The following is a 72,089-nucleotide window of genomic DNA, read 5'->3' as shown; positions in this document are numbered from 1 at the left end:
TAGACTTGAGGGAATGATGTGGGAGAAAGTGCAACAGCTCCCTCAATCTTTCGCAATTTCTACCCTCTGCTACAAACTGGGGTTAAGATCTCTTTAATCCAGCCTGGACTGGAAGTTGTTATCACTAAACAGGGCAATAATGACAACCCACAAACACTCCTTGTATAAACATATAAAATGAATGTTATTTGAAGGTAAAAGTCACTTTCTGAGCAACTTGGAAGGTTTGGTCTTGCAAACTCTAGATAATTGTTCAGACATTCTTCCTAAACTCATGTTTAATCCAGTGAGTGTCAAGAGGGTTTTGATTCAAATGGACTGGATAACAACAATACATAAAATAAAAAATTATAAGTTGTAGTCATGGGTGCTAAAGGCAACAGTAACCTGGTTGGTGGGCCGACCTTGCCAGTAATTAGACAGCCAAGTGTATTAGGGACCTTGGCTTCACTCGGGTCTCAATTTGGGCAGCGGGCCATTTCCTACCTTGTGAACAAACTGGAGCAAAAATGAAGAGTGCTTTTTCATCCTGCCATAAGGTATTTTCACGCTTAATACCTCACATTGTTACTTGATTATCTTTCTCTTATTTTAAAACAATCAACCAAGGATTCTTTTTTTAGTATAGGTTTTTTAGTGAGGCCATGTCAGTAGAACAAATATTAGCGATTATTTGTACTTCTACTGAATATTTTTGCCAACTGCTAAACATTAGAGCTTGTTAGATCAGCAGCTGTTAATATTAATTCATCTATTCTCCAATTTACCAACAGCAAGAAATCCAGTCGCCACTACTGCAACACAGTCCACTGTCACAGCGGGAACTGCAGGCTCCCCCGTGACCATGGAAACAACTTCAGAACCCCGTGTCAGCAGTTTGGGTGTCACCAATGGCAGGAGTCATGAAATAGCAACATCCTTACCATCTGGTTTAGCCAGTTTGAGAGTAACAGAGCAGAATACATCAACTGCACTACTACCCTCTGCACAAGTGAACACCACTGCAGTCACTGTGACCCTTCTTAGTTCCACCACGGCATCTGCAGCACCTGGAAGTTCCTCAATACCCTCAACAAACACTGCAGCAGGAATTAATAATACATGTAAGTCTGAGAAATAACCTTCAATGCGGTTTCATATTCCTTTCAATTGCTGTAAATTACATCTTACAGAGTTTTAAATATTATTTTGTATGTGTATGTATACAAGATGCATGTTAGTGCATGCAATGGCTTTTTAAGGCAGAGCAGCCTAGTAGCATCCATGGAAACTTGGCTACAGAGATTGTGGCTTAAAGGAGAGAATCCCTTAGCCAAGTCCCTGCTTTAGAGGGAGTCAGATAAATGAGGCTGGATGACTTGTGAGTCCCTGCACTGATGTCCAATCTGGAGTTTGGAGGGACATTGAATAAACTGTCTTTTTCATAGAAATCAAACATGGGAAATGTAGGCAAGTTTAGTTTGATCTAATGTGCAAGGCTCATCCAGTTCTGCAAAGAAGCATCACCCAAAAGATGTATCTTCAAACCAGGGTCAATTATTGTAAACAATTATACATTTCAGGACAAAACTGGCTTCACTTGTAACTGTACTAAAATATATCTATACATCCATGATGTAAAAACATAACATTTGATTAAATAAAACCTCTCAAGTTGCCGTTGGAGTGTCGGTGAATTTGGAGAGTTTTGAGGGATTTAAAGAGCTGACAGTAAACAAAACAAAAATAAATTCCCACCGCCAATGAGGAGTGGGATCATTGATGATACTGTAGAGGGTGAACGTGCGGGTTTAAGAGAAAGAGACGGGGGAGAAAAAGAGAGGGCATACATTTATATTAGCTCTGGGTGTGGGGACATGGAGAGCTTAATGAAGAACAAAATAGAGGGGCCTTATTTCTGTGGATTGGGAAACGGTGGAGAGCGGAGTTTTGGAGAGGGGGAAAGAGATCGCGAATTTGGAAGAGTTTGCTGAACTCACTGTGGTGTGTTTGCAGGGTAAAGTGCTGATAATATACTCAGCAAAGCATCCAAACACTGCAAAACAGGCCGGCTATTGTGCATCCAAGACCAGTCGGCAACATTGGTATGGGTGTTGGACTACTGAAACTCTTAAAGTAGTTGTCACTAGTAGTCTGTCTACCACATTGCACAGTGCCAGCCACTGACTTCAACAGACTGTGCAGTGGATAGGCACAGTTTTTTAAATAACATTTACAAGCATGCATCACTTGCTCTCTTGTCATGTTTTAAAATGCCAATGATACCTTTAAACCAGCAGCACCTCTACACAACAGACACAAATGAATCAAAGGAAGGTTTACACATCCCTTCTGGGAACCTCTTATGAAGCTCTCCCAGCCTTCTGCAGGCGGTCTGCAAGACGTATAGAACTGTGAAAATGTCGGTTACATGTTAAACCTAAGATGGTTCTTCTCTGCCCGGTCATCCTCCTGCAGGAAGCCCCCTTTCTGTAAATCTCCTATTTTCCTTAAAGTGCTTACAGTCTTCCCCTGACTTGTTGTCTATAATGGTCCATTTGCAAACAAATTCGAAAATTCAAATCAGGCTGGATGAACAGGGACATCTGAGTAGTCCAATAGATACTGAGAGAGGAGTGAGTCAGGGGTGCATTCTAGCCCCCTGTAACTTCAACCTCTATTTGGCACTGAAAGATCATGCCTTTGCTCACCCGATGGTGGGGAGGATGAAAGTATGCTGGATGGCCCATGTGGATGACAATTTTAGATCACACTCCGCGGGGCATCCAGCGGCTGCTCACCGCCCCTGGGACCGATGCGGAATCAAAAAATCTTCTCATCAACCCGTCCAGATCCAACATTATTAGATTTAGCAACCCCGCAAATGAACGGACCTGCTATAAATGGTCTCTCCCGGGCCAAGATGTGGTACTTTGTAAGGAGGCTATGTACCTGGGGTTTAAAATGATATCTTATCCCAGCATTCTTTTCGTGGAGCGGGGTCTGGGAGGTAAAAGAGATTCATTGAGTTGTCAGATGAGGAAGCTGCAGACCGACTATTTTAGATGTTTCATCTCCCATGATTTAATTTTTATTAAGGCAAAGTGATCCCAGCCTTCTTATATGGGATGGATGTCAAATCTCATTCCTGGCGGCTCAACTGGGATAGACTTGAGGGAATGATGTGGGAGAAAGTGCAACAGCTCCCTCAATCTTTCACAATTTCTACCCTCTGCTACAAACTGGGTTTAAGATCTCTTTAATCCAGCCTGGACTGGAAGTTATCACTAAACAGGATAATAATGACAACCCACAAACACTCCTTGTATAAACATATAAAATGAATGTTATTTGAAGGTAAAAGTCACTTTCTGAGCAACTTGGAAGGTTTGGTCTTGCAAACTCTAGATAATTGTTCAAGACATTCTTCCTAAACTCATGTATAATCCAGTGAGTGTCAAGAGGGCTTTGATTCAAAGGGACTGGATAACAACAATAGATAAAATGCAAAATTATAAGTTGTAGTCATGGGTGCTAAAGGCAACAGTAACCTGGTTGGTGGGCCGACACTGCCAGTAATTAGACATCTAAGCGAATTTGGGCAGCGGGCCATTTCCTACCTTGTGAACAAACTGGAGCAAAAATGAAGAGTGCTTTTTTGATCCTGCCATTAGGTATTTTCACGACTAATACCTCACATTGTTACTTGATTTTCTTTCTCTTATTTTAAAACAATCAACCAACGATTCTTTTTTTAGTATAGGTTTGTTAGTGAGTCCATGTCAGTAGAACAAATATTAGCGATTATTTGTACTTCTACTGAATGTTTTTGGCAACTGCTAAACATTAGAGCTTGTTAGATCAGCAGCTGTTAATATTAATTCATCTATTCTCCAATTTACCAACAGCAAGAAATCCAGTCGCCACTACTGCAACACAGTCCACTGTCAGAGCGGGAACTGCAGGCTCCCCCGTGACCATGGAAACAACCTCAGAACCCCGTGTCAGCAGTTTGGGTGTATCCAAGAGTCCTGAAATAGCAACATCCTTACCATCTGGTTTCACCAGTTTGAGAGTAACAGAGCACAATACATCAACTGCACTACTACCTTCTGCACAAGTGAACACCACTGCAGTCACTGTGACCCTTCTTATTCCCACCACGGCATCTGCAGCACCTGGAAATTCTTCCACACCCTCAAAAAACACTGCAGCAGGAAGTAATAATGCATGTAAGTCTGAGAAATGACCTTCAATGTGGTTTCAATTTCCTTTCAATTGCTGTAAATTACATGTTACAGATTTAAATATTATTTTGTATCTGTATGTATACAAGATGCTTGTTAGTGCATGCAATGGCTTTTAATGGCGCTCAATCGATTAAGGCAGAGCAGCCTAGCAGCACCAATCAAAACTTGGCTACAGAGATTGTGGCTTAAAGGATAGAATCCCTTAGCCAAGTCCCTGCCATAGAGGGAGTCAGATAAATGAGGCTGGAGGACTTGTGAGGCCCTGCACTGATGGCCAATCTGGAGTTTGGAGGGACATTGAATAAACTGGGCCTCATTCCGAGGCTGGCGGTAAGGGTTAACGGTGACCGTTAATGGCAACGGTGACCGTTAACACTTACCACCATATTCCGAGTTCCCTTTTGCGGGTTGGCATTTAACGCCTGCTTTTAGCAGACGTTAAAAATCCAACCCACAAAGGGACCTTGGAGTAAATTACGGCACCGTAATTTACGGTGCCGTAATTTACTCCTTCCCCATTCCCATTGAGCCCTATGGGGGCAGGAATGGGGATGGGGAACCGGTATGGTGAATGGGGAATTACCGGTCCCTCCAACCTTGGAATGGACCGGTAATTACTCCATTCACCATGCCGGATTTCCATGGAGTAAATAGCTCCATGGTTGCTTACCATGGTGCTATTTACTCCATGGATAGCGCCAGCCTCGGAATGAGGCCCACTGTCTTTTTCATAGAAATCAAAACCTCTCAAGTTGCAGTTGGAGAGTCAGTGGATTTGATGAGTTTTTGGGGGGATTTGCAGAGCTGACAGTAAAAACAAAAATAAATTCCCACTGCCAATGGGAAGTGGGATCATTGATGATGCTGTAGAGGGGGAAAGTGCGGGTTTAAGAGAAAGAGAGGGTGGAGAAAAAGAGGGGGCATACATGTATATTAGCTCTGGGTGTGGGGACATGGAGCGCTTAATGAAGAACGAAATAGAGGGGCCTTATTTCTGTGGACTGGGAAAGGGTGGAGAGCGGAGTTTTGGAGAAAGGGAAAGAGATCACAAATTTTGAAGAGTTTGCTGAACTCGTTGTGGTGTGTTTTTTTAGGGTAAAGTGCTGATATTATATTCAGCAAGCATCCCAACACTGCAAAACAGGCCGGCTCTTGTGCGTCCAAGACCACTCGCCAACAATGGTATGGGTGTTGGACTACTGAAATACTTAGACATTTAAAAGGGTTGTCACTAGTAGTCTGTCTTCCACACTGCACTGTGCCAGACACTGAAGTCAATGGACTCTGTGGTCTGCAGTGATTGGGAACCCAGTTGTTGATAACATTTGCAAACATGCATCTCTGGCTCTCTTGTCATGTTTTAAAATACCAATGATACCTTTGAACCAGTAGCACCACTACACAACAGACACAATGTCCCATAGGACAAGCTATACATCCCTTCTGGGCACCTGTTCTGTTAGTGAGTCCATGACAGTAGAACAAATATTAGCGATTATTTGTACTTCTACTGAATGTTTTTGGCAACTGCTAAACATTAGAGCTTGTTAGATCAGCAGCTGTTAATATATCTGCAACTATGTCACATCTGCCAATCAGGTACCCAGATGTCCGTGTCACATGCATCCATGGCGTCTCACATTCAGACATATACCAAACAGACACATGCACATGTACACCGTGCACGTACATGAAGGTGGGACCAGAATCCATGTGTCACACTGCAACCATGGCATAGTACATGCCCAGTAATGCAAACATGTGTGTATCTCCACATGCAGTTGGGCATCATGCATTGGAACACATACACCATTGATGTGCATCACACATGACTGGACTCACATGCAGCATGGGCATGTGCCTGCACACACACATCCATATATGGGCCATGTCAGACATATGTCCAAGCTGCACACTCCAGCCACACCTCAACATGCACTGTGTGGAATGGGATAGCCCAGACATTCACCGCTCTACTCCAGACAGGTCTGCCTCTCTAGGACCTGGTGGTGAAGCACTGGGTTGATGCATTCCAGGACCCTCATCTGGTTGAAGGTAAATTGGTCCTGGCGTCCCCCTGCATCCCCTGCACGCAAGAGGCGCCGGGCCTTCCTGAGGGTCCTGAACCTGAAGTCCTCTCAGCGCTTCTGGACGTGTTTCAAGTCACGGTTGCACCCCCTCCGCGTTGATGGCAACCACGATGTCCAACCAGGCCCTCTTCCATCTTTCCTTGTTGGCACACAGTCGTCTGAAGAGGTCATCACAATGCCCCAGGACTTGCTCCACCAGGATGCCAACTTCTCTGAGAAGCTGACAGCCCTCTGCCTCTGTGGATAGGGGTTGCCCGTGGTCTCAGATGGTGTCTGCCCCAACAGGGCAACCCCCGAGGCAGGTGTGGGTGGGCAACTGGGTCCTGGGGCTGGGCTGTGGAGCGATGGAACACCAGTTGGAAGTCTTCTGTTCAAGCAGGGGGGTCACAGCAACTGAACCCTTGGAAATGTCTGATGTGCAGGCAACAAATAGCAGGGCATGATGGCAGCAGGCAGGCAGCAGCAGATGGCTCGTGGGAGGCTGCTCAGGGCTCTGGGGGGCAGGTAAATGGCCTTCTGGGCAGGAGTGTGGTCTTCCATGTGTTGTTGTATCGCCAGCGTGATGCAGATTGATTTAGCACATTAAGAAACAGCATGTCACTGTGTAATTCAAGGAAAGGGCCTTAGTGCATAAGCACGTAAGTGACGTGACGCGTGCAGGTGTTTCCCTCGGCACAGGTTAAAGGTGATCGTGGGCCAGCAGTTAGCTGTACGTGGTTTTTGTGGAGACCGACACGTGTTTTGCTACTTCTTGTATCACACGCCATCACTTCACAGCGAATCGAGGACGTACCTCTTCTTTTGGCGGAGGTGTTGCCTACGCGTGTTTTTCTTTCCCACGCTAGTCAGACAGTGAGTTGCGCATGCTATTTTTCCCACTGTGGGTCCCCCTGTGTTTTGTATACCCATTTTCGAGGTCATAGTCGCCTGTGTGTCCCAAGCGTATGCGTTTTATATGTCCCTGGGTGGCACTCCGTACTGCGGGGGGTTAATTCCACACACATGGGCTACCAGGGTTAGCGTGCATTGTTTTATTGTATATTTGGGGTGCCTGAGCATTTCATGACCCTTCATTTTCCCCCAGGGGTCACATACAGCCTTGGAGGAGCACAGGGGTGCTGTTTACATCACGTACCACCCCCTTCACTCCAGTTGCCCAGGACAATTGTCGTGTGCACGTCCCATTGGCATTAGTACATCCATGCTATGGTTGGGAGGCCACCAAAGGTGAGGGGCACCTCAGTGGGCATCCTCCACATGTTAGGCGTGGTCAGGGACGCGGCCGGGTGACCAGGGAGTAGGGGGAGTCCAGGGTGGCCAGGGTGGCCAGGGTGGCTGCAGAGGGGAAAGAGGCACGGTTCGCCACTTGGGCATGTCCTGCCACGTGTTGGTGCAGTCATGCCACCACCCCCTGCGGCTCCGGGAGATGCAGCTGTTGCATCCGACACTGGTGTCCATGTGACCCGGCAGACAGTTTCATTTACTGTCACAGGCCCATCGGTAGAGGCAGCTGCAGGTGCAGCTGTGGCGACCACCACCCAGGTTTTGGGTCGGCCAGCGCATGATGGCACCTGAGGACTCCCAGGCTGAATTCCAGGTGATCAGGAGGCACAAGCAATGCACACGCAGGGATGCTCTGACTGAGTCACATGTCCCTGGGGCAGTGTTGTCATCTGCTGCCGCAAGCAGCCTGGTGGTGGAAACTGCACGGGCAGCCAACACCACCCCAGCTGTGAGTCTGCCAGCCAGGACTGTGTCAGTCACAGAGCTTGGCACTGTGGCAGTTGCTGTGCTGGGTCCTGGCAACAGCAACCAGAAGCCATTGACGCAAGTCAGGGCTTCCATCCTGGTTCCACCAGCCATTCCCTTGGTCCAGTCCACCAGCGCCACTGCCCCTACTGATCAGGGTTGCATTTGCCAGTCAGGGTCCGTACCACTGCCCAAGAAGAGGAAGGTTGCTCCTGCGCAAGAGGCTGGGAGCCCAGACCCGGCTCCGGCCTCTGGCACGCCGATGAAGAATTCTTTCAACAAGCAGGAACTGGACTTCCTTGTGGGCTACATCTCGGAACACGAACGCAATATACTAGTGGTCCCAAATTGGTATTCTTATGCCTGCCCAGCGTTGGGTTCACTGGAAGCATATTGCGGATGGTGTTAATGCATTTGAATATCAGGTGCACACAGCTCAGGACTGCAAAAAGCATTGGGATGACCTTCGACGCTGTGCAAAGCAAAAGCGTGCCTCCAATTATTCCATGACTCAGGTGACTGACAGTGGGCCACCACCTGAGGAGGAAGAACTCAATCCACACGAGGAGATTGCTGCAGAGTTCATCCAGCAAATTGATCCAAGGAGTGGGAGAGATGCTGGATTATGATGCTTCGTCCAGTGAGTGTTGAGTGTTTCTCCAGCCCACGTGTTGTTTTCTTGTGTGATGTGTTGTGCTTGACTGCCACTACATGCTATGTGTACATGGTTCTCATGTGCGAGTCGTGCAATGCTTCACCAATGCGTGCCTGTTGTGATGCATGCTGGACATGTGAAGCAGACAGGGACTGTAGTCATCACCACACATGCACCCTACTCACATGCTAGTCACTCAGCTGCCCCTCCGGTCCATGTTCCAGCTCACTGACCTGTCTGCATGTAGCCTGTGGTGTCGTTCCACTCAGCACTCGGACTATGTCATTGCATGACTGACGTGCATGTGTGGTCAGCGTTCATGCGAGTACTCCATGCGGGCATGCTTCCTTGCCCCTTCACCCCCCTGCACCTCATTTTCACCATGGCATCGGTGGGTAACATGTTGGACTACTGCAATGGCCTGTTCCACGCTCCTGTGTACATGCACACTTCCCTTGCAAACCTGCCAAACACACACTGTGGGATACATCCTTTGTCCTTGATGCAGGGTGTCTCAATCCGACTGTACAGATGGCAGATGCTCCCTGGGGACATGAGTGCCCATTCATGCTCCATGTGCATTCCATGCACGCCCCTATGTGTCCTTGGCAGGATGATCATTGTAGTATGTCTCCGGGATTACATACGTATCATGGCATTTGGCCATCCATTCCATGCTCACTCTGACTCAGTCCTGCATCATGCACATGTTTAGGGTGTCATTGTCTGTGTGGGGCACAGGCCTCCCCCTGTTGCATGCCCCATGACTCTGTTCAACTGGTGTAGTGGCTTCTGCACACATGGGTGTACTACTGAGGGTTCATCATGTGTCCTGCTTACTGTCCCATTCTCATCGGCTGTGGTGTCAGTTGACTGAGATGATGCAATTGACGCTAGCCAACACTGTCTGCCAATACATAGTTCTCTGGTCAACCTTTCATTGCCATCCCATATACTAACTGGTATAGTCCGCAGATTGAATATGGCCCCCAAATCAGGCTGTAATTACCGTGAAGCTGCCTGCATGTGTGTATGTGTACACTTTCACATTCATAAAAGCAAGCAGTGTTGAAGCTGCTTGCTTTGCTAAATAGGAAGGTGTTCATATATACCTTATGGGTGTCTATGAACACGGGTGTATATGAACAGTTTCACATACACAAGTGCAAGCAGCTTTGACGTTGTGTTGTGCAACATTGCAGCTACTTACTTTGGTATGTGTGAAAGTGTTTATTTACACATGTGTTCTCAGCAGCATTTTTGTTAAATTATAAATATGTCGTTATTTTACAAAAATGCTGCAGAGATTTCACCATTGCGCCCGTTATGTAAAACCGGAACAATCCTGAAGGTGCACTGTTGTGCACTACGAGTATGCCCAGGCCCACTTGGGAATACTGGTGGAGCCTGGGCATAGTGAGTTGACGCAATGAACCATGGTTTTTGGCACATTCAGTGCACAAAGTGCTGAATAAGGCCCTGAAGGGTGTTCTGAAAGCTTCATGGACCGGCAGCTCGAACCGTACCGGGCGTTATGGTCCCTCATACCTCGTTGAAGGCCCTCGCTTTGCTCGGGACATTAACTATGTCTTCAGGGCCCATGACGCCCGGTACGGGCTGAGCTGCAGATCGATGAAGCTATATTGGTGATGATGATTTAGTGATGCAAGTCTACAAGCATATTATGTGTGTCATGGTGTGTTTTGATTCACTTACAGCTGTGGCTTTTGGCTGTTCAAACATGCTTATGCTACATGCCATCTCTTTGTTGACATCTGTCATTTCTGCCTGTGATCTGTGCCTGCCAGAGGTTGTGTGTGATGCAGATGATATACTACATTCAGCACATGTATAGGCTTTGCAATTTACACGCATCCATTTCTGCTTTCGGGATGCAGTTGCAGATAAATGCCACTGGATGCATGCCGGAGTTTGAGTTGTGTCTGACATGTCTGCTTCATGTGTTGGCTGTCGTTGTAGTGATGCCTGTGTGTGTCTGTGTAATGTGCTGCTGACTTGTATGCTCATGTTTGTTTTATTCACATTGCAGGTGATGATGCAATTGAGCCAGAGGATGAGGATGTCATTCTAGACATGGGGTTGATTTTACTTCAACAACCCGGCACAAGTGGTGGTCGTGGGGTGGTAGACCACGAGAACCCATTTGTGCTTCATACCATCAAGTCCAGGGCTGGCAATCAGTCAAGGTCTGATGACCCCTCTGAGCACAATGTGCCGGTCAAGTGGCACAGCGAGTAGAGCGCTCGCTTTGACACCCGTGCAGAGCCTGTTAACGCAGGTTCGAATCCCGGCGGGGCCAAACTCAGCCTTTCATCCTTCCGAGGTCGATAAATGAGCACCACACACCGTGGGTAATAATAAGCAGCGCTCGGATACCTGAGGGTTTGTAGCGCTATATAAAAAAAAAAAAAGCCTAAAAAATGTTGAATTGGATGCGCATCATGCCCATTCGTCGCCGGTGAGTGATCTTGATGTGGGTGATCTTCTGGCCGCAACACCTGCAGTGGGGGTGGTGCCCTCAGGGGCACAAGCAGTGTTGGAACGTCCGCCTGTGGTGGTTACGGGTACATGTTCACACTCCACACCAGTTGCTCATATTCCTGGGGCATCAGGTGGACGGAGGGATACAGTCCTGCAGCCGCGGGCAGTGCTAATCCAGCAAGGACCGCGGCTCCTTGGGTCCCGCAGGTGTAATGCCCGGCAACGGGGTGGCCGTGCGCCACCGGGGAGCACTGAGTAGGAGCATGCCATGTATGCCAGTTCACAGCAACAGGGGGCAGCTAGAAGATTGCCCGAGGCATGCAAAGTGTGGCCCAATCCATGCTCCCCCTGATAGGCAGGTGGAGCTCCAGCAGCAGGCAACACAGTCCATGTGCCGCTCACTCAGGCTGGGAATGGTGGCCTCAAAAAGGGCACGCCAGGCTGAAATGGTGTCTCTGCACGAATCACTTGCTGCTCAGGCAGAGGCACACAGGGAAGCACTGAAGGAAGAACACCAATACCTCAGATCTACTCTGGGTGTGGTCTTGATGTCCCAGAGGCTGCGGTCAGAAGTGAGGATGGAGCAGCTTGAAAACACCATCTCGGCTGAGCTACGTGCATGCCGGGAGGTGCTCCAAATGTCGTATAAGGCTATGAAGGCAGAACTCTGTCTTACACGTGCAACCTTGCAAGAGGAAGCACGAGTATCACGTGAGGTGCTGCATGCTGACCTACGTGCCATTGCCACACAGGACCAGGCTTACCAGACCCGCATGCTTGCTGCCGTGGAGGGGCAAGTTGCAGATAGGCATGGTCAGGCAACTATGCCACGTCCACCTTCTGATTTACATCCAGAGGGTGACGAGGATGATGACTTATCTTCCACACAGGTTGGGCTGTGCAGGCTTTGAGCCCATAGAGGATTTTTTTCTTTTTTTATCTCAACATCATTGCATGTGGGTGTTGAGGTGCACTCTCTACCTCCCCCCTCCTGGGTGTCCCCCCTACCCTCCGGGTTGTATGGGACCATTTTTATTTTTGTTTTATCTTATTGTTTGTCTAATGTGCACTCATGTGACAGTGTGGTGCTTTGTGGCATTTGAAAGGATCCACTGTGTGTTCCAGCTGGACCCATACAAGGTTGTCTCGTGTATGTGTATGTGTTTGTGGCTTGGTGTCCTGACACATATGCCACTCCTGCTTCCCCTTTCCATGGGCTTGCAAGGATGGATCGGTATAACAGCAAATTACACAGGGGCATTGGACTTTCGTCATATCTGTGGCCAGTCTGCAGTCCTACTTGTGTATACACCCCTAGTGGGGATTAAGGATGTTTTCTCCATAGCATGTCTGCAATCAATTGTGGTGTGTATATTTTTGAACAGTGCTTTTTTTTAAAGTTGATTGTGATGTTTTTTCATTACTTGCCTGTATACATGGTTGATGCACTTCATGCTGTAGGCGGCAGCCTGCACACTTTAGCTGTCAAAGCCACGCTGATGATGGGTGGGGGCCATGTGGTGACAATGTCAAGTTGGTACACCTGGGCTACAGTGATTGGTCACTGTCTGACATTGTCAATGTGGGGTACTATGTACATGATGTGTTCTGCTGGTCAATGGATGTTCCTGTGTTGGGTTTACTTTTCAGGTCTCAGGGGATTGGTGTGGTTTAACACACTGGGGGGTCCACAAGGGCAATGTTCACATGTGATGTGTACAGGACACTGAGGGTCACTTCATTTCACATGCATGTATTGAGTGCATGTCCCTAGTGACACACACACTTACACAACGCACCACCACACATATAACCACCCATCCATGCCCACACGTGCACGAAGATTGCCTTCTCTGCCATGCTGTATCCCAGCAGTGCATGATCACTTACAATTTTCGGATCGCTTACATGCGCCACAGGGTAATTTGTGTTGCTTCTCCTTTTATATATGATGGTCAAGGTGTATCCCCAATGCAAAGGCTGCTCACTGTGCTGTGTGCTGAGTGGTGTGTTGCAAGTGACACACACACAGCACACCGTTTTGGGATTTGTGGATTTGGATTGCCCAATGTGCATGCCAACAGGCATTCTGTCTTCTCTTGATGGTACCGCCGGTGGCATGCATTTGTGTATGACATTGTATGTGTGGGGGGGTTGCTGGTCAGTCATTTCATCTGATTCCATGTCAGGTGTAACTGTCTCAGGCCTGTTTCCATTTATCACGTGGCACTTTGTGACGATTTTGTCATGTGTTGTGCATTTGTTTTATTCTTTTGCTGTTGCATGCCATGTCATGGTGTGGCCGATGAGGGTCATGGGGGTTGGGAGGGTTTGGGTGACATACCAGTGATTTTCATGGCCTGTTTTGCAGGGGGGTTGTGGCATATGCTCCTTGCATGTGTTCCTTTTTGGTCACACCGGATTGGTTATGTTTACGTAGCTAGGGATGCACACAATGTAGCACTTCTGTGGAAACATTCTCAGGGTGGTAAGGTTGTGACAGTTGACTGTCTCTTTGTCATCATCGATTTTCACCTGGTATGTGCCAGGCCTGTGTGCACTCCACAGGAGTGGGAGTTTAGGTGAAAAATGTGGCCACAAGCTGGGTCCGGGCAGTCTCGCCACGTGCCCTTTCCCCTCCCATGTGCAGCACCTGTGCATGTGGTTGGGGGTGTGGGGGCACCACCATGTCCACCGGTACGCCATGCCGTGTTGCAACATTGTGCAGGACACATGCTGCCACAATGATCCTGCACACTACTGGGGGTGCATATAGCAGCTGCCCGCTAGAGCGGTCAAGGGAGAGGAAGCGTGACTTGAACACTCTGAATGTGTGCTCCACTATGGCCCTGATTGCAATATGGGCTGTGTTGTATCTTACCTGGGGTGGTGTGGTGGGGTTTCGTATTGGCGTCATCATGTGGGTGCTCAGAGGGTAGGCACTGTCCCCTGTGGAAGTGATGATGGTTGTCATTAGTTGGGTTTGTGTATTTGTCTGTGTGTGACATGCATGCATGTGCACAGATATTTCTACTCACCAATGAGCCATGTGTCGCCATGCTTCCCAGCTTCCAGGACCTGGCTCAGGCGGACATTCTGTTTATGAAACTGTCATGGATAGTTTGCATAAGCAGAGGTGATGATTCCCTGGGCATCGCATGCAACCTGTACGTTGACGGAATGCCAGTGCTTGCAGTTGCGGTAGATGTTCTCAGTGGCCCAAGGTGGATGTAGGGCCACATGTGTGCAATCTATGGCACCAGGCACTTTGGGGAAGTGTGCCACCCTGTAAATGTCCTGGACCACTGCCTGCCTTTCTGCAGGTGTTCTCGGCATGTAAATGTGCCTGCTGACTGAGGGGCGCGCAGTCATGATTGCCAACACCTGGTATAGGCAGCGTGACTGTGTGGCCTGTGAAATGCCCTCCACTATGGCAGTTGTCCGCTGAAATGACCCAGTGGCCAAAATATGCGGGACATTGAGCAACTTTTCCAAGGGGCTCAGTGCTTGGGAGCACAAGGTGGGTGATGTGAGGTCATCCTCCCACTCAGTGACCAGGTCTTGGATGATATGAGGTGGAAACCTATACCTGCCATAGACCTAGTCATCAGGCATCCCAAAAAGGCTGGTGCTGGGCAAAAAAATACGGGGCCTGGCTATTCTCCTCCTTCTTTCGGTTTCCCACGATCACTGCTGCGAGAAATGAAACATTCATTGTAGCTGTATATTCATGTTTGTTGTTTGCGCGCAGTTTTATACTGCGCAGGGGCACTTCCGCCTGCTTTCGTGTGGCAGACATGTTTACGCCTGCGCATGTCTTTTGGTGTGCGCAGGTTTTCACTATTCGATTCCATGAATACGTGTTGTTCGCGAGTGTTTGTGCGTTTCATGTATTTCCCAGCAGTACTTCCCTAGTTACACCCTCATTTTCACGCGTTATTCCCCATTCCGTGTGTTCCGCCCCCTTTTTGGTGTGTGCACTCCATGTTGTGCGCTTTTGTTGTGCGCGTCGCGCACGGTGTTCGGGATGTCGCAGTGACGTGTAAGGTATGTGCGGATTAGGTGCAGCTCCCAGGAAAAACACGCGCAAAGACTTCCATGAATCCCTTGCATGCGAATCGCACGCGTGCACTGGATTTTTCACGCTTGCACCACAAATTTCGGCGCACAATTGTTCCATGAATCGGCCCCTATATGATGGACTCTGCAAGTTCCTTGTAAACACACCCGCCTGCTTATTACTGTTTCTTAGGAGATGCATACCATGGGTTAATCGTGAAACCAGACAGAGTTATATGAAGTTAGGCTTTCAACTTGTCGGAAGGATAGTACTTACAGTCTTATCATGTATCAAATATTTCACCCACCAAATGATGTTTTACTATACAATATGTAGCAAGGTATCCGGTCATTGCATCGACAATCAAAGCATCGACAAAAAAAAGCATCTAAAGCATTTTTTAGATGGTAAAGGGTTTAGTTTAATAAAAAAGGGATTTAAAGGTTAAAAAAAGGGAGTTGGGAGAATGCACTTATAACAAAACCTATTTTTGGGGTGTGTGGGAAAAACCCTGTTTCCCACCCCTGAAAACCCACTCCAATCGTTTGCCCACAAGATTTAACCCTTTAACCCACCCCCACATACATGTTTGTTATATTTTTTGTTATAAAGAGAGCATACCATCTCGGACATGAGTGATGTAAGCCTGTTGAAACGTACATGACCAATTGGCTATAAGCCTGTTGAAACATGTATGTCTAATTGGCCATATTCACTTAGAACGTCCATGTGCGTACCTGTGTATAATGTATAAACATTGCACACACGGAAGCCAACATTTCTGGCCCACGTGGACGTCTGAAGTGAATAGAGCCAATTGGACTTCTATGTTTCAACATGCTTAAGTCACTCTTATCTTCCACAGGATTCTTTGTGAATGCCATTTAAAACCATCCAATAGAGGCATCCCTAATTCCATGAGGTTTCCACACATGCAGCTTGCCGAATTTAGAGTTTCATCAAATAAAACTCATAGGGCCTCATTCCAAATAGGGCGCAAAGGGATACCGGGCACCGTTGAGGACATTGGCGCCGGTAATCCCTTTGCGCCCTATTCCGAGGTCCCTTTGAGGGTCCCGCTAAGGCCGCCTGGTTTTAGGAAGGCGGCCTTAGCGGGAGCCGCAAAGGGTCCAGGGAGCAAATAACAGTACCGCAAATTGCACCTTCCCCCTTCCCATTGAGCCCTATGGGGGTTCAAATGGGAATGGGGAATGGTATTTTCAATGGGGATTTACTGGTCCCTCAAAGGTCCGACTAGACCGGTAAGTCCCCATTGAATGAGGGCGGACTCAGTACCGTTATTGGAGGAAGCCATGGCGCTATTAGCGCCATGGCTACCTCCAATCTCAGAATGAGGCCCATAGAAATCAAACTCATTTTCTCTCTGGAGACAGTTTCCTCCGCACACAAAACCATGACCACTTTTGATGCTACCAGATGTGGGAATACCACACACAGTAATATTGCATTTCCCCAAAAGAGGATGGCGAAATGGGGACTAACTGGAGGATCCCCATGACTGTGAATCACGCAGACCCTGAACGTGACTGCATGCCAGCCCATGTAGAAATGGCAATTCCACTGGTGGTATTATCATACTTGGGGGCTGATTCATGGAATTTGTGCGCCGAAAAACAGGGATTTGTGCGCCATTCTGCCCGAAAATCCCCATTTGTTAAACAGGGATTTGCGGGTAGAATGGCACACAAATCCCCGTTTTTTGGCGCACAAATTCCATGAATCAGCCCCTTAATACCGCCGAACTCTTAGCACTTAATTAACACAAATGCTTTCAATAGGACTTTCCATTTAAAAACCTGTTTGTGAATCAGCCAGGCCCTTCATGTCTGTGCGCTTGAAAAGACAGATAAGCATACATCGCAATGCGTGATGATAAACTCAAGGATGCGTTTCTTTTGAATGATTTGTGCATGCGTTTTTTTCCCATTAGAAAATGAGAAGTTCAAATGTCCACAAACACTTGTCTTGTCATCCGCAGGTAACGGGGCGTTCTGTTGCTCGACCTCCTGTGTGGACCCGAGCTACTGCAAAAATGGGGGGACGTGCACTATGAGGGGCACAGAGTGTCAAGACAAGACCTGCACGTGTGCCCCTGGTTTCGAGGGCAGGACGTGCACATCTGCCAGCCTCAGTTTTCTACCAGTGGCTACAAGAGGTATGTTATGTTATGTTAAAGGTACTTATATAGCGCACCCTCACCAACGGAATTGGTTTGTTGAAGTCTGATGCCTCATCCACATCTAGCGCCAAGAAGTCTGCTTTTTGGTCTTGCCTCCTCCACCTAAATGCCATCCATGATAAGTCGCAGGAGAAGATTTCTCAAGAACATCTCTTTGTTGCTTTCCTTTCTAGAGCTGCCCAAGAGAACCGTCCTTCTACGCCTCGAATCCCAGAAGCCTCCGATCAGCCGTTCGGATGCAGATGCCAAGGTTTGCTTCTACCACTCAAGCTCCCGGGGGCATCGTATTCATATTGTAATGATGTTATTATTGAAGCTCAGTACTGCCCCCAGAGCAGAATCCCAGCCCTGCAAGCAGATGAACAAAGCGGGAATCTAACAGTGGGCGGGGCAGCCCGCTGCTAACAGAACAACCCACAGCCAATCAAGTGCAGGAAAGACATATTCATCATGAGAGCCAGCAACAGGAAGTGGTATTGTGATTTGCATGAACAAATTCTCTTGGGAAATTGAAAATGATGGGACTGATTCCCAAAACGTTTTTCAATGGGGAAATCCCTTCGAGAAATGGTTTGCGAATCAGGCCTGAATCAGAGGGTTTTAGGCAATTTACAATATATAATGTGATGATCCCGGGACTTGCACTCCAAACAATGGAAACAATACACAACTTGCATGAGTGAAAAATGTGTCTGCTTCATTATAAAATTGCGGCAATCTTGGCTGGATAGCTCACCAGTTAATTGCTCGTTTCTGACCACAGTGCCGCCAGTGCAGGCTCATCCCTTCATCCTTCCACGCCTGATACAATGAGCACCCTGAAATGGCATAGCAATAACACTTTAGTGCAGCGCTTAGAAGAGGGAGGAATTCTGCATGGAGTGCTACATATCTTGTTAGATGACTGATATTTTTGCTTGAGTGTGTTTTGTCAGTTCTCAAACCATTAGCGGGTGGCAACGGTGCGGCGGAGAGGGGGCTAACTCTGCAAAACCACCTCCTTTGCTTTAGGAAAACTGGAGTCTTCACAGCGCTGGTCATTGGGCCGGCTCTCGCCGGATCCGAGATCCGGCACCAGATGTGAAGCCGGATCTCGGGATCCGGCCAGAGTCAACCGCCAAGACCAAACCCATGCTCTGCAGCTGGGTTGAAAAAAAAATAAAGATAAATAACAGCTCACACTCAAAAAAAAAAAAAGCGCCCTCAATGTCGTGGTGTAAGGGGGCAGAGCAGCTCATTGCCACCAAGAGCACTCTTCTGGTTCTGCCACCCTACCTGTACACAACAGCAGGACAGGCCTTATTAAGGATGGCTGGGCCTGGCCTGCACTTACCTTGCGCCATCTTGAGCAGACAGATTTGCCACATCGTCGTCTGGGGTCTGCTGCTGGATCTGCCGAGCCTGTTGCTGCCATCGTCCTGGATCCTGTTGCTGGAGCTGCCATCACCGGATTCTGGAGTCTGACCTCGCCGACACCGTCGCACTGGTAAGTTTTGTTGTTTTCCTCATCCAGGCCTTAGCACGTACCAGTGAGTAGTTCTCGGCGTGGTTGCAGACGTTTCTTCACAAAGCGATTTCATCTGCAGGCTGGCGAGTGCAGGCTGCTTGCCCAACAGTGTTCAGTGCCTTTGGCCCCATATAGTTATTTTAGCATTTTTGTAAAAGTAGCAGGCACGCATCGCAGACTAGACTGCCGGGCCCACGAAGGTGGGGGCTGGAGCTCCGAGCAGCTCAGCCCCCACCTTTGTGAGCCTGGCAAATCCAATCTGCACTCTGCGAGCACACTGCACACAGAGCAGATTACCTTTGCTTTGTGCACAGTGCTCGCACAGGGCAGAGATCGTGTAAACATTGCTTTTAATGCAACATTGCTTTTAATGCAACATTGCTTTTAATGCAACTCTCACAGTACTAAGGTAAACTTGAAAATCTTTAAATTACCCTGAATGTTGCATTAAAAGCAATGTTTAAACGATCTCTGCCCTCAGAGACATTTTTATAGGAGGGCAAAAGGAGCACTTGCCCAGGGCCCACACCTACGAGGCAGCCATACAAGGCTGCCTGATCTAAAGTAAGATTCCAGTGTGCACCAGACTTAAATAGCACATGCCATGAGATTTTATGGCATGTTGCTGAGGCGCTAAACCTATTGCGTGTCTGTTTTGACAAGTACATTCTGCCTTGATCAATTATTCATGTAATGCTTTCTGTGTTCACTGGAATACATAATTCGTGTGTTCCATACGGCACAACTTCTGTAGCATTCTTTCCTTCCAGTGGGAATTATGTTGATCATTGCAATAGCCAAAGTTGAAATCGATATTGATAAATTGAGTGCCACAATGATTCAGAAGTTAGCTCAGTGTGTTAATCACTCATTGCAGACATATTTGTTCATATGAAAGATTAGACGAGCATATTCCAGCAAGGCTGACTGAAACTTTCATCTGTCTGAAGTTTATAGACCTACCTGCACATTTACTTGGTTTTACAGCATAAAAGGTGCTATTATCAGCAATGTTCCTGTACCAGATAGGGGTTGCTATAAAAGCAAACATGTCATTCGTGTGGTGAAGGTCTAGAAGTTGGTTTGTTCAGATGGGGCGTTCTAAAACCTAGGCAATAGCCTCCAAAGTTGAGAATAAACTATTAGTCCAAGAGGTGAATAAGTATCCAAATTCAAGACTGTGGAACCAAAGTGTTCATGCTTGTATCCTGGCTTTGCCAGCAGACGATACAGTGATCCTGGTCAAATAATATAATATATCTTGCATTACTGTGCTGTCTTCTGTGAGGTTTGCCTTCTTGCATGCTGCTGGCATTGTTTAGCTCATTACTTGATCTTTCATCTTATGAAGGCCATTTGAGTGGAAGTGGTGGTAGACAGGAGAGAGCGGACCAAATGTTGTAGACCTTGTGGAAGCATATTTTAAGGTCTGCTCATTTGACACAAAAAACATTTAGCTTTTTGTATAAAATTCAAAGGTTTTTCTGCACGTTTATGAATGACAATTTCACAAGCCATTGTTTTGGTAGTATTTAAAGCTTAAAAGTACAAAAGACATACCTAGATTAAATCTGCTAAATCACATCGATGTGTATGCTGGTACTTATATACTTCCCGTGATGATGGAGAGAATGAAGCGAGAATCATTTCCATTTTGCGTAACACCCTTCTGCTTTAAAATTATTTTAGACCTTAACTTTGATTGGAGGTCACCTGCCAGTTCCGCCCCTCTAAACCCTGCCTCCTCGGACACTTCCCACCCCAAAACTCCGCCCCCACCCCAGGCCTTGTGGGATCCCCCACCAGATTTTTTCCATTCCCACCAGTGAGTGTTCATGGAGTGGCTTGAGACACGCACTTCAGCCCACAAAGCATCAACCCACTTCGTCAGGCATCGAAGAGGGGCACAAGGGAAAGCAATTGTTTTTTTTTTAAACTCCTGTTTTAAAGTCTAGAAGAAGAACTGGTCCTTCACACATCCCCTTCCCAGAAGCTAGTTTCCAGCAAAAGTTTTGACCCTGTAACTGAGAATAAAAGGTCCAATTTCATCGTGTACTTTCCATCAACATTTAACTCAATGTGCATTGTGGCAATAAAGCAGGCGTAGAGAGGTGGGGGTGGGGACTCCCCAACTAGCTACACTAAGTAACTCTGTCTTACCCCTGAAGAGGACAGTCATACTCCTGGTTTACTGGGGGTTAATCAGGTGTAAACTCCTCAGTTTAACTTGTTTCGAGAACTGACCCTGTAATGTCTTGTGAGTTAACAGAAAATAGCATTTTCAGAATGATTGCAGAGGCACACTGCAGCTGATTCAATGTACTCGTTTTCTCCTTTCCTTTTATAAATCTGGCCCATTATGATTGGCTTTAAAAGGCCAATTCACGTTGGCAGCACTTACACGCCTCTTACATGTGCACTTTGCACTTGAATATAATCTTCTCGATGCCCATAGGTCTATCCTTCCCTCTCATGACTTCTCCTTCCTGGCGGTGTGTCTCAGATTCTCAGATTGCAGCCGCCTGTTCTACTCTTTCCTTTTCCAAACTGAGTGGATTTCACCAATGGTTCAATTGCAGACTTAAGTGCCTATGAATACTGCTTTCCTTTTGTAACTCTAATCCAAACCTTTAACGCATCAACAGTGGTTGCTAACGCGCAAATACATACCTCCAAGTCATAGCTTCTTAAAATATTTTTATGTTTTTAACGTTTAATTTCAAAAATGTTTCAATACCTTTCAGTACACAGATTTATTTTCCAATGTGAAAAATAGTATTTCTTGATGAAAGTGTTAATCTATGAAATATTACATAACTGTAAATAAACCCAATACTATACCAATAGAAGAAGTATGTCAAAATAGATTTCATTAAAATGACACATGTTGCGATAGTGCCTTCCAAGTTAGAACCTAAAAGATTCACTTGGTACCCAAAAATCTTTACATGCTCTACCTTCGAAAAAACGGATTAGATTAGTGCTAATGGTAGTGACATTTCAGAACCCACTCCAACCTCAATAACAGTTAAAATAATGGACAAAACTGTTCAATCATAGCACATTTTTTGCAGACTTGATGCAACAAACTCACATGAATATTATGATAACAGGTAAACTGTTAGCCTAACACATCTGAAATCCCCTTCAGTAAGAAATGGCTAAATAATCTAACATTAAGTTGAAACCAAGACATTCTGGGTCATTACTAGGTTGGCGGTAAGGGTTTAACAGCACCTGTAATGGTGCCGGTGCCGTTAACCCCTTACCGCCGCATTACGAGGTCCTTTAGCAGGTCCCTCTAAGGGGGCTGGTTTTATCAGGCGCCCTTAGTGTGAGCCGCTAAAGGACCAGCATGCTAACAATGGTAAAATGGTAATCTCATCATGACCCCGGTTTTCTTGCGTCAATATTCATGTCATGTCGAGTTAAAACTGCAGTGAAACGTTTTGTCCACTCGTCGTTATTTCGGTATTGCAACTCTGGATTGACATGGTTAGTTTTTTATAACAAAGCTTATAACCAGAGGTTTTTAAGCACAGACCCGGGGATCGAACCTGTGTTGCTTCGTGTCATTTTGCTTCCAACCTAGCATGTTGCCCATGAGCTATCCTCCCGATTACTCAAATTAAAATGGACTGGGGATGCCACAATGACCGGCATCGGTAATACCGGTACCAGTGATTGCTGCAATAGTCTCCCGGTAGACGCATGAACTACCGGCAGGTCAGGCTGGCCGATAGATCACAGCCCCTACCGGCAGACTTGGAGTTTGCCGGTCCGGAAAGGTGTCAGTATACGTTGTTACCGGCACCTTATTTCCGGACCGTTAAGCTCATGATGTGCCTCATTGATTCACAAAGATGTTACAGGTGCTAAGTCTGATGTAAGCTTGGCTTGGTCCTGGAGAGAGACTTATTTGCAAAGCAGTTACCAGAAATACATCTGACCTTCTCCTGGAAAGAGAAGAGTAAGGACCATTTTCACAAAGCGTTTTCCAGTGGGGTTTTGCCATCATAAAACACTACTGTGAATCCAGGCCAAAGTCTAGAATAAGCCAAAGTAACACTTGGGAACTTCTTTGCCAATCTGCCCCATTACCCTCTGGCAGAAGGTCAAACATGTGATTACAGATGTTTCAATGACCTCATGTAGTGGAAAACCTGCTACCTGCCCTCAAAGCCTGGCAAGTAGGTTGAAGCTCTCTTTCCTCTTAATAGCCATGGCGGTCTCAAACTTGACCATATGGCAAAAAGGCATCTGGTTTTAAGGATTCAGTACACTAACAAGATGAGGTGATACATTGCTGCAAAATAAGTTCAAGGCTGTTTCAGGCTGGCACCTGATGACAGTCTCAACACAGAGGAAATGAACCTCATGGCTATGATTAGAATTGGTTATTTATAACGGCTTAATATACAGAGGTTTCTAAGTGCGGACCTGCGGATCAAACCTGCGTTGCTCTGTGTCGTCTTGCTTCCAAGGCAAGCATGTTGCCCCTGAACTATCCTCCCGAGACAAGGGATGGATAAGGGGCTAGAGAAAGAGATGCTTAATAATAGTCATATATTGTTGTTCACATTGAACTCTTGGGGTGAGCGCTAGGTGCTTTCAGGAAGGGGTCAGCCAGAATTTGACACTTTTGTGACCAAGAGGTCCAAGTGACGGTTCTTGCATGACATTCTCTGGATAACCATATTAAATATTAGAGAATTAGAGAAGGTACGGACGACTAAAGGTTTCTTGTGTTCCAAATGCACTTGCGAGGTAGGAGTTTCACAGGCCTGACAAATCCACCTTCTGCCCCAGAGGGGACTTCTACTATAGAGTCTACATCACCCTTTTGGCACAGGGCCAATCGTTCTCCTTCTCTGGGCATGTCACAAGGGCGAGATGATACGTTTTGCCCCAGCCATGTAAATTGATGTGTAATATTATTGAAGGACAGTCCTTTTTTCTTTTAGCGTGGGCCCAGACAAAATGCATTGTAACCCCTTTTTTTTTCTTTCACAGGTTCAGGCCCTCATTGCAAACATGAAAGTGAAGTATTTGTTTTACAGGAATGAGGTCACCACTAACACATCGTAAGTACAAAGAATGAGCAGAAGGCAGGTCTTGTGGGACATGGGCGCAATTTGTTTTAACACCAGTACCCACCAGGGTGCCCTCGTGTGAAGTGGAGCTCACTCATTTGCCATGCCATCAGTTAAGTCATCTCTGACGTCATGTGTGAGGTCATGAGCAGTGCCTGGCAGAAGGCGCAGAGGTTGCCCAGTTGTCTTTAACATGGCAGTGTGGCATCATGCAGGGTAACTGGGATGGAAAGAGTGTTTTATGTTATAGTTCATAGTGAATATTGAAATGTACAGAGGATAAAGTGAGTCATCAAAAACAGACCTCAACAATTTAACAGCAGGCGTAGGGTGGGTATAGCTATGGAAACGAAATACCCAATTAAGTAAAATATATATAGAGATTCACAATGCCATAGAACATGACATCATGGGGGGCATTTGTATGTCATGGGATATCATGCATGTGCTCGTGGACTTTGCAACGGGGGAGGCGCAGAGTTAAGATGGTCATCACTTCCCACACCTGCTGAATTTCAAGGGCTTTGATGCGAGACATCAGCTCACCTTGACTCTCTCACAGCCACAGTCCATTCTGCCCCAATGATTGTAACAGAGGGAAGGCAACTGCCTACTGGCCTAAGGCCATTGACTATTGGCCAAGGCCCATAACCTGCTAGGGACCCACTAGGGATCTCAGGACCTACTCCCCTTTGGCCATTTTCAGTAGGCCACTAGCCATGCCCAATATCCTCTTGACGATTGCATTCCACTGCCCGTGGCTGTTTCCATTGTACATGTTACACCTATTGTTCCCAAAGACCCTCTGCCCCTTGCCTAGTAAATGTGATCAGTCCATGTTTGAAACATTGGGACATCTCATTTACATATTGTTGCGGTAACTTGAAAATGCAAAATAATTAAAAAGTCTTCTCATCTCATTGGAACTTAGTATGTGTCCCCTCCTCTTTTCTTGGCTCCCCACACCGTTACACTGTGTTTTTCCTCTGTGACACTTTCCCATCACCACCTGTCAGTCTTCGATTCGTGTTGCACATTTATTTTCCCAAGCATGTCTCTTGCAATGTTACCACTGCAATCTCGCAAATTTCTCTGGGGTACCCCCAATAAACTGAAAATGTTCTAAAAACAAGTGGGCTCCCCAGCCCATCTCAAACTTCCCCACTTCACATTGTATCATCTTTCCCCTCCCCACCTTTAGCTTGATAGATCTGAAGTATAGACCACATTCTTGGATCCGGCTTCTTTGATTGGTGTGGGTGGAACGGCCACCCTAATTGGTCAAGTGAAGGGATGGTGCTTGGGGACTGGTCGGCTTACAGACATTGTGCCTCATTACGACTATGGCGGTACGGTGTGAACGGTGCCAGTAAGGCACCGGCACCGTTAACACCGTACCGCCATATTATGAGCTTCCCTCGCGGGTGCCTGACAGCTCGCCAGGTGTTACCTGGCGGGCTGTGCGGCACCCGCGAGGGAAACACACAGATGAATACAGAATGAAAAGTAAGAGTGCCAATGAAAGTCATACACCGATCCAGAATAGGCCTTTATGGAAGCAGGATTGGAAAAGTGCCATCATTACACACTGGAACCAGTTGTATTGGAACAACATTATACATTTTAAAGCTGAGTCTCTGATGCCTCGGTCAAATAGGTGGCTCTTTAGAATCGTGTGATCTACCAAATCAAAAGCTGTGGAGAGATGATGCAGGATCACGGCCACAGTGCTCACATGATCTCCGAACATTTTAGGCAATCCTAAACTGATGGTGCTGATTTAGCGTTGCAACATGGTCTGTAACTTGCTGTGGCACACACTCTTCAGTACATTTCATGAATTGAATTTAGGCTGTGCTGCGTTGCCAGCTAATTTACCAAGGAATTTGCAGTTAGAGATGGCAGATAAGTCTTTGACTGATCTAAATCATATTTTTTTACAAGGGACTTACAATAAGCTTTCTTGAATTCTAGGTGTACAAACCCTGAGTGGGGGAGACATTATTTGTTAAACGGGATGTCTCAGTTATTAGTGGGTCTTCAAGCAAAGTTGTGAAGAATGCTGGTGGGAATGGAACGGTAGAGCAGCCTGCCTGTGACCTTTGTGATAATAGTCAGTGACGTTCCTTCTGGTATATGGACAAAAAGGCAAGGAAGGTGTCTTGGTTGGAAAATGGAGGGAGACCAGTTGTGGTTGGTCGAGGAAGCATAGTCAGTTTCCTAGAGAGATTTTCATAGAAGGATATCCGTCAATAAGGAGGAAGGGTTTCGGAAATCCTTCTGATTGGACTGGAGGCATTACACAATCTGTCAGAATAGAAACATGTGTTTGTTTCTCTGATTCCTATGTAGTATCCTCTTCTTTGTTTCATAAACGGTTATTCATTCTCCATCCTGCGATGTCGTCTCCATTAATGAATACGATCTGTCCTTATTGACAGAAGTATTTAACTTTGTCAGAAAGTCACCTGTGTTTGTGGAAGCATTTTTTGGATTGCCTCATTTTAAAAGGGAGACAGAATTACGGGATCTTCTGAGCCTTTGATCAAAGGATTTAGTTCCTAAAAGAGGGTCTGAAAGAAGATTAAGGGATGAACTCTTGTCTGATGCTATTAGCATTCCAATTTATGTAGTATGATTTCTCACTTAGGGCAGAGGGCGTAAGGGGGCAGGGCAGTTAAGGGAGAAGAAAAAGGCTGAGTTGCTCACCGGGTAAAACAATCATGGGCAGGGTCTGAAGGATATTACGCTGTACTTAGTAGGGTTAAGAGTGTGCCCCTACCTTTGGTAGATGTTTCCTAGTGAGTCTATTGAGGGGTACGTCAATCCATATGCACATATTGGGTTGTACTGAGAGAGAACCAGCTATGAAATCAACTAGTTCCTTTCCCCAAAAAAATAGCCTGGTTACAAAAAAACCAAAACATGCAATCTGGCCATACTTTTGTTTTTTTATGGAAAATGGCAATATTGCAAAGTCTTCAGGCTATGACATTCTATTGGGCATAATTGAAGCTGGCCATGCATTACTAACTGAGCATAATGGACTCTGGTGACAAAGTGCTTACAGAGCATAATGGAATGTAGAAATCAAGTGATAGCACTGCATGGCTATTTCCAGTATGGCCTTTAATCCGTTTTGAAGCCAGAATCCATTATGCCCCGTAGGTCTAGATTGGATATAATCAAGTATGCTCACTTAAAACAAAATAGCATTATATACAGTCAAGTGGGCATAACGAATTCTGGATTTATAGTGAAAACTCTGTATATGGCAATGTGGTAATTTCATGCTTATTTTGAAAAAAAAATAGCAGACTGCAATTATTGATAAGTGACACACCGGCCAACTAAGCCTAATTACTCACGCAATGGTGTGCTTTCTGTGCCTTGGCGGGGGCCCCAGTGTTCTTTGCCGTGGCCTGTCAGAACTGTGGGTTAGGACTGGGGTAAGGTCAGGGCCATGTCCCTCATGCCACATCCTATCTACGCCACGTTTCATGATAAAACATGGCAATGGTGCGAGTTTCTGACCATTTGGTGGTAATGTCTGATCGAGTATCTGAGATCCTGGACATTTGGTGGCAATACCTCTCAGTGGTGTGAGTACTTGAGCATCTACAGAATCTGTGCAATAATAGTCTGAATATCTGAGCATTTAGTACGTGGTAAATGATGTGTGATTTGGACTTTTGATAGCAATTCCTGACAATGGTGGCAGTAGCTGGGGCTGATGGGAGTTGTGGTCCAAAACATGTGAAGCGTCATAGATTTGCAGAACCCTGAGATCGCAGTATGCTCTTGCGTGCATTTCCCTGTTTAAAGACTAACATTTGAAATCCCTGTACAATCTGCGTTTTTTCACAGTGAGCAAGGGCACTGTAACCGGAAAAATGTGCACAAACTATTCTTTAAATTGTCTTCACAATACATGCAGCTGCTTTGCGTTGCTTTGTTAAAGGCAAACAGTTTGCTGATTTCACATCTTCTTCTGTTAATGTACCTAACTCTTTGATGTGCCGCCGGTTTCACCCCTTTTTAAATGTCCTTTTTCACAGGCAAGGCAACATCACCCTCACGTCTGCATTTAACTACTCGGCAGAACTCGAATACATCGATTATCTGAACAATAAATTAGTCGGCGCCTTGCAAGTTCAAGTGGAGCCAAGACGAGTCGCGAGGTCCGTGGGGGACATTTCCTTGCGCTCAGTCACCAGCGGCAACTTAAATAAGTTGCTCCCATCATGGGCATGTCGAGTTAAATCTGCAGAGAAACGTTTTTTACACTTGTCCTTATTTCGGTATTGCAACTGGGGAATACTCAAGTTACAATTCTGTAAAAATGACCCGCAGGAGATGCCAAGCATTGTTAGCCATCTTCCTATGTACAAATGGCATTTGGGGACATGAACGTGGTCCGTACTCATGCATCATTTATTACGCAGCCTCGCTGACCAAACAGTATACATCGCAACGACGCTGGGTCAAATGGGACAAGAAATAGGTCCGGTCACCAAAAAAAAGTGGCCCACCCCTCATGACCCTTGACCTCTTATGACATCACCGGAAGTGATGTCATTTGACCCCCGCTCCAAAGTGACATTCCTGTAAGCGATGAAAAACAACCTTTCACCCCTTAACAAAACAGGAAGTGGCATCAAATAGCATTGTACCTAAATGCACTAAATTTCTGTGAATCCAAGCAGACGTCCAAGGCCAAATGATACGTTATTGTATAGCACTTACACTTAAGCTCTTTTTTATAGAACACATATGCGTGCAACATCACCCAACCTGCGTTGGTACTCATTTATCGACCTAAGCAGGATGAAAGGCTTTTTGAGAGAAAAAAATGTGAAAAAAATTATATATTAGTTTTCCATTTTTTTTTTCCTAAACTGGCCCAGGCATGGCCAGAAACCGGCCCTCACACCCAAGGGACGATTTCACTTCAGCCATGGGCCGAAAGCCCGAGGGGCCAATCTGACCCTGCACCGACTTGCGTGTTGTTCTTATATGGCTGCCAAGTGGCCCCTTGTAATGGGCGACACATGCAAGTCCTCGTTTTTCACTTTGCATGCATGCTGGAACTTGTATTTTCATTATATGGGTCTACAAGTCCCAGCAATCTTAGTGAAAAGCCGGGACAGGCTCAGATGTGGCCTTCAGGTGCAAGCGCAGCGTTAGCATGAGTGTCACGGGTGAAAAAGAAGTATGTCGCACAATTCACAATCTAAATCCAGTGCTCAAGGGAGATTCATGCAGGTAGAATTTTGTGGCCGAGATATTGCAATGTATTTGTTTTTTCATTCTTCACTTTCACATAGAAGAAAGCAAGGGTCTGCGAAAAAGACAGGGGAACCCTGTACACTCGCGAGATGGGGGGGTCACAGAGAGGCCAATGTGAACGCCATATGTGATGAGAATGAAAAAAAAACAGGACATGCCATAGAAATAGAAATAGGACTACAGTAAACACGAATAGGACTGATAAAAAACAGTAGTCCTACGTCTGTGTCGCTGACCTGTGGTGGATGTGTGCTCACAGACACACTCCTCTCATTGGAGGAGAGTGGCCAGGGAGGGCAAGGGGAGGAAATGGGGGCCTGAATAGCATTCACACCCCCATTCACGAGTAGGAAGAGTGGCGCCGGGCCTGATTTTGGGATTTCGGAATCGGTTCCCGGCAGAAACCGGGACCGTAGCCAACCACCCATCCAATCCGGGGATAGGGTTTATAAAATTAAAAAACTCCTGGGACCCAGGGACAGAGGGCGATTTCCTGGGACTGTCCCGGGAAAACCGGGACATCTGGTCACTCTAGAAAACCATTGTCGACAGCAAAACCACTGCAAGACATCAGGGGCTCTGGCGGCGTAGAGGTTAAATAACAACAGGAGAAGTCCTGTTTATTTGTATCAAAGACTTCAAGCAAGTCTACTAAGGTCAACACTCCACGCTCTGCCCCCCTCGGTTGGCTGCGGTACAGCATTGCCTGCGCATGAACTATTCCGGAAAATGAGGGGGAAGAACCTCCTTACACCATTGAGAACAGGGCAGAGGAGGGCTTAGCAATTCCCTTATTTTCATGTAAACTCCTGCAGCATTAATTGCACCCCATCCAATATAGGGCGCGCGCAGTTGTGGATTGCTTTATGGGATCACACAAATAAAATGCAGATGTTACACACATGTAGGTCCAAAGTGAACTCATCAACAAAGCAGCAGAGCTATCTGGCAATTTACCTCCCCCCACTATCTAGCCCCTTTCAGATCCTCCAGAATTCCTGGAAACCATGCAAATGATTGCAGTATGCAGCATAAATCCCAGTAACGTTACAGGCCACGTAGCATAACCCAGATCTAGCAGAGCGTATGGGGATCATGCTAATGGCAGCTGCACCCAGTACAAATCCCTGTAACTTAAAAAAATATATATTTTATTTAGTTGTCATAACAACTTTTCAAATTTTATAATACACATTTACATCATAATTTCACGTTCTTGTCTAATAATACCAATATCACCACCAAAATACAGTACAACAGGTCCAAAAAAAAGAAGACAATTTTTTTTTTAAATACATACACTTCTCTATACCAATTTTGATCTAACACAAACAAATGCAGAATTCATACTAAACTCAATTTCTTAGAATATAAAAAAAAGGAACAGAGCACGTCATAGCGCACACCACTGCATCTCACTAATGCACCACTAGCAGCACTTCCGTACTCCACATACTCCGGTGATGCCTTTATTTTTTTCCACTATCAATTTCTTTAAATCTTGGTAACACCATCTGTAGGAATTGCACTATAGCTGTCTGTACCCTTGAAGGCGTACTTGAGAACAGTATTTGCCACACTTGGCCATTCCTCATACAGTTCTGCAAGGTTATCACTTGGTCAAAACATCTTGCCCGAACTTCCCTTAGAGCTTCACACTCTACTATTAAGTGATGTAGAGACTCTTTTTGGTGAGGCACACAGCAGTATCTACAATAGCCTTGTTCATGTAACAGCATTTTCCTTTTACAAAGTACGTCTCAGGTTTCCCACAAGTTCAATCTAAACCTTAGGTAGCCCGTACGTACTTTCTGCGATGGACATTTCAGTAAGTAGCTGGCCATCACTCCATATTTTTTCATTCCAAATAGGAATATATTGAACTCTTTATATTGGGCGCACCTTGCTAAGTTCTCGGGCCAATCCCACCGATACATTTTAGATTTGGCCTTATCTGGGTTTAGTATCAGTAGCTCTATAGAGACATAAGCCACAGCCAGATTATCTAGTACATGATTTCGCCACTTCACCGCAAATTGACTTCTAGATTTTATCAGATGGTAAGATATCACCTCTAGAATGCTGTTAGTCTTTAAACCTAGAAGACATTTGTGGAAAAAAGCACACTGCATCCATATTACCTGTGAGTACATAGATACTAAACCAAATTCATTGCGTAGGATAGCTAGCGGGACACTGTTAGGCAAGTTTAGTATCTGTTTCCAATATGCTGCTTCTAGTGCCTCCCAGTAGCTCTTTTTTGGGGGTAAATCCCTCCACATCATATAGCATGATTGGTAAAACCTTCATCTTGTAAAACAATACGATATGCTTTAAGGAAAATTTCCCAAATTTGTTAATTAAAACCTGTGATTGTGAAATGAGGTGCTGAGGTTTATTCCTTGCCGCAAGCACATCAATCTTCTTATTTTTCACATTATCAATCGTTACCCCTAGATATTTGTACTGGGTAACACTTAATAATTGGGAGTCCTGTAAATTCCATATATACCTCTGACTTTTTACGTTAGACTTCTTACCGCACCATATAATTTGGGATTTCGCTGTATTAATTTCAAGATTATTGGCTTGTACATACGACCCCAACTTTATCAACATTCGTTGGAGGCCTTGAGGTGTTTGCGATAACAGTATGAGGTCATCTGCATTAAGCAGATACAGTATTTTCTGGGCCCCAAATTTAGGTGGATCCCCGTACAGTTATTAAAGACTTCGCCCATGTCCAAAATAAATTTCTTTTACAAAAAGGCAGCTAAGGCGCACCCATGTTTTAAGCCTTGATGTGTCCCAATTAGGGGTGAAAGCTTCCCATCCAAGGTGATACGAACTCTCATTGACATATTTGTATGGAACAGAATTATTAACGACTTGAGGGATTCAGGGTCGTCATGTTGCTTTAATTTCTTATATAACAACAAATCCTATCGACAGAGTCGAATGCAGCTCTAAAGTCGATAAACCCCATATAGAGGGGCTGCTTCCGCTCCGCCCGTTGGGCTTGTATCATGCTCAGGGTGATGATATTTGGGAATGTTCCCAAGGCTTTTTCAAGCGCTGCTTGCAATGGGTCAGTTAGATTCTTACTCCTTACCCAATCGTCTAACTGTTTAAGGATAAACCTACAAAACAATTTGCCGGGTATATCTAAAAGGGAGATAGGCCTATAACTGCTCGGCGCCTGTCTATCTCTGTCATGATCTCTGCTTCCAAAAGATCAGGACTTGCCCGACTCCCTTGGAAGCAGACCCATAACCCCGGTTCCGAGTGCCAGCCAGTCCCAATTGGGACCTTTTGGACCCTGTCCTGGCGCCAGTGGCACCAGGCTCATAAAGATGCCCAGTCCCAGCGCTGGAAGCGCCGGGCTCATAATGCTTGGGTGGACTTACCTGCAGCAGACCATGCTGCTTACTTACCTGCCAGTTGAACCCCTGATCCTCTTCTGTTTGGGACTACTTTTCCTGTTGGGTGGGGCAGGAGCCACTCCCTAGGTTCAGAATACTGGAACTCTTCTGGAAAGCAGGAACTCTTTTCTTACCTAGGCGTGGCTGTGGAAGGAGACACCTAAGCACTACAGGAGGCTATTTAAACCACACCCGATGGATGAATCTTGCTTTGTGTTATTCTGCATTCTCTGCAGCAGAACGCTCATCATGTCTTCTGCTTCTGATCCTGGGCCTAAGGGAACAAAGGCTTACCATCCTGGAATCCAGTCTTCAGCAGCACCTGTAAAGACAAAGAAAGAACAGGTTAGCACTACGGTCTTCAGTGGCAGCGCATCTCTTACCTGGTCCATCGGCTGTCACCAACGCCTCGCGCTGCATTCCGGCATCTGAAAGACAAAGGCTTACCTACTCTTCGCATGCTCCGAAGGTCTTCGCACTGCATTCCGGCATCTGAAAGACAAAAGCTTACCAGCTCTTTGCATGCTCCGGAGGCCTTCGGCGCTGCATCCCGCATCTGAAAGACAAAAGAAGGTGCGTTTAAAGACATTGGGCAACTTTATTACTCACCTGCCATTACTCCTTCCCACGCCGAATCCAGTGGGTATTCCAGCACCCTTCAGCTTCTCTAAAGCTCCGAACTTGTACCTGCAAGATAAAAGGGACAGTTAGTGCGCATTGTGAAGCAGGCTACAAGCGCTTACTTACGTGCTTCCAGGCGCTTCTATTCCTCACGCGGGTTTGATCCTCAACTCTCATCAGCCCGCCATCCGCCATCGCCGGAACCCTGCAAAACAAGAGATATCATTACAAAGACTTTTAAGACATTTGAAGTGCCCAGAACATACCGTTCGTGCAGTTAACGACGGACAGCAGTCCTCTGAGGTCAAGAGGCCTGCACCCTTATCCAGTGAAGAAACTGGTTACGGCACCCTGCCCCGAGGCAGATGGAGAGCTCAGCGTTCACTTACCTAAGGTGAGGGCGTTAACCTTTGGGGTTCTACAGGAGAAGAGAAAGGGAAGAGGAGAGAGTCACCCAATAACCCCAGTTCATTAATCCCATATTTTCTATCTGCAGACATCTTACTCTTCGAGTCAGACATAGTGCACAGAGGTCCAGCCCAAAGAGCCAACCGTGTGTTACACATCACCTTTGAAGATACGGCATTCACCCAGTCAAGACCGGCGCCTCTGCGGGAATCAGGTGAGCGTTACAATCTCCCTTTTTATATATATCGGGACCGTGATCGCTTGTGTCCAGCTCTCCGGTAATGTTTGGGTTAAATTCACTCTTGTGAATATCTTATATAGAATTGAGGCCCATAATTCTGGGTGTTTTTTTAAGGAGGTAATTGGAGAGACCATCCAGCCCACTTGCTTTAGAATTGTTTGCCATTCTAATCAGTTCAATTATCTCACATTTCTCGAACTCTAAGTGGAAAGTGGTCGGTATCCCCAAGCGCTCCAGTGTCTCACTATTCTTTACAGGGGCATACAACTGAATAAAGTGCATAACCCAAACATGCGTAAGCACTGCAGTCGAGTGCATGACTAATTGCGAGGTTGCTGATGAATAATTAATAGCTGTCCACATTTTGGAAATATTTTTACTAGCTAGTATTTTTAACATATTTGCGCTATCTTCCTGGTACATTACAGCCCGATGTGCCTTAATCCAGTTTCTGTAGCACATTCTCAGTCTGTTATTTAGATGGATTCTCACGACAGAAGGCTCCTTTCTCAATTGTCTCAGGTCTACCCGCAGTTGAGCTTCTTTTCTCTAAACGTCCCATCATAAGTGTGAAGATGGCCTCGATGGGGTTTTGCTTTAATACTTCGATATCGAAATACCTCTATCACATCAGAATACACATGACTTCTATTTCCCAACTGGTTAGACTTTTCGATTTTATCCATACTTAACTGTCTATCCAGTTGTACTACCTTCTTTTCCGACCATCACAGCCAATTTCCTCTGGCATTTACCACACAAGACTTTTGCAAAAGGTTTCCTTCCATGCCTTCGAGAGTATCTCCCTCGCCCCATTCTGCCAATAGCATATTGTGATCACTTGCTTTCGATTTGATCACTAAGAAATTTAACATCACTGGCCATAGTACAGGATTTACACATATATAGTCAATCGTTGATTTACTTTCACCTTTTTGCCATGTCTCTACTGTAGGGATGTTAGCAGCAAACGCCCCATTAAGTATACGCAGGCCTCTTGCTAAGTAACGAGTTCCATCTTATCAGTCTGACATTATTTCGATTGTCTATTTTCCCCAGACAATTTATATTAAGGTCTCCCGGCATCACCAGCATCCTCACCTTATGATCCTCACTTATCAAGGCTAGGGTGAGGTTTAGATCTTGAAAGAACTTATCATCAGACATGGCAATCGGGTTCCAGTAAATGTTCAAAATCACATATCCTTCATTTGCTGATATGACTTTGACCAGTAACATATACTTATTTGGTGCCGCCCAAAAATGCGAAGTCGGCTTCCTCCCCATTTTTACCGCTGCCAGAATACCTGAGCTTGGACGGCTAACCAATGGTTTATAAGCAGCATTCAGATGGATTTCATGATTTTCCCAAATAGGTAGTTAGGACAGCCAAGTCTCTTGGAGGAGTATTATATCCCATTTACCTAGATCACATTGGTCGTTATCAATAAGGTGTTTGAACCCCCTTGTATCCCAATTTAGGAGTGATACCCTGTGCACCACCCCTCTCCGACCAGTTAATTCTGTTTGCGCGAGCAGTGACGTACGCTAGGGGTTAAGTTCTGTTGGTGTTTCTTTGACATATTTATTTCTCCAGTTCTCTTTAAATGCATACCACTTTCAACCTTTAACAGGGGTTGCACCGGAATAGTTTTGGACTCTACCATCAAGGCAAAACCCAATTTACACAAATCCTCTTTTGCCTGCCAATATTAAGTTTTGCACTACCCTAGATTTTATCCAAAGTCTTACTGAATTCAGATGACCCTTAGTAGTCAATTCTACTAGAGCCAAGTCAGAAGACACAATGGGCCTCATTACGAGTTTGGAGGTGGCCATGCTGCTATTTGTGTCATGGCTGCCTCCAAACTCGGGTCCGGGTTCCCTGAATGGGGTTTTACCGGGTCATTCCAACCTTGGAGGACCCGGCATTCGAGCCCCCAGAGGGCTCAATGGGAATGGGGAGGCAGCTAGTAATGGTCCCGTTAATAACAGGCACATTATTAGCTCCCTGGTCCTTTAGCGGCTCCCGCTAAGGGTGGCTGGTTTTAACAGCCGCCCTTAGCAGGACCCGCTAAAGGACCTCGGAATGCAGCGGTAAGGGGTTAATGGCACTGGCATCCTTACCGGCGCCGTTAACCCCTTACCGCCACACTCAGAATGAGGCCCAATGGCCTCTAATTGGGGGATCTCAGAGAATAAGGCCATCACTGCTACTATTCAAATCATATTGGGTAGACTGCAGTGTTTTACATGCCAGAACCAAGGATTATGCTGCTGGGGCTTTCCTAGAGGGGATCGTTACATTTCTGGTCTCACTTTGTTGATTTCTAGCATTACGCCCCATTTGCGTTAATTGCGCGTTTTACGCTAGGGCCGTACTTAGCGTGCCCTCTATTAAACGTATGATGGCGCCAGACGTTTCCATCTGGTCCCCACCATGTTCATTTTGCATACATTTTTCCAATCCTTGTGCTGGCCCTATAGGGTCTGAGAGAGTCGATATCTTGAGTTTCTTTACTGGTTTCTCAATGGCTTTAACCATAGACTCACTTTCATCACCTATATTACTCTGTGTCTTAGTCTCCTTCCAAATGTTGTTCTTATTTATTAGATTACACTGAGACCGCTGGATGCTATCATCAGAGTTTAAAGGCTTTGACATATGAGGGATCAAAATTGGTGGGGCAATTCCATCCATCTAGGCATCCACTGCTTTCCTAATTTCGGTTCTCTGAGCAATCAGTGCCTCCTCACTTATTACTTTACCGTGGTTTTCTTGCTTTTTGACCACCTCAGCACTTACAGGTTTTTTATTTACCACATTCCCTCCCTCAGAGTTCTTTGTACTTAACACTTCCATTACGTCATCTAGCGGAGCATACTCCACTGCTTGTACAGGTACAGAATTGATGGGTTCGTTTCTTCTAGCCATCGCGTACGGTTGGTATTTTTGTTTAATGGCCAGAGATGCCATTATCGTATTACGCTTAGGAAGGGAGATAGCTTTAAAATTTTGTGGGATTTGTTGATTTTTAGGTAGTTATTTTTCTTGGCAACTTTCTCTTTTTTTCCACTAACCTCCCTGGTGTAAATATCGTGAACGTTTTTTTTCTGGGTCTCCCTCTTACTTAATTTATCAACCACAAGTACAGGTGTTGTATTTCCCAATGCAACCCGGGCCAATCCACTTGGGGCCTCTGCATAAATAATTTCTTTAATGCATGGTACAGCAGATCTTATTACTTGGGTTTCTTTTACTTGATCACTCATTTTTTGACAGGGGAATTACTACTTCCTCTGTTTTCAGTTTGGCATTCAACAGAAGATACACCACTCTTTGTGGCTTCTTTTAGATAATTTTCCACCGACTGCCTCTCATCAGGGAGGGGCCTCGTGATTGCCATACTAAAATATTTTGTAAGGTTTCCTCCTGGGAATGTAGTTTTTTTTCACAGATTTTCAACATCTCCGTAAATGAGTGGATCGCTAGATTCATTGACTGCAAAGTTATATCCAGCATGTTGTCAGGGTGATGCACAATAACAGATGTATTGGTGCTATGATTAGCCATAGTCAGTTTAATTGGAGACCGAGCATCATCAATGATTATAGATTCTCTTATACTCTGACTGCTTTCCGAAAACATCACCGGCGACCCTGAGATATTCTCAGGTAGCAGGTTGTTTGAGAATGCCGAGTCATTAGCTTCTAGATCAATGACCACAACATCCTCCCTGATCACTTGGCGCGGCTCTAGCATATTTCAGGCCGCCCCCGAGACCGGCACTGACTCAAGTTTTTTTATATCTGTCAGTGAAAGCTCCCCCATCATTCTCCGGCCCCACTCTTCTATGGCTTTCCCCGGGCCCCTTATATTGTTCTGTATCGGGTCGTCACTTTTTAAGGGGTCAGAGGGTTAATTTCCTAACTCACTCCTATCGGGCATATCCACCACGTCGAGGTGTAGAACAAGCGTGTGAAGCAAGTCTATGCTTAATTGGTAAACAAGCTTTTTTTTTTCTCAAGGGACTTCCTACCGGCATCCTGGTTTTCAATGTTTGCAGAATCATTATAGATCACTGCTCGCTTCACCCGCGTTGCAGTGAATAGCAAACGAGACGGGAGCTAAATCGGACGGTCTATTATTCCAGTGCGAGAAGTCCCCGGGAGACCTCAGAACCTCGACGCCTCGGCGAAGAGGTACTTCCCAGGTACTTCTCACTGGTGCACGTGCGCTGGTGCGCGTGCTTGCCCACTTTTGAGTTGTCCCTTCCTTGGGGGCGTGGCTTCCCTTCATGTATATTACACACTAAGGAAAAATTTACAAAAACGATTAGTAAATACTAATGTCAAAGTCTCTGATAATTCCTTAGTCGCTTTATATGCTGATAGAGTGCAAATACTGTTGAAAGTCTTATAGTAAATGTTACAAAGTACAAACAGTACAGTCCATGGCCATGGAGGTCAGCAAAGAGGTACTTCCCAGGTACTTTTCACTGGTGCGCACGCACTGGTGTGCGTGGTCGTGCACTTTTCAGTTGTCACTTCCTTGGTGGCGTGGCTTCCCTTTACATATATTACACACGTTGAAAGTCTTATAGTAAATGTTCCAAAGTTCAAACAGCACAGTCCACGGCCAGGGAGGTCGGCAAAGAGGTAATTCCCAGGTACTTCTCACTGTTGTGCGCGCTTCCCACTTTTGAGTCATCACTTCCTTGGGGCGTGGCTTCCCTTCATGTATATTACACACGTTGAAAGTCTTATAGTAAACGTTACAAAGTTCAAACAGAACAGTCCACGGCCAGGGAGGTCGGCAAAGAAGTACTTCCCAGGTACTCCTCACTGGTGCGCGCGCCGTCACATAACAAACCTTAACATAATATAATAGTGATTCCACCAATCATACAACTCCGGAAAGAAACACTGCACATTTGCCTTATATTACATTATTTGTTTACATCTCCTTATGCAACTTCCTGCAGTATTTCAGCACAGGAGACCCTCTGGCCTAATTATCATTTGGCTGTGGTGGTAACATGTGCAGTATTTCTGAATACCAGATCCTTTACTGCTCTGTTAAACTCTCTGGGGTTGGTTTATGAAATTTGTGCGCCGAAAAACTGGGATTTGTGTGCCATTGCCCGCAAATCCCTGTTTAACAAATGGGGATTTGCGGGCAGAATGGCGCACAAATCCACGTTTTTTGGCGCACAAATTCCATGAACCAGCCCCAGAGAGTTTAACAGAGCGGTAAAGGATCCGGTATTCAGAAATACTGCTCCAGAGTTTTATCACCGAAACTCTCCTTTTCGCTTTTGCATGGAGGAAAATTCCTTGCCCAAAAGTATTACTGCATGCGGTATCACCCATGCATTGTTAATTTCTGCCGTAACACCACATGTCCCTGATTGCGACCTCTGGGCTCCAAAATGGGGAATAACCGAAGGGTTGAGAATGAGTCCAAATCATGCAGACCCTTTATGATACTGTGTGCTTATCACATGTATTACTGCATATGGTATCACCCATGCAGTGTTAATTTCTGCCGTAACACTGCATGTCCCTGATTGCGACCTCTGGGCTCCAAAATGGGGAATAACCGAAGGGTTGAGAATGAGTCCAAATCATGCAGACCCTTTATGATACTGTGTGCTTATCACATGTATTACTGCATATGGTATCACCCATGCAGTGTTAATTCCTGCCGTAACACCGGATGTCCCTGATTGCGTTCTCTGAGCTCCCAAATGGGGAATAACAGAAGGGTCGAGAATTAGTCAAAATCACGCAGACCCTTTATGATACTGCCTGCTTATGGCATGTCGCAATGGTAAATGAGTTTTGTGGTATTATCACAGGTTATACCGCCAAACTCATCAGCAGGCCACTAGACTTTACAAACACTTAAAAAACATGCTGTGACCGTGTACACACATTTCTCAAAACGCAGAAATTGGGCGATTGAAAATGAAAGGTACCAGTGAAGTTAGACTTTGTTTAGCTGCCCAGTTAGTCCACAGAAGAAACTCCTTCATTGTTATTAATATTATGGTATTTATTGAGCGCGGACCTAGCTTCGAGAACACCCCTGTTATGTTTTTTCAAATGTTTCTGTAATGTGTGCTAAATAATTTACATAACGAAAACTTTAAAAACATATTTTTTTCCAGCGAACATCACGGAACTGGCGAAGTATTTTAGTTGTGTAGGCTATTCGAACAATACATACGAGCTGAACCCGCAAACATTTATGTGTGAATCCACCAGCTGCCTGAATCATTGCAAGAATAACGCCACCTGCAACGTCACGCCGAACGGCCCCGTCTGCACGTAAGTAGACGTCTAAACATGGCGCGCTGCTCTCCTCTGCCCGCTAGAGCGTGTGGGTGCTCTGGGGCCCTTGAACTCTGTCAGCGATGTCGGCAAAAATGATCAGGTTCACCCAATAGAATGACAATGATTTATCTAGCGCAACCAAGCAACATGAGGCATCCTGCAAGGCCCCCAACTTATCCCACCCCCCAACATAGACTTGCCAGGCCTTCACAGGCATGGGCGTCGCCAGGCATGGGCTTGGGAGGGCTAATACCCTTTCAATTTGAAGCAGCAGACATCACTCTGCTTGGACGCCCGGGGCTCAGACAGCAAGAACCTGTCAAATTTCTCACCTCGGAGAGCAATTTATTTACTCACTTTTAAACTTAAAAGTAAGCAAATACATTACTCTCCGAGATGAGAAAACTGCCATTAACGTGACTGAGGAAGCAGAAAACAACCAGAGGCGGGGACAAAAGATTGCCAAGGCAATCAGAATAGACCCCCTGTGCTGAAATGTTGAAGTTAAAGGCTTACCTGCCAGGCTCACCTTTTGGATGGCTCATGCCTCCAATAATTAGCATTAGCTAAATACCTGTGAGTTGCAGAAGCATAGATAGGGTAGGGCCTGAGCGGTCTGGAGGGAAACAGGCAAGACAACAAGCATTGAGAATGCCATTCATTTGGGCGTTTGTATAGGCATGGGAAAGGCACTTGCCAGTCACGGCTGTAGTGGTAATAACTGGGTATTGATGGTAGCCAGTGCAAAATGGGTTGAGTACCTGGGCATCTAATAGCAGTGCCTGGCAAATGCTTGTTTTTAACAGGTCTTCAGTGAAGGACATGGACAGTGATAATCAATTGAGTGGCTGAAGGTGCACCCAGATAAGAAATTATTATATTATTATTATAAGAAACTCCAGAATTGTGTTTACAACTTCAATCACTATCAGAAGACTGCTTTGAAAAAATACTGGCAGGCACTTTGAGTGCAACATTTGATTGTAAGGCTTGATTAAAGGAAGCACAACGAGTTTCCCCGATGAGTTGTTTTGTGCGGGGAGGGGCAGGAACTGGGTGGTAATGGGCACAGGGATTAGCATGGCCATGGGCATTCAATAGGTGGGCAAACAACCAAACAACTTCAAGCTTTGTGCCCCATCTCGTATGCAATTTCTCCCTGTCTGTACTCTAATGCAATCGTTTTGGCGTTGAGGTGTCTCTGCCACCTAATAGCCCAAGCTAACAAAGGTTTTGTTTGTGTGCATGCAAGGTTTGTATGCCGGTATGGGTGCATGAATGCGAGGGAGTACGTAAGGCCGTGTATGTGTACATGGAGGGGATGTCTGGAAGTGCAGGCATATGAATGAGTGCAGTGGGAATGGTGTACATGGGTGCTAGTGCATGTGTGAATGGCAGTGCAGTATGATGTTGATATTGATATTTTATTTCTATCGCGCTCGTACACAAGTGTTTCAGAGCGCCAGATTCTGGGTGCTCATGTGAATGGCAGACACGCTGTATGGGTGCGGGACTGGTGGGTGAATGTGTATGAATGCGTGTGGGCATCTGTATATATGTGAATCTGGGTGTTTGCATCTGTATGTCTATGGTGTGTGAGTGTATATATGTATGGGGTCTCGGGATGGGCATTGGAGCATGACATTTTTTGACAGGAGAATGGCATGTTTTACTGGCGTTTTTTGGGCAAAGCAAAGGCAACTTGAGTGTTATTGTGTGAAGGAGGGGTTGGAGCGGGGGAGGGTACAACAATGGGGCTGGCTGGAAATGTTGTACTCGTATTAAGAGCAAAGACAACATGTTGAGTGTATTTACATGGGGGAGGGCATGTTTCCTTACTGTGGCATTGCATTTTATTTTCCAGTGTTAAGGTCAAAGAGAAATGACAGCATATCTGTCCTTGCATGGGGGTGGAGGGGCATAACATTTTTACTGGTGTTAGGGGGTAAATGCAACATGAGTGTTCCTATATGGAGGAATTTGTATGATGTTATGATATGTATACAGCGCTTTCCCAAAAGCGCTGTACAGAGAACACATGCACATGCAATTATCACTGTACCGATGTTTGCACTCATTTATCTACCTTGGCAGGATGAAAGGCTGAGTTGGCCTTGCCTGAATTTGAACCTGTGACCTGCAGCTCACACTCAGATCGCAACAGTGAGCTCTTATCCTGCTGAGCTATTTCACCGGCTAGCCAGCAGGGACATGTGTTTCCTTACTGTGGCATGGCATTTTTTTACTCCCATTAAGGCAGGAGTATGTCTTACGTGGGGATACTGGCATATATAGGTTCACCAGAATGTTCATGTGTGGGCAAAATCAATATGAACATTTTCTTTACACTGGCAGAGTACTGGCATATAGCAGACAAAGTCATTGTAAAAATGCCTTTGAAAATGCTCCTGTGCATTGTTCATGACTTGGCATCTAATTTACTTTTTTCATGTCCTACCCTACAAAGCCATTTGAAAACTGTGTGGGTTGTTACCTAATTTATTACAGAAAGTGCACTGTAAAATGCACCATTTTAACCCATTATTTCTAAAATATACTCAGGGGGAGAACCTTCCGGAACTCCTTTGATTGGATTGTGCTCCCTCACTATGCTCGGTTATTCTGGCGCATTTGTCCGGGGCAGAGGATGAGCCCCACTACATTAGCTCCAGGCCCCACTTGCTACACAATCCTGGCTATGCCTCTGGTGATGTGGGGTGAAAGATGCATCTGTTAGACCAAAGAAAGGCGTGGTGGAAATAAAAAAAGAATACTTCTACAATACTGAGCCCATCGGCTGTACTAGGAAAATATATTTTTTATAATTTCCCTGCTCGAAAAATAGCACATGTGGGCCCCCAGAGGTGGACATGGCCAAATCAGAGAACCAGATTCCTACATCCATGAACCCCTCAGCTTTTTACACTATTTTCAGTACATCTTATGACCTCGTCAGTGCCCTGTCCTGCCGCTAAGATAGCTCAGCGGGTTGAGCGATCACTGCTGTGATCTATATTTGATCTGCAGTTCACAGGTTTAAAAACCTGCAAGGCCAACTCAGTCTTTCATCTTTCCGAGGTCTAAAAATGAGTATGAACCTCGGATGGGATGATAATTGTATGTAAATATGTGCTATATATAGCGCTTAGGTCTAAGCGCTATATTAATATCAAATCATGATAGGCTCACCGTCTCAAAATATATTCAATGTGATATTGACTAGTCCCATTCACAGGTGGTACATTTCAACATACTTTACTGACTTCAAATTCTTCATTGATCCTTCCTGCGTTGCCAATCAGCCTCTTGTGCTTATATGGTGAACATACCTAAATACCTAACTACTTGTGCTTAGGTCTGTGTTCTTACTTTAGCTTCACAAAGATGTGCACTGGAGCAAATCAGGCGAAGCCCCGATCATCCCAGAGCTGCTCCCGCTCCCTTATACCTTATGCACCCAGCATAAAACTGGAGCCAGTCTGTCTGGTGCGGCCTGGAGCATCCCGTGAGTTGCTCACATGCACATGTGGTTCACAAAGCTTTGCTCACTGGCTCCAGAACATAGGTCTATGCACTCTACTCTCCCCACCTAAAATGACACTGGGATATCTGCTCCCCGTGTTTCCTCCCTCTTTGCTTGTAGACCCCATGCTGGCACTTTGCCCACCCGCCCCCATTTCTACCTCATCGCTCCCTTGCATCTTTGCTTCCCTCGCTATCCCCTTCCCCGATGATTTGTAAAGCGCTCTGTTGCTTCCCAAAGCTAGATCCACACTCAATAAACATGACAAATATATTAATAATTATATAGCTATTCTCACTCCTCCCTTCAATGTCTTGGCCTATGAGAATTCTCCAGTCTCTCCCGTATCTGAGAATGGAGAGCCTTCTCGCTTGATTGATGCCATTACTGACCTTTTTTTAGTTAATGCTTCTCCGTTTATAGATCACATGAACTCATTCCATGACGCTGACAGTGCTAATGTTTTCAATGTGCTTATTATTCACTACTCTGAGTCATTGTAATGTTGTAATCAACTGATAACCACCATTTTTAAACTTTCGTGTTACAGATATAGTTTTACTTAATATTTAGAAGTGTACGAATATACTACTTGATTATTGGCAAATGTTATGGTGCTTTAGAAAGGTGGGCCAAGATGTTGACTCTTTTTGAATTTCCTTTGAATGCATTTAGGCTGCTTATATGTTGACTTCATTGTACCTTCATGGGCTGCAGTTATCTCGTCATTCCGTTTCCAGACAAGATGATTACACAGAAAAAGATATTCAGTAATAACAGCAGCTGCTATTGCAATAGGTTGATTCTAGCCTGCAGTGCTGCATAAAAACCAGTCATCATTATTATTATTATTACATTATTATTATTATTATCTGCAAGTGGTCCTTTTGCTCTATCACCTGACAGCCACTTTGCTACACTGCTGCTATGGACTTGCCCATGGTTGATCCCTTAGGCCCACTTGGAAGCTCTGAGCAAAGCCACCAACGAGGTGGTGGCAGAGGAGGGGCCGGCCACTAGGCAGGCTGGGCAGCAGTCACCAAGCAACCATCACTGTTTCATGTTTCCTGCCATAGCGGTGCCCTCCTGCCAGATCTGCTCAAGCCGTCCTTGTCCAGTTCCTTGGAAGGTGTAAATACTTTATAATAAGAGGAAGCTGTGGTTGGGGGCCGGCAGCGTCTCTGTATACGCTAGAGGTGTGCAATCTTTGGTGTTAGGGGAGTTTCCCTAAAGTCTACTTGTGGTGAAACTTTATAAAACTATCCCTTGGTGTACAGGCTCCAGCTTCTAGTGAAAGGCTTGGAAGAATGGCAGAGTAGTCAAGCATATTTTAGGAGGAGGATGCAAGCTGTATGTAAGTACTACAAACTCAGTAAATACATAGGCCCAATGAAACTCTTACACACTTGTACTTAAATAGATACATACACAAGGTAAAGTTATGTTCAGGTAATTTAGCAATATTTTAAATCCTCAACACAATAGAAAACATAAGCAATACTTAAGGTGAGTAAATCAATAGTAGGTAACTATACAGATCATGAACACAGTTCAATGGTAAGTAAAATCACTGGTTATAGCAACAGCATCAGTGCACCTGGTCTCCTGTTTCTTGGTCGTGGTGACAAAAGGAGGGACTGGAAGAGATGTTGCAGCAGTTGAGAGAAAGCACTTCCAGCAACGGGCTCTTCGTGCTCCAACATCGGTCTGTAGTTTTGGCACCTTTTCACAGGCTCCCAGGATGAATGTTCACTGCCGGGTCAATCCACTTCGATTCTCAGGTCATGCACGATGATCAGGGGAATTTGAAGATATTAATCTTGTCTCTGGAGGTCCAACTGGAGCTCACCAGAGTTCTGGGAGGATGCGTTCACGGGAAGACTATGCACTGCAATATGGTCCGAGGTCCCCGGGTATTGGCGGTTTGCAGCTCAGGAAGATCTCAGCACATTGTGGGGTGGCTCGTCTTGCAAGTCATCTTATAGCTAGCTGGTCCCACCAGCCAAAGGGAGAGAGCCATCCTCTTCGGAGTTCCTCTGTCGAATTAGAAAATGGGGTCAGGACAGCAGTGGTCTCCTCACGGTTGCTGTAAGCAGCTACAGGAGTCTCTGGTCACCTTCTTCAGTTCTTCTGTTCCATTGGTCGACTTGTCTTCTCCCTCAGGATCCTCGCCTTCTGTCAGGATTTCAGACTCACCTTCTGCAAACTCTCCCTGAAGTTTATAGAAAGGAGCATGTGGCTGTCCAATCAGGACAGCCATCCCCCCAATGGGAGCTGGTTGCTTTCAGGCACACCAAAGACAAAGGATAGTAAAGATGTGGCATCCTCCCATACTTCCCATCCAGGCAGACACACTGGAGCCTCGGTGGGCTGCACAATGTGTTCCTGCCGAAGACAAAAACAAAACCAGGACCTCCACCACCCAGAATGGCAGAAGAAGGGCCAAGAAAGGTCATCTACACAAGAAATGGCAGTACAAGAGAGAAGCCACCATTTGGGGTCAATGGCGACCCTTCTGTGCATAGCTGCAGCTGCTAAGCAGGAAGAAATGGCAAGAAAGTCGTTAGAACATGTCCACTGCCACCAGCCATAATAGTATGCTTGTCACTGTAAATCACATTTTACAGGAGCTATGAGAAAGGGGAGACTAGATGTCCCCCCAGCACTTCACATAGGGCGGCATGTGCTGATCCCACAAAGAGAAAACCTAGGAAGGATAACAACTATCCGTCTAACCTTGAGAACAGTAGTTCTTAATGAAAGTAAAAGAGTATAAATAGGAAAGCCCAAAGGGCTCCCAGCAACACTGCGCAAAGGGTGCAGTCTGCTGAAAATGCACATTACAGCTGCATTTAAACAATATGGAGAAAAACATGCCTCCATGAAACAAAGCAAAACCACAATGAACAGGGTTTCCAGGGTCAAATCAAAAAGAATGAATGAGGGAAAAAGACTCCCCTCCTTTAGGAGAACAAGAAAAAGGTGCAGAAGTCCAGCAAAAAGTGCTGGGGTTCTCACTAGTAGAGGGGATTTGGTGTACAAAGGAAAAATCCCCTGATATTTGGCTCTCCAGATATTTTAGACTACAAATTCCATCAGCCCTTGCCAGCCTAGTCAATGGTGGGGGATCATGAAAGCTGTACTCTGAAACATCTGGATAGCTGCCGGTTGCAGACCCCTGGATAGGCATGCTAGAACAAGGGCACTAACTGTATTGCATTGGTGATGAGAAACACTGTGATTATTAGTCAGTAAAAGGTGAAAGACTCTGGGCACAATTCACAGAATCAAGGGCGAGAGCAGCGCAAGTGCCGCGCGGAGAGAGGGAACATGCACCACGCGTGCAGCAGTCGGGACACAAAGCAGCATCTGAGCACCACATGTATTCATGGATTTCCCGAGCCATTACCAGCCGTGGCGGAGTGAACATCCAGCAGCGCCAGTTACGCCCCCAACACTGCCCCTTGCACAGGAAAAAGCCAGTGAAATCTCCAATACGGCTCAAATGCCTGCACTATCCGTGGCCCAGCACACATCCCCCCTCTATGATAATCGCGTGAAAAATCGGAGCGAGCGGCGGCAGTCAGATTATATGAAAATGGCCTTGCATCCCCCTGTCAAATCGCGTACCCCGCTGACACCAACCAAATCACATGAAAATGGCCTTGCATACCCCCGTGAACTCGCATACCCCTCTCGCGCCTGCCAAATCGCGTGAAAAGGTCCTTGGTAACCCCGTGAACTCACATGCCCTGCCCGCACCAGCCAAATCACGGGAAAAATGGCTAGCGTAACCCCGCGAAAACACGTACCCCGCTCGCACCAATGAAATCGGGTGAAAAGGGCCTTGCGTACCCTCGGGAACTCGCATACGCCGCTCGCACCATCCATATCGCATGAAAAGGGCCTAGCGTACCCCAGCAAAATCACGTAACCATCTCGCACCAGCCAAATCGCATGAAAAGGGCCTTGCGTACTCCTGTGAAATCATGTACCCCGCTCGCGCCAGCCAAATAGCATGAAAAGGGCCTAGCGTACCCCCACGAAATTGCGTACCCCGCTCGCACAAGCCAAGGCAAGCGCATACTGCCATCAGCCACAAACACACCCGCAGGCAACCCACACCACAAGACACCCCCCCCCAACACCCGTGACCATACCGTGCAGGCAGCCCACATGGTACCATACCCTGCATGCAGCCCACACCACAAGGGAATGCCCCCATCAACAGTAACCATACCCCGCAGGAAGCCCACACCACAAGGGACCCCCCATCACCCATCAACATACCCCGCAGGCAGCCCATTCCACAAGGGTCCCCCCCAACACCCGTGACCATACCCTGCTGGCAGCCCACATGGTACCATAGCCTGCAGACAGCCCACACCATAAGGGACCGTCCCATCAACAATGACCCTACCCCGCAGGCAGCCCATACCAGAAGGGACCCCATCACCCGTGACCATACCCCGCATGCATCCCACACCACAATGGATCCCCCCAACACCCCTGAACATACCCGCAGGCAGCCCACACCACAAGGGATCCCCCCATCACCCGTGACCATACCCCGCAGGCAGCCCACACTGCAACGGACCCCCCAACACCCGTGAACATACCCTGCAGGCAGCCCACATGACAAGGGACCCCCCCATCACCCGTGACCATACCCCACAGGCAGCCCACATGGTACCATACCCCGCAGGCATGCCCTGACTCATGTCCCCCCACCAGTGATGGCAACCTGCAGGCAGCCCACACCACAAGGGATCCCCCATCACCCGTCAACATACCCCAGAGGCAGCCCACACCACAAGGGACCCGCCCAACAGCAGTGACCATACCCCGCAGTCAGCCCACATGGTCCCATACCCCGCAGTCAGCCCACACCACAAGGGAACCACCCATCACACGTGACCATACCCCGCAGGTGGCCCACACCACAAGGGATCCCCCATCACCCGTGACCATACCCGGCATGCAGCCCACACCACAAGGGACCCCCCCAACACACCTGAACATACGTGCAGGCAGCCCACACCACAAGGGACTCCCCATCACTCGTGACGTTACCCCGCAGGCAGCCACCACCACAAGGGACCGCCCAACACTCGTGAACATATCCTGAAGGCAGCCCACATGGTACCATACCCCGAACGCATGCCCCAACTCATGTCCCCCACCAGGGATGTCAACTTGCATGCAGGTATGCCCCGACTCATGTCCCCCCAGCAGTAATGGCAACCTGCAGGCAGGCCCTGACTCATGTCCCCCCAGCAATGGTGGCAACCTGCAAGCAGGCCCCGACTCATGTTCCCCCACCCCCAGCAGTGATGGCAACCTGCAGGCAGGCCCCGACTCATGTCCCCCCAGCAGTGATGACAACCTGACCTGCAGGCAGGCCCCAACTCATGTCCCCCCGTAGTGACGGCAACCTGCAGGCATGCCCCGACTCATGTACCCCCACCCCCAGCAGTGACGGCAACCAGCAGGCAGGCCCCGACTCATCTCCCCCACCCCCAGCAGTGACGGCAACCTGCAGGTAGGCCCTGATTTATGTCCCTGACCCCCAGCAGTGATGGCAACCTGCAGGTAGGCCCTGACTCATGTCCCCCCACCCCCAGCAGTGATGGCAACCCACCAAAATGCTACCACACGCTGCCCCCCCAGAGTGCAACTCAATATCCATCAATTGGTCCCACTCCCCAGTACATTCCCCATGGCATGGGAATCACAAATTCACACAGACATGTTTGCAAACACATAACCAACATTGATGAACAGCAGGGACACGTAACATAGCCAATGAAGAGTGACAAATGCACCAAACCATTGAGAGCAGACACCACTTTGATCACAAGGAATATAAATCTATTAAATATTAAAATCCACAACAACAGAAAGACAACCATGAAAATGAAAGAGTTTACACTGAAAATGAAAATGAAATATAAAAATAAAATAAATGGGATGATACAAAAGTGTAAATCCAAAAAAGTCGTCCATATCCTAGGAATGTCGTCCAATAGCAACCAGAAATAAAAAAAAAATTACTCCATGTAGAATTAAAAAAGAAAAAATTTCTTAAACTATGCACAGTGTTCGAGGGTCCATTATTCCAAACAAGACTAATAGACCCGAAAATACCCTACAAAAAATATGAACTATTTACAAAATGTGGAGCAAAATCCATTAACTCCAAATCATAAAAAAAGAAAGGAAACCACCCACTAAATAACTATTTACAAAAGCGGCGTGCTAGTCCTATGACTCACCATTTCCCCCAAGAGTTTCGCCCAGGGCACCATCGAACTCTGCGTCAATATCCCGGAGGCGGACCTGTGCTCCCTTCTCGAGGGCTCGCAGGGACTCCCTCGTGCTCCTCACAAAGTTCCTGTGAGTCTCCTCGAGGAACTCAGTCCGACTCTCTGCCCGACGCAGGATGTTCTCCACCCTGGCCATGGTGAGTCGTGCCCCCTATGCCCGCTGCCGCTCTGCACCAATCTGCTGGCTCATTTGCTGCAACACGGAAGACATCCTTGTGTCAAGGTCCACGTCTCCCTCCTGCCCGATGGCCGATACCTGCCCCTCTGATGTTGATGGCCCGAGTCCTGTTGCCTTCTACGTAGAGCATTCTGCTGCCAATAAGCCCTGTGCCTGCGCCTCCCTGACTGCCTCCAGGATGATGACAACCCCTGGGGCAGTCATGCACGTGTCCTGCTGCAAGGTGCCTGCACTACCTCCACTGCCAGTGGTCCTGTTGCTGGCATCTGACTCCCGACTGTGGCAGGAATATGGTCTCCACCAGACTAGCCTCCATGGTTGGGACAGGTCCACAGGGGCCCTGGTGTTATCTGGGCCAAAAGATGGCAGGGTGGACAACTGGCGCATGGTGGAGGAAGAGGCGGAGGGGGTCGCATCAGTGCCCAGCACAAGTAGCAAAACGGCGACAATGAGCTGAGCTACCCAGTTCATGAGGGCTCAGACCTCTTTGTGATGACGTGCAAGCACCCGACAGGAAGCCTGCACATCATCACGAATGATGCCTGTGTGCCTCACGAGACCGGCTAGCATGGGCTCCACCCTGTCATGGATTCCCTGGTCCGCAGGTAGTGGAAAGTCAGTTGACGTGGACACATGCACTACCTGCGGACGGGTCTGGCCTGAGCCATGCCCACAGGTGCATACTGATGCAGGCGCAGGATCAAGGACAGGATTAGGCACAGGCCCCTCCGTGGTGACCTGCACTGCTTCCTGCCCCTGCCCCTGGACTGCACAAGTTGCACCTACCTCATCACCCCCTGCCAGGCCCCATGTGCTGCGCTGATGCGGCGGCCTCCTCCTCGTCAACCACCAATCTGGATGAATCCGAACCGTCTTCCGCATTGGATTGCCCCTGTTGGGGCTCTCCTGTCCCTGCCGCTGCCGAGGAGCCCACGTCCAATTTACCTTCTTGTGTCTCCCCTCAGCAGCTGCAGCCGTTGTTGGGGTCGCGGCACCAGTCTCCTCGCTCCCGGAAGATGTTGTAACCTGGGAGGATGACTGGGCCTTGCGTCTCCGCCTGCTGGAGGCATCCCCACCGCGGTGCTCCACAGCACTGTCTCCGCCCTCTTCCTCCATCACCGCTGTGGATAGGGAGACATTGAACACAAGCATCAGTGTACCGAACAAATGTCTGCTTGACACAAAGCAAACGCACATGAGTGGCACTGTGAAATGTCACAACCATCATCACCCTCCACAACACACAGGTCACTGGAAGCAACACACATGCACAAACATGCATGCCATGTGCAACAAACATTCACATCCATGTACAAGGCACTGCAGGCACATCAGTAGAGGGTCTGAACCTCACATGCATCATGGTACATGCACATCACATAGACACACATCACCTGACAGTCATGCATCAGGCCATATAGACCTCCCATCACAGTGCACTTGTGGACAACTTGGCCGCATCAGTTAATCACGCATTGAGATGCTCATGTGTCATGCATCCATGGGGTTGGCCAGTCACACACTCAGTAGTCAGACACACTCACATGTACAACATGCATATCGATGATGGTGACATAAGCATCCATGTCTCATACCCCTTGCATGGCCAAGTCCAGACACAGATATGAAAACATGTGTGCTTCGTAACATGCTTGTGCACATCACGCATTGCAACACCATTGATGTAAAACACGCTTGACTGGACTCACATGCAGCACTGTCATGGACATGCACACAGACATCTGTACATGAGGCATGCCAGACATAAGGCCAAGGTGCATGCTCCCGCCACACCTCAACATGCACTATGCTGGACAAGAACACATGGACACTTACCACTCGACTCCAGACGGAGCTCCAACTCTATGACCTAGACATAAAGCACTGGGTTGGTGCGCTCCTGGACCCTCATCTCATAGTTGGTCAACCGGCCCCACTCCACCATCACCAGACTTGACTTTTGTGTGGACTGTGCATTCACATTCATTTGAGCATGGATTGCAGGCTTGTAAGCTGAGCATGTGGGCTTGTTGCATGTTATCTAGGAGTCAACGTGGGCATGGGATGCTATAGTGCTGCAGGTGGAGTGGAGAGAGACTCCGTTGTCAACCTGTACATGGTATCTAGGTGTCACCGTGGGTATGGGATGTTATAGAGCTGCAGGTGGAGTGGAGAGAGACTCTGCTGTGAACCTGTGCATGTTATCTAGGTGTCATCGGGGGATGGGATGTTATAGAGCTGCAGGAGGAGTGGAGAGAGACTCTGTTGTCAACCTGTGCATGTTATGTAGTCGTCACCGTGGGTATGTGATGTTAGAGAGCAGCAAGCTTAGTGAAGAGAGACTCTGTTGTCAACCTGTGCATGTTATCTAGTTGTCACCGTGGGTATGGGATGTTATAGCCAGTGCTTAAAGTGGGCCGGGGCCTGCCGGAGCCGGGCCCCGGCAGTCTCCAAAAAGTGGGACTGAGCCGGGGCCCTGCCGGGGCCCCCGTCCTACCGCAACATTGGCGGGAATCGCGGGATGCATTATCCCTTCGCGGCCGCAGCAGCGACGGGAGATGCGCCTGCTATGAAGTCAGGCATGCTGACAGAAGTGGCAGCCAGCCACAGCGACGCTGTGACTGGCTGCCACTTCCGTCAGTCATAGTAACTGCATCTGGTGACCCCTCGCGCGAGAGGTCACCAGAGGCAGTTACTGTCCCTTTGTTTCCCCAGGTCGCCGAGGCGTCTTTAACCCTCGGCGAACCTGGGGATTCCTCGACATTTTTTGAGGTTTATGAAAGATGGCTTTGAAAGTACACATTTCAAGCCATCTTTTATAAAGCTTTTCCGACGGACAATTTTGTCCGTAGTCAAAGCTTTATAAAAGATGGCTTGAATTGTGTACTTTCAAAGCCATCTTTTATAAACCCGAAATGTTTAAAAAAGATGGCCTGAAAACTAGGCAAACCGTAGGGTATGCACGCAAATATATATAAATGTTATATATTTGTGTGCGTACCTTACTATGGTTTGTGTACTTTGCAAGCCATCTTTTATAAACGTAGAAATATGTTACATATTTCTATGTTTAGAAAAGATGGCTTGCATAGTACACAAACCAAAGTAAGGTACACACACAAATATATAACATTTATATATATATATATGTGTGTATACCCTACGATTTGCGTACTTTTAGGCCACGCCCCTCCCACAAGCCACGCCCCGAAACGAGGGCCCCCCCCTCGATTTCTTACCCCACTTAAAGCCCTGGTTATAGCACTGCGAGTTGAGTAGAGAGTGACTCTGTTATCAACCCGTGCACGTTATCTAGGTATCACAGTGGGTATGGGATGTTATAGAGCTGCAAGTGGATTGAAGAGTGACTCATTTGTCAACCTGTGCATGTTATGTAGTTGTCACTGTGGGTATGGGAAGTCATAGCGCAGCTAGTTGAGTGGAGAGAGCCTCTGTTATCAACCTCTGCATGTTATCTAGGTGTCACAGTGGGTATGGGATGTTATAGAGCTGCAGGTGGAGTGAAGAGCAACTCTGTTTTCAACCTGTGCATGTTATGTACTTGTCACCGTGGGTATGGGATGTTATAGCACTGCGAGTTGAGTGGAGAGATCCTCTGTTATCAACCTGTGCATGTTATCTAGGTGTCACCAGGGGTATGGGATGCTTTACTGTTTTGGCTAGAGGGAGATCCTGTTCTTGGGTATTGAGTAACACTCAGCGACTCATAACACATTTGTCCAAGAGTGAAGGATGCCCTGGTCATTCTTGGGGTATGTGAAACCCAGGGCTCCAGATTAGCTTCGTAGTTGGGTATGTCCCTTAATTTTCTAACTTGAAAGTTAAAGAAACTTTCTTTGTGCCCAGAAATTACAGCAAGTGAATAGATTTTTAAAACAAATCTTGTATCCCCTCTTGAGATCAGATATCAAAATAGTAGAGTTTGTATGTGTCCCAGGAGCTGCTGATGCCTCTAATCTGAACACATCAACAAAGCAGTGTAATGGCAGAGTGTGCAAGGTTTTGCTAATTGTTAGGGAACAAAATTAGCCTGTATTCTGCTTATGCAAAGGGCTGGTTACGCTGTTGTGATTTTTAATATAGGGTGTTGTATTGGTGTAGAGCAATAGGGTTATGTGGTTGTTGGTTTATTCTGCCGGGAAGGTGTCCAGTATCCTTACTCTTTGTCTTTAGTCGTTTATGTTCATGAAGTGCTTTTGGATTTGATGCACTTGTTGAGTGGGCGAAGACACTTCTACTTCTCTACTTCCCATCAAAACAGGGCATCTCTTCCTCTCCCCCTCTTCCATTCTTCTCTCCTGACTACCTTCGGTACTCTCTTTCTGCTCGTAACCTTGGTGTTATCTTCAACCCATCTCACAATTTCTCGCTCTTCATCTTCAAATCGGCCACTGCAGCCAGACTTAATCTCCTCAACATCAGGAAAATAAGACAGCTTCCGTTCAACACTGCTAAGCACCCAATCTCATCTTTACTAATCTCTCAATCTGACTACTGTGCCAGTCTACTCTATTGGCTTCCCAACTATGCTTATTCACCTTGCGACAAAGTCCTCAAATTTTCTGTCCATGCACTCTACAAGGTTCCCCACTTCACCTCCACAGCACATCATCCATCCAATAGGTTGGTTTTCTATGAGACAGAGGGCACATTATAAATGCATTCTCATCTTCAAAAGTGTACTCGGGCTTGCCTTGCCCTAGCTTTTGGCCCACCTCACTGCCTGCTCTCCTCCTCGCTCGCTACGATCATCCTCGGCTCACCTCCTTGCCACCTCTCGTGCCCCTTGCACGCCCTGTAGTTTCCGCTCTCTTCCACTCCTCACTCCCTTCTCTTGAATGCTCTTCCTTTCCCTCTCCTCGCAACTCCCACTCTAGCTCTATTTCATCCAACCTCCTAGAGCTCCTGTTTTCTGAAGAACCAGTTGCATACATCAGTGCTATGTTTGGTCAGTCACTCGCAGATAAAGGGCGGCTGTGACTGACGGATCTCTTGTGTATATACTTCTTGTTATAAATACCTAGAACATTGAAGCTAATATTGTACTAGTGGCTAGTAGCCACCTTAACACATGTAGCCAATAGGCTTTCTTAGAATGAGGTGCGTAACTGCTGGCAAATGTCCTTCTAATACTTTTCTGTGAACACGCAGGTGGTCAGTTTATATAAAAATCTAATTGCATGTAGCAAACCACCAACACTTGCACTTTCGTGTTGCTGCTACACTGTACGTAATGTTCAACACTCTCAAAACGGAGTCTAGTCATGACGTATAAATGAAGGCAACATTGCCTTTCCTCTTCACTTTTACCTCCACTTTGAGAGAAATAAAACACAGTCTGCAAATACGCTTTTCAAGCACGCGTTTTATAATGGAATCCAATGGAGTACACCTGTTATGTCCAGGTGTAAAAGCAGAGTGCATTTTATTAGAATCCATTTGTCTTACACCTGCAGGAAAATCTAATGCAGGGTGTAACACCAAACGTTCTCCTTAGTCAAAGGAGGAAAGCAAAGCAGAAATGCCATCTCCGCGTTGTTGCCATCCAATGCCCCAGGGTGGCTGCAAAATTAATTACCTGAACAGTTCATTCAATGCAAAGGCAACGCGCAGAGGAGGGCCTGTGGAAGGGAGAGTTTGCAAAAGTATGGAGATTTTGACAGAGCTGATAAGTTCATGCCCTAATAGTATTATCAAACTTGGATACTGACAGTATATTACCCCATACCTGACACCTTCCCTTGAAGGCCCCACGTATAAGCAAGGTGAGGGCCAATAACAAGGCATATGGCCATCTCCCAGGTCAATAATGCTTCAATGTCTCAATACCAAGACCAAATTCAGCTTGTGATGTGTTCTTTAAAAATAGTCCTCATAATGTATTCTAACATAGTGCAAATATGCAGAAAGTTGAAAGAAATGTGTCTTCTCTTGCATACAGGTGTGTTCCTTTCTCCATTTATACCACCTCCGGCCCCACCTGTGACACCATCGCCATGAACCTCAACGCCTTTTTTGGCATCCTCTTCGGCGCTCTGGCCTTCCTCTTCCTCCTCATGATCGCCATCTTCTTCACAGTCTACTGGTGCCGCAAGCGGCGGAGGGAAGCTGACGATGAAAGGTAAAAGCAGTGCTCAAGATGGGGGCACACCAAGGAACACGAATCAGGACAGGGGTGCAAATTGCACACATCTATAGCACATTGTCTATTTGAACATTCCAAAAATGAGCTACCTTTGTATAGTCCACATTCAAAATAAATTACATCGTTTTTATTTTTATTTGTTTAAGTGTAGCAGTGCTTTATTTTTAAAACTTTATTTTGGGGAATTTGCAGTGCAAATATTTTGTTTACAAAAAATACATTCTCTCTCATCATCCACATCTTTAATATAATAAAAGGCCAGATGTAGTTTGTCATTGTATTTTTGTCTAATGCATAGCTTCACATGTTGTCACCGCTGGAGGGAGCTACTGCCTTTGGATATATAGAGACAATGTGCCAATTCGCATAGATTCACCTGTTGTCACCACTAGATGGAGCTGTTGCCTTAGGATATTTAGTGGTCCTACTGTGTCAATGAAAACCTGCACTTTGGCCCATGTATACGGGCACTTACACTAGTCTCAGAATATTAGGACAGGATGAGCAACAACAAATAAGGCATACACCTGTGTAAGTTTCCCTCATGAAAATAGTACAGTACATGGATATTTATAACATTTAGAATGGAAGTTGCAAAATTGCAGGAGTGGCTCCACAAGCTCTCACTCTCAGGCTACTTACCTGCTGTTCATGCAGTTCATGATGACACTCACTCCCCCGAGGGGATTAACAGAGTTTGAAGACCCCCCAGCTGTCAGGGATAAGTGTCTGAAGGCCTCCTGTGACATTTTAAAATGAATAGGTTAGGACCCTGTAACCTGCGGTTCTCCAGATGTTTTAGACTACAACTCCCATCACACCTAGCCATCATAGTCAATGGTGGTGATGGTTCATGGGAGTCGTAGTACAAAACATCTGGAGAGCTGCAGTTTGCAGAATCCTGACCTAGTTAATGAAGCATACCAGGAACACTTCACACACATTGACAGTGATTAATGTTCTTAAAGCCTTGTTCATTTCTCCCAGGGCTTTAGTGGCACCATGAGCTGCGTGAGTAGCAATTGAGTAGGTTGAAAGAATCAGGAGAGGGAATGGTTGCAGACCCCTGGGGGCCATATCGGAGTCTTGACTGAGTGTCCCCGGGCAGTGAAACCTTTAGAAGGCTCTTCTTATCTCTGCATATTAAGCAATATTTAGCACAACTGGGGACATTACGGCCCTGATTCATGGAATTTGCGTGTAAAACAGGGATTTGTGTGCCATTCTGTCCGCAAATCCATGTTTGACGAATGGGGATTTGCGGGCAGAATGGCAGGCAAATTCACGTTTTACACGCAAATAATTCCAAGAACCAGGGCCTTAGTATTGGCTATCAAGCAATTGATGCTCGGTGACCTCAGTGTACAAGTCCCTTCTTTACACCCGATTCATGAAATTCTTTGCACGGTTCAAAGTGACTTGGCACTACTAAAAAGTGACCTCGCACTGCTGACCCAAACCCTGATTCATGGAACAGTGCAAAGTGTATTTTTGCAGTGCAAAGTCAGTGCAAATTGAGTGCAGTCAGTACAATGTCATTTTTGCAGTACAAAATGAACTTTGCAGATAACCTCATAACAAGTGAAGCATCTTTCCTGAAACCATTTATTTCAACATATTTGCGAACTGCACTGAAGACCAAAGAAAGAACATATCCAAGAAAAAAATTAAACTAAGCATCTCCCAATTAAAAATAAGCATTGGCAATGCAAACAGTTTGGGCTTTTGTGTAGGCATGGGAAATATCGTAATGGTATTAACTTGGCATTGATGGTAGCAAGTGCAATGTGTTGCGAGTACCTGGGCATCTGATAGCCATGGCTGGAAAATGCCTAATACTTATACAAAAGCCAAAACTGTTGGCTTTGCCAATTCTTGTTTTTAACAGGACTTCAGTGAGGGACACGCATAGTGCTTTTAAATTGAGTGGCTGAAGGCAGACCTGGTTAAGCCATTTTTATAATGTCAGTAACATGTTTACAAATTCAATTAAGTCATTAACTCGCAGAAGATTGCATTAAAATAACACTGGTAGGCACTTCGAAAGCAATGTTTGATGATGAGGCTTGATTAAATTGAGTGCAAAGAGTTCCCATGAGGAGGTGTTTTGATCACAGAGGGTTAGAAACTGGGTTGTAATGGCCATAGGAATTAGCATGGCCATGGACAGTCAATGGGTGGACAATTAACAAACAACACATAGCGTTGTGTCCTCCACAGATACCATTTCTGCCTATCTGTAGTTAAATGCAATAGTTGCGACTTATAGGTACGCAAGCACCACCTAATGGCCAAACTAATCATAAAAAAGTGTAAAAAAGACATATTAAACATTTTACTTATTCTTTAAAAAAATGCAACCTACAGATCTACAGCTACACTGATTCTTACCCAGTGAGTGAAGTTTAATCATCTATAATCCAAGTGCACATCCTAACCGCAGTGAGATGTGTGTGCCGAAAGGCTCACGCTCTGATGCACAAGTGTCAAGTGACTATGCCGCCACAAATTGCAGCTGGGCGCATTGCGCCTGATTCACAAGCAGTGAATCTCGGTGATTCCTCACATCCTTGACAAGCAGACCCCGGCTCCTGAGCTTGCAGCTGAGTCCTGTGAAATAGCCGGGTGCCTTCCTCTCCAGGCGGCGGACCCCACAGGTGGAAGCCTGATAAATACAAAAGGGCCTCATTATGAGTATAGCGTTGCGGGAAAGAATGGGCAGTATCAGGATTACTGCCACTCTTCCTGCACTGCCATACTACAAGCATGGCCCTGGAGTGGGGGATTTACCCCCGGCATCCTGCTGCAGGTGAATCCTCCAGCTTTATGCAGAAAATCGGCAAAATCAGCAGAATTACTGCAGCAGAAATTCTGCCAAAAATGCCCCTTAGTGTCCAATGGAGTCAATAAAAATGGACCAAGTGGCGGTAACGGAAACTCCAACTCGTAATGAGGCCCTTGGTTAGCAATTACGGTTTATATAGAATGTATTGGTTTTTCCACTTGCTTGAGCTTCACCATCCACTGCTAGGCCTCTGCACCTGCTCCCGCCCCTCCCCCTACCCTCTCCTTATTGTCATGTTGCTCCTTCTTTCTTTCTGTTTCTCTCACATCTCCCCACGCCATCACCCTGAGGAACCACACAACAAAGCTTTTGCAGGGGGTGGCTTACTAAAACATATACAAATAAATAGAAAGATAAGGAAATACACAAGTAGATAAATGGAACCATCAATAGTGATGTTGACTATTTGTGAGATGGCGCATATAATATAGAAGTATATTGCGCACATGCAGATATGCAAGTTAATAAGAGGGAGGAGAGTGCACCTCTTATGGATCTGGCCCACCTCATCGTCTATCCATTTTGGCACATTTTTCAAAGGGTTTTTCATGGGGGCCAAACCACCCACACCCTTCTCCCAACCTCCGCACTGCCCTAAAAATCATTTTTCAATGTTTGCTTACCCCCACGCCCTTAAAATATGCTGCAAACAATGCGGTACATCTGCCATGACAAGGTGGGTGAGTACCTTTCATTTAATACCCACTTCATACCTCCAAAATGAGGATCTCTGGAAGAGTGAATGAGGTCCTTTTGAGAGTGCAGTTTGCACAATGGGTGCAATGACTTCACAATTAGAAGAGCTTGATCACATTGTTTGTACAAAATGCTCACCGCAGAACTCTTTCCACTGCACTAGAATATATTTAGATTGCAGCCAGACACCTGGGGTTTTGGGATCAGATAAAGAAGTCCATTGATGCCGGCACCTGGTACAGCATTATGGATAGGGGCACGACTGGGCTTTTGGCGTTGGTGGATCTATCGGCGGCGTTCGACCTTTTAGATCGTGAATGCCTCCTGATGATGCTATCAACAACGGGAGAATGTTCCAAAAATACTGTGCAATGGATTCACTCCTTTTGAAATAACAGGCGATCTATGGTATATTCGGGTGATGCTACTTCGGACCCAGCCCAGCTGTCTGGTGGAGACCCCATGGTGCATGTTTGTCACCTTCGCTCTTCAATGTTTACATCAAACTGCTTTGTGACCTGCTTACACTAATGGGAGCGCAGTTTCACACTTTGCTGACGACACCCAGTTGTTGTTGGAACGGAATGGTAATTATGCCATAGACTCTGATAGACTGACTGTTATATATCAGTCCATCAAACACTGGATGTCCACGCAGTGGATGTGCCTAAATAGTTCCAAAACGTAACGATTTATTGAAGTTTCCACACGCTAAATAGCAACTTTGCGTGCCATTCAGCGAGCAAAACACCCTTCGCCAATTCATGGAATTGACTTGGCAGACCTTTTCCGGACTTTGCAGGGACTTGACGCTGATCGGTGATGTCTCTGCGCAGAGTTGAGGGCTGTGCGTGACACTCCATGCAGAGTGTAGGTCGTGCCTGTGCAGAGGAGTAAATAGGGGGCAGAACAAGCATTTTCCCCATTCTCCACGAAGATTGGGGAAGAACGATGAATGGCATCGGCATGTCCAGGGATGGGCTGGGTGAGGAAATTGCACAAAACCAACCAAGCGTATTCATGGATCTGACCGTGCAACATCTTGTTTTGTCGGGGAAAACACCAGGCAAAGCTCCCCATCACATGCGACAAGAAAGCATGCACACATTCCCAATCGCATAGAAATCACAGTGCAAAGATAAGGACCGATCAGGATTTTTGGGGTGCGTGCATGCAGTTAGGGGTGTGCGTATGCAAATGAGCAGGGTGCAGTCGCAGTTTAAGGGGGCTTGCACAAAGATTGACTGGGGAATTACTTGAGTTATGGAAAATGGTACGCATATTGGCAGGGTGCAGTTAACAGTTATGGGGGACCCCATGTACTGTCGCTGGGTTGCTGACCTGGTCGCGGGGGACCCCAAACGGTATTACCAGGGGGCATGAGTTTGGTGCCGAGGAGTGCAAAAAGGTAGGTATTTGTGGCTAGATTTGCTTTGTGTGGCGTCGTGCTAGGGGATTTATAAGGGCAACACAATTTTCTTTGCGCATCAGGTTAGTTTGTGATGCAAAATCTATGAATACGAGGAGTGCACAAAGATTCCTGTACGCAAGCGTATGCAAAGGTAAGTGCAATTTTGGCACGAGGGCCTTTGCAGGATATTTGCACAATTTCTATTAATCAGGACCTAAGCTTTTTGTTGCTGATAAAAAGTGAAAAACCTTGGCTACAGCCACTATTTTGCCTAGGATTGACTATTGTAATGTCCTTTTGGCCAGTGCCAGCAACATTCACAAACTTGTGCAGAATGAGGCAGTTTGCATAGTGAAAAACATCTCTCACAGAGTCCACAGGCCTGAATCATGGAAAGGCCACTGCACGAGCATGAATGCAGAATAAAAAATGTGCTCCCTGCATATTCATGAAATTCACTACGCAAAGTAACCGTATTACCAAGTTGCGCCGAAACAACCCCGACACGCCCACACCCAAAGCATAAACAGCCAGAACAGCTACCTTTATGTGCTCCTCTGGGCATGAATACACGCACCCTGCAAACAGGACATGGGGTGCCCCTCAAGCAGGCATCCATCTCAGGGACCCTGCACAGGGTCCCCAGTAACTGTTGCCAGCACCCCAACAACATGCGTATGAAAAATTGTAACTCTGTAAAAACTCTGAAAATCTGCGTGTGAACCCCTGTAAACCGTTCGTGCACCCTGCTACACTACGTACGTGCACACCTAAGCTAGATCAGAACCTCGGTTGTGTACGTGCACCCCTATATCCGGTATCCAAACCCACCTCTCCTCTGCAATTCCTACGTGAAAGTGTACTTACGCCTGCCTTTGGGTGGAGTAGAGATCGGTAGATTTGCATGGCCATTACTATGCCAAGAGGCTGTCTGGGTGGTTCCATGAATATGTGTCATTTGGTGCAATTGTGGGCATGCGAGGGATTGCCTGCGGCCGTCACTCGAAACGCCAACTTTTGTGCATGTTCTTCCCCATTTCCTGTGCTACCCCCCTGTTGCAGCCATCTGCGCAAGCCACAGCCACGCTCTGTATGTTGTATCATGCAAGGAGCTTGACAGCTTGCAGAGACGTGCCGAGCCTGCGTGAACACCACGCAAGTCCAGAAAAAGTCCAGGGCAGTTGATTCCATGAATCGACAAATGGGGATTTGTGCACAGAATGGCATGCAAATACTCAATTTTACAGCAAATAATTCCATGAATTGGGCCTCTGAATTCAGAAAAGCTGCACTGACTGCCTATGACTGCTAGAATACAGTTTAAGATGATTTCTCTGGTGCATAAATGCCTTTACGGTATGGTTCCGCTTTATCTCAAAGAAAGCTTAGTTAAATATGAGCCAAGGAAAGCACTGCATTCGAGAAAACACTAGCCTTCTCTCTCTGTCCCAGAGACTGGCACGTAAATGAAAATGGCCGGTCTTTCTCATTATAGGCAGCTAATGCCTGGAACTCTCTGCCTATGGATCTGCGTCAGGAAAGGAACCAGCTTCTATTCCGGAAACATCTGAAAACTTTTTATTTTAATAATTGATATGAGTCTGCTGCTATTGGCCATCCTCTTATGTGTGTCCTGTTTATTTGTGTTGCGTCTTGTATATTCATGTATGCCCTGATGCCTGCGGTCTACAGTGTGAAACAAACAAACAAATAACATTTTTTTTTTTAAATGTATTATGCCGGCAAATTAGAAGCCTTACGGTGAGGAGAACGGTCACTAGGGAGAAAGAAGGAAGCTAGAGGGTGAGAAAGAGAGGGAAGGGGAATAGCGAGAGAGATAGAGGGAAGAGAGAGAGTGACAGAAAGATAAATAGCCGTGAACGAGTGAGGAGAAAAAGGGGCAGACAGAGTGAGAGGGGATAGAGAGAGGTAAAGAGAGGGAAGGGGAAGCATAGAGAGAGAGAGAGAGAAAGAGAGAGAGAGAGAGAGAGAGAAAAAGATACATAGCCGAGACAGAGTGAGGAGAAAAAGAGGCAGATAGTGTGAGAGGGGATAGGGAGAGATAAAGAGAGGGAGGGGAAGCATAGAGAGAGAGAGACAGAGAGAGAGAGAGAGAGAGAGAAAGAGAGAGAGAGAGAGAGAGAGAGAGAGAGAGAGAGAGAGAGTATCTCAAATTAGGAAAATGTACTTAGAAAGAGAAAAAAGCCTCTGTGAAGAAACCCTTATTTTATTTATTTTATGTGTTTGTTTGTAATGCGTCGGTAGCCCGCGGGCATCAGGGTGCAGAGAAACAAATAAGAGTTAGGCAAACAGTAGGTGGAAACTAGGAGTGGCACATTATTTGAAGAGATGAGTCTTCAGATTTTTCCTAAAGATTGACAGATTTTGGCTCTGCTCTCAGGGTACCTGGGAGGTTGTTCCACTGCTGAGCTGCTCGAACCAGAAAAGATTTCCCAGCACCCGTAATTCGGGATGCCTGAGGTATTTGTAGCTTGCCAGATGTTTGAGATCGTAGGGCCCTATTAGGGATGTAACGCGTGAATTTGGCTCTAAGGTAGGATGGGTCCAATCCGTACAGGCATTTGTGCACTAGAATCATAGGCCCTCATTACAACACCGACGGTAACCAATGGCGCTATTAGCACCATGGTTGCTGCCGGTATTGTAACGAGTCCGCCAATGGTCAATGGGGAAATACCGCCCCATTCCAAGGTTGGTGGGGCGGTAATTCCCCATTTACCATTGGCCCTTCCCCATTCCCATTTTTGTCCCATAGGGCTCAATGGGACTGGGGAAGGCAGTAATTACGGTACCGCAAATTGCGGTACCGTAATTACCTCGGAAGTCCCTTTGCGGGTCCCTACTTTAACGGCTGGTCCAGACCAGCCGTTAAGGTCGGGAGCCACAAAGGGACCTCGTAATCAGGCGTTAAGGGTTTAACGGCGCAGACACCTTTTACGGCGCTGTTAAACCCTTAATGCCAGGGTCGTAATGACCCCCATAGACTTAAAGAGAATTCTCTCCTCAACTCTAAGCCAGTGGAGGGATCTTCTAGCCTCCATCACATGGCTTCTTCTATCAATCCCTTTTACAATCCGGACTGCATTGTTCTTCATTATCTGGCATTTACTGATGCATTTTTTTGGAAGCTCCCAGCAGCAGTGAATTACCGTAGTCTAAACGTGCCATTATAATGGCCCTGGCTATCGTGGCTGCGTTATTTTCTGTCAGAAAAGGGCGAATAGCTCTCAGTAGCCTGATATAATATGTATTATTTTTATGGAGGTAGTTTGCCTGGGATTCCGATCCCAAGGACGCCTCCAGCATCATCCCAAGTGTTTTAACGTGGGAGACCACCTTAATGCATGAATCTTTGATGGTAAACTCTTTGAATTCTGCGCCGAGCTTACCCCTTGCTTGACCGGAGCCAAAAATCATGAGCTCTGTTTTTTTTACTGTTCAAGCACATCCAATTATATTCCATCCATTTGTCAATCAGATTGCATATGGTAGTAATCTTTTCCTTATCTAGTTGATATTCTCCCTCAAGCTCGAACACTAGCTGTGTATCTTCGGCGTAGTTAGTGAAATGAACGCCGATGGATTCTAGAAATACACATAGATATTTCATAAAAAGGTTGAAGAGCAGAGGGGAAATACTAGCGCCCTGTGGTACACCTGCACTTATAGGGGTAGATGTAGAAAACATTTCTTCCCAGTGTGTTCTGGCTACACGGTCTGCGAGGAAGGATGCTAACCATGCCAAGGCTGCCTTGGAACATCCCGCTGTTTTCTCCAGAACTTGTTGTAACAAAGTGTGATCAACAAGGTCAAAGGCAGCGTGGAAACCCGACTGTTGCTCATGCAGGATATTGTTGGCTTCCACATGTGCCTGCATTCATCCTGTGGTATTAGTAATGGGGTGCATATTACTAGGGTCTTTGGGGTCCTGGCCTTGTTTTCTTAACAGTGGTGTAATGGTCACCTTTTTTATGGCTGTAGGTATCTTACCATCATGGAAGGATGGATTGATTATCTTGGATAACACTGGGGCAAACAGTTCTTTGTTTTCCACAATGATTTTGGGAGGGATTAGGTTTTCAGCGCAAGAGGGTGGTTTCATCTTGGCTAGCACCTTCACCATCTCAGCCTTGGAGATTGGCTGAAAATTAAAGTTCTCCAATTAGTAGGGCTGTAAATTGACCTCATTAGGAAGATGAAAATCCTTAACGGTTTTTCTGGCCAGAATAATGGCTTCTCTGGCTTTTTGAGTTTTGTTTTCAAAGGCTTTTTTTACGATTTCACAGTCCTCCTCCATTGGAATAAATGGGGGGGGGGCATGGATTTCGGTTTCTCGTAAGATTTAAGAATATCAAAAAGTTTACTGGCAGTATTAGGTGTGGCCTCAATCTGCCTGTTGTAGTATTCAGCTTTGGCCTTTTTCAATGCAGTTCCTATACTTGACATTCGCCTGATTCCATTGCTCCTTGAAGTCAGGTGGAAGGTTTTTTTGCCAGATTCTTTCTAGTCGTCGTTTCTTTATCTTGAGGTCCTGGAGTGTGCTGTTAAACCAGCTTTGATGGTTGTTGGTTTTTCTGACTGTTTTGGATTTAAGAGGGGCATATTGATTTACCATCTCTGATATATGATTCGTGTAGTGTTGTAGAAGTTGCTCGCAAGAGTCCCCATTTAAAAGCATTCGCCTATTTGGCGAAGGCAGGGTTCTAGCTGTTCTGGGCCTATACCTTTAACATTTCTACTCATGGTTCTAATATGAGGGCTATATTTATGTCTGGGTGCTTCTGGTAGGCAGATCTCGAACATAACTTTGAAATGATCCAACCAAATGCACGGCTGTGTTAATATGTTCTGATTAGTAACGTTGTGTGTTACAACCCAGTCTAACTGATTGCCCTTCACATAAAGTGGGTGTGTTACATTGCGAGAGAGCCTGCAAGGGAAATGGGAAGCAAAGAGAGTGCCTTAGAGATGAAGAGAAATGCACATTTGTGTGACATTGAAATGTTCCCTGGTACCATCAATGTTACTGACGTTAATTATCCTTTTTTCTCTCTGTAGTAACATTCAGACGAGCTTCTACAGTAAGTCTCTGACTGGTAAGTCAAGGCTGATGTGTTTGAATGGTCAAAGAACGCCCAATCGTTTTCACACAGATTTGTGCTTTATTAAAATACATAAAATGAACATCTTTTTTGTGGTTTTAGGCTTCAAAAAGTTGCAAGAGACGGATGTGGCATCGTTATCGTCCGACAAATACATCCCCAGCCTTATAAGTTGGAAACCACGTCTCGATAATGTGGACACATCGATGAAGGTACGTGCACTCCAAGCACAATATCAAACTCTGAAGGAAGGCTCAGTCAGGGTCCTCCAGTGAAACATGTTTTTCAGCTCTGTGTATTTTGCTCCATGATGTTTCCAGTTTTCTAGAGCCCTCATTTTGTAAACATTAGAGGGTCAATTCATAGTGGTTGACATTACCTCTGCACAACACAACACAACACAACCTGTGACATTCATGTTTGCACACTTCTTCATTTTGTAGAAACTGGCTGTGCGTAACTGTGTACACCCCCTGTTAGGAAACATGCAGAAGTCCGGGAGACACCCACCGCCTGCACATTAATTAGCTCCTCAGGTTTACATTGAGTAGTGGCTTTTAAGCAGAGCTCAAACTTCCATGTCTGGCTTTCCTTGACAGCTCCGTTTCTGGGGTAGAAACAAATGCACGTCATTCTAAACACTCTTCTCGTCTTCTCGACACTGCTGATCACTCGCTTGTATTGTCTGCCCTCTCCTCCTTTGGTATTACTGGTTCTAGCCTATCTTGGTTCGAGTCATACCTGTCCCAGAGGACTTTTTCAGTCTCTTGGGCTGGGGATTCTTCCAACACTTTCCCACTTACTTATGGTGTTCCGCAAGGCTCTGTCCTCGGTCCTTTCCTCTTTTCTCTTTATACTCCCTTGCTTGCCAACGTTATCTCTTCTTTTGGACAATTCCACCATTTCTATGCTGATGATACTCAACTATTTCTATCCTTCCCACACTTCACTGATGATATCCATAACAAACGAAGCGCCTGTCTCCTTGCCATTAAATCTTGGATGATGGACCGCTTCTTGGTACTCAATGCTGCTAAGACTGAGGTTCCTTTCTCTCCTTCCACTGCACTTCCAGCTCCTCTTTACTCATCTTTCATATCATTCCCCCAGCTCAGTTACCTCCCTCCTCCACGGCCCATAATCTGGGTCTTTATCTAGACCCAGATCTATCCTTTAGTCATCACATCTCTCTACCCGTGCGTTCCTGTTGTTTTCACTTGCACGACATTGGGAAAGCTGGTCCGTTCTTGACCTTTAAGGCCACTCACTTCCTTGTGTCTGCCTTACTTTTCTCCCAGTTCTATTACTGTTCTTCCACCCTCTGTGGGCTTCGCCTGTCCCGCCTAGCTCCTTTGAAATCTCTATTCAATGCCTCTATTCATGTCCTACTTCTCCTCGTGACTCCATTTCTTCTCCTCCGGCCCATCTGGGTTGGCTTTCTTTCCATCATTGTCTAAAGTTGAATTTTTTGTGCTTAGGTTTTAAATCTCTCCATGGCCTCGCACCTGTATATCTCTCTTCTCATGTTTCATCGTATACTCCTTCTTGTTCACTTTGCTCCTCTTCCCATTCCCTTCTTGTTGTTCCGTGTCCTCCCTGTGCTCAGTCTCGTTTTCGTTCATTTTCTCTCCTTTCCCCTCTACACTGGAACGCTCTCCCTCTTTCTCTTTGTTCTATTTCTCACTATTCTACTTTCCGGGTCTCTTTGAGATCTCACCTTCTCTCCTGTTTAACAAAGTTACTGTAAATACAGATTCCATCTGTGTTTCCTATTTTATCCACATTTTATTGTACTGTCTTGTTCTCATGTACAGCACTTTGGTGTAAAGCGCTATATAAAACTCAAATAAATATAAATAAAAAAATGACCCAGAGGTACCCACAGTTGCATAGCTCCACAGCCCCAGGAACGAAGCACATCACACAGGGTTCAAAACCTTACCTGCAAAATGCCTAAATATTGGCAAGTATAACCTCTACGTCACAAATGTGGAGACTCTCAAATATTTACAGGTATTTTGGGTCCTCCTAAATCCTGCCATGCACGTATTGTGAAGCTCAAGAACATATCCTCCTGCACCCAGACCCACCTGACGTGTGATGGGAATAGTGTTTTTTCCATTTCTACAGCAGTTTGGGGAGGGTTAAATACAAAGGGAGTTCTTACATATGCGTCTCTGCCGTAGGGTTTACCAAAATAAGTTTGGGCTCTGCAGAGTGGGTTGACTTCCCTCCGCATTATGACCCTCCTGCAAACGTTTGTCACATTGAAATTATCAACATGTGTGCTAACTCGGTCGAACAGTCAGGAATTGGATGAGATTGTTGCAACTACCTTTCCAACAGATGGCGCAAATAAGCCTTATTTTTTCTGCAACTAATTTATTTGGCTCTTCAAGGACAAAACATATATATATATATCTAGAGCAGGGCTCTGCACCCTATGGCTCGCCAGATGTTTTGAACTACAATCCCCATCAGCCCTAACCTGCATCGCCAATGGTGCTGTATCGCTATCACCCCATTACTGCGCATTCCAACATGTCACATTTTTAAAGCCCCATTTCACCAATATATATGTGGCGTTGGTTAAGTTGATAAAAATGTGGGGGCGATAGGGGGCTCTGGAGAGTCTTCCCCTCGCATATATATGCAGTGCGGTGAAATGAGGGTAAAATAAAAATAAATCAACATTTTGGGATGGGCAGTAAAAAATGCGCTGTGATCACATAGATCTGCGGTACCATGGCAGCCGCGATTGAAAACATCTGGTGGGCCACAGGTTCCAGACCTCCTGAACTAGAGAGATCTGAATGGCATATAGAAATGCCGTCCTGGTTTCCCAACATGGCCTTATTACGAGTGCAGGAGTCTGTTAAAAAAGGGGCAGTACCAGAACGCGGCTGGTGGTATTTCCTCTATTCTACCACCAAAATTTCCAAGAGATTAGCACTCTACTTGAAATGAGCCACAATGTCCATGAGGACCTGACCGATCACAAATGTAGATTCATGACACTGAGCAGTGGCACTTTCCAATAACACCGCCCCGGACATAGGAAGTGCTCACAAAATATAGTATAGTTTTGCTTCATGCTCTGAAAAGCATACTTTTGCAAGCATTAGTAACTGTTTTTTTTTTTCTTCGCAGTCCAAAATAGGCCGACCACAAATCTACTGTGACACAATTTCCCTGGACTCTGCAAACTCTGGCAACTCTTCAAACTCTGCGAGCTCTCCGCGATCTGCAGACTCTGCAAACTCTGCTAACACGAACCCTTAAACTGGCCCTGCACGGCTTTCCTATGACGTATTAGCTGGTTCTTAAAGCCGAGGAAAACCAATGCACAGCCAGAAGCAAATTAATCGACTGTTCCGCAGTCAACTCAGTACCAATATGGCCGCCGGCTCCTTCTGCTTAAAGAGCGTCGCAGACTACGATAGAGCATGGATCACTGCTTGCGCGTCTCTGCAGGAAAGACTATACTTTATTCCAAAGTAGCCTGTACAGGCCAATGCCAATGTGTGCTTATCTCAAGTGTAATGCCAGGATTTTCTTGTTCCCATTATTTATATGTACAGATCCAGGCAGACACAGTTTCTGGTGATATTTAAAAATGGCTACCTTCACTAGGGTGTACATGCCTACTCCCGGGCTATTATAGGCAATACATAAGATGACATCTCGACACAGAGGACTTCTGTAAAGATTAAGAGTAATCTTGGGCACCACTGATGGTCTTACACTAAGACTTGGGAACTGTTGCACCAACTCATCTGTTCTCCTAATGCCTTTGCACAACCTGTAAATGATTCTTTACACATGCACTGTAAGGTCAATCTCTCTTCCACGTCACACCTCTGCTCAACATGTTAGCCTAGATGAAATGATAATTACTTTTCCTTGCCTATGAGTCGCATCTTAAAAACGTGGTATGAAAGGGCTTCGACTCAACGACATTAAGTCATCTTTTTTTTACTTAGAGCCGAATGACATGTGGTGCCACCTAGGTGAGAACTGTGTCAGGAAATAAAGAACCCAAAGCATACCTGGAGGGATAATACTCTAGACACGCCTACTAGCCAAGAATGTACACAAGAGATGGATAACAACAGTGGCAATATGACCACTAATAGTGTATTGAGGTGGAACTCTTTGCACCTTGACCAGACATCATGATGATTGTATGCTCCTAATGACCATGGATGCAAGTGCAAGGCATCTTTTATGTGAGGGTTTGACTGCAGGGTCATAGCCCCGGGCAAGATCCATCTCAATGCTGACCTCTCGCTGTGATTTCAGGCTCTCATCATCCTCGCACTTACGTGTCAGGGAATGTTCTTGCGTCACCACCAATACCAATTTGCACTTTATCAGTACTGCTTTTGCTGCCATGTGATACCTAAAGCCCAGTGTGCCACGCCCAGTGCAATACAGCATGGCGTTTATGTCTCCAACACAGGAAATGCCGGTCCGACACCACTTTCTTCTGATATGATATGATATGGCATTTGTAACGCGCCTATACACAAGTGTTTCAAGGCGCGATTTCTGCGACAAACTTCTTTTGGGACTGGGGCCTAAACATGCTGCATTCTAGAGAATTCCTACAAAATGAAGAATATAAAATACGTATTATTTGGGATCCTGCTATTTTTGTATGTCTGTACAACTGAATAATTTTATTTTATCTAATATTTGTGATTTTATATTTATGTCATTATGTGTAATTAGGAGATATCAGGAGGCAGCATGTCTTTTGCCGATGCTGATTTTCTGAGTATTGAAATATGGCTACGATATAGGCTAATTTAATATATACTTCCTCCCTTTCTTTCCATGCAAAATATAATAAAGGAATGCATTTTGCTCATGCACACTGTCTATTTCTCTTCGATTATATAATCAGGTGCTAATACTGATAACAGCATTGGGAAGAATTGTACAACTGGATCCCTGTGCTGACCTGTATTTTCTCCTCAGGGGTCTGTATTGTCTCCCGAGACAAAGCAATGTACACAAGCAATGTACACCCGCACACTAGTGTTCCAGAAAAAGCACACGTTTATTATGATTTGTGAATTTGAGCTACTTTGTCCTTGGTAATGTGTGCAATGAATGCCAACCAAACTAAGTGTATGAAACAGAAACTAAAACAAAAATTATTGCATCAGCATCACATGGTAAATCTGAATTATTTCAATTACATAAGAAATGCCTGCAGAAGTTTATCAGAAATCTATTTGTCTGATATCACTAATCATTGTTGATTGATTGGAAAAATCATTGGTTCTATGTGAAAATGTGCCCTGGCAGAAAATATCGCCAAGTAGGCCATTTATTTCCCTGCACCCATAAAATCACCTCCCCCATATATTAGTAATGGTTATTAATTACCATTCTAACTCCAGTGCTA

The 72,089-nt window shown here is 46.0% G+C and overlaps 1 protein-coding gene across 1 annotated transcript; it reads left to right on the top strand.

Moving 5' to 3' along the window:
* Positions 1-40,246: 40,246 nt before the first annotated feature.
* Positions 40,247-71,557, top strand: LOC138493120 (mucin-3A-like). Its single transcript, XM_069620327.1, has 5 exons — positions 40,247-40,399; positions 56,395-56,574; positions 66,630-66,667; positions 66,776-66,885; positions 69,824-71,557. Exons 1-5 carry the CDS (start codon positions 40,320-40,322, stop codon positions 69,953-69,955), a joined length of 540 nt encoding a protein of 179 aa, XP_069476428.1. The 5' UTR covers positions 40,247-40,319; the 3' UTR covers positions 69,956-71,557.
* The last annotated feature ends 532 nt before the right edge of the window (positions 71,558-72,089 follow it).

This window comes from Ambystoma mexicanum, chromosome 10 (assembly GCF_040938575.1).
Source record: "Ambystoma mexicanum isolate Mex_15411 chromosome 10, UKY_AmexF1_1, whole genome shotgun sequence".
NCBI classification, from domain to species: Eukaryota; Metazoa; Chordata; class Amphibia; order Caudata; family Ambystomatidae; genus Ambystoma; species Ambystoma mexicanum.
The sequence above is the reverse complement of the archived record's forward strand: the minus strand, read 5'-3'. Positions and strand labels throughout refer to the sequence as shown.

What these genes read in the sequence shown, in the direction of transcription:
- LOC138493120 (XM_069620327.1), top strand. Translation starts at nt 40,320, where the DNA reads ATGTGTGAATCCACCAGCTGCCTGAATCATTGCAAGAATAACGCCACC. An exon ending in CCGAACGGCCCCGTCTGCAC is followed by an intron (nt 40,400 to 56,394) that starts GTAAGTAGACGT and finishes TCTTGCATACAG; the next exon opens with GTGTGTTCCTTTCTCCATTT. An exon ending in ATGTGGACACATCGATGAAG is followed by an intron (nt 66,886 to 69,823) that starts GTACGTGCACTC and finishes TTTTCTTCGCAG; the next exon opens with TCCAAAATAGGCCGACCACA.